The following is a 72,089-nucleotide window of genomic DNA, read 5'->3' as shown; positions in this document are numbered from 1 at the left end:
CTATTTTTACTATGATTACTTTGGACGGTGTCATGTATAAAACGGCGTGTTTTCTGCCGAATAAACAGTTGGAAGTTGGCGCCTGTAATGTCATTTTTTGTCTAACTTCGTCCTCGTCTGCTTAGCACAGTACTTTTTGTCCTGAAGTCATGAACCAAGTAGCTGCTACAGTGTTCTATTAGCACCTAAACTTTGGTAAGAATACTACTACATTTATATACAGGGTGTTTTATTTTAGCTGCATCAAATTAAAAACAATGCCTGTGGCAGATAACACAGTTCTAATCCTTGATCTAAACTACTCGATGAGGTGGCCATTACTTACGTAAGAAATCAAAATGCTTAATTGAATATTTAACCAAATTACAATAAATAACTTTAATTAATTATTTACGGCACATATCTTAATCTACAAACTGTAGCTAATGAGTTTCCAAGGTGTATCCACTTCGAACAAATTTTCTGGGCTGCGCTAGTTTCAAGATATTAACTTTCAAAGTGTCTGACGAAATGCATTTGTGTTCCAGTTACTTTTGTGCTTCAATGCAGAAAACAGCGTTTTCTTTAAAAAGTTAACTGGAATGCCCATTCATTTCGTCGGACACTTTGAAAATTAACTCGAAACTGGTTCAGTCCCAAAAATTCGTTCCAAGTGGATCGACTTGCAAACCTGCGGGCTGTAATTCGTATATAGAAATATGTGCTGTATTGGAAATAATTAAAATGTTAATTAGCATAATTTTTTTAATTTTTTAATTAGGTATTTTGATTTCTCATGGAAGTAATGGCTGTCTAATTGAGTAGTTTAGGTCAAAGATTGGAATTGTGCTATCTGCCAATTTTGGTGCAGCTAAATTAAACACTGTATAGCGCATTGTTTACTGGGGCCTATGCAAAATATTGTTCGTAAAGAAATGAAATTTTAGCTATACATTTTTCTGTAAATAGTGTCTAGAAAGGTGCTGCAATTTTATAATTATTTGCTAGTTAATGTTAGCAATGACCAAAATAAGTGCACAGTAAGTAGAAAAGTGTAAATGTAATTAGAACAGCATTACAATACATTTTTTTAAAAAAGGTGTAATTTACAACACACTTCATGTGTGCACATCCACTCAATTAGCTCGTATTGCACGCTACTATCCATTGCTGTGCCTCTTGGTCCATTATCGCACACCCCTTGCTTTTTCAGGGCTGCGCAAGTGGACCCACACACACAGTGGCTATACACGCACCTGGTCATTCACAAACATATGCCCACACTAGCAGGTCGTTCGGGAATTTTGCCATGCGCCATTCCTCTTCCCGTTAAGGCACTCCGCACGTCTGACCACCAGGGGACACACTCTCGCTACCTTCGTGTGCACAGCCATAAATAATGGCGGCACCATGCATCTGACATTGGTTGAAGTTCAGCATCTGTTCGTTCACGTTCCACCGAATGATATAGAAAGTTAGTATTGTTCTGCTAGTGTGCTACAATGCTATGCTAAATTTTCATCTTGTTTCTTGCAGGTTACATCTTCCAGCAAGTTCAGGACGACAAATGTGCAGCTCAAAAGCAGCCTGTCCTCCATGCTAAGCAGGGAGATTAAGTAGCCTGGAAAGCAGGTGGTCCTGTAAATACAGGGTGTTTTTTTAGCTGCACCAAATATTTAAAATTAGAAAAATATATACCTTGGTCACGTTAGCTTTACCATTCGAGTGTACGGATTGGCGGCCTCTACATACAGAGGAATTTAGTCACTTAAGTGTGTAATTAGTGAAGTTAAGCTAATTAACTTTATAATTATCAACTATAGGTGGCTACAGCAAATGAGTACTTTGGGGCCCGTCGTCGACACTACCTATCCCAACAATGAAATTTCGAATAGCGGAGTTCATGTGGGAGCTACACGAGCAATTAGTTCCCTTTGGCAAGCTTCTTGAAACCGAATTAGGCTGCAAAAAGAGCGTCTGTGTCGTCGATGTCACCGCCCCCCTGCCTTTCGTAACATCTCCGAGGTAAGCGCCAGTCCGGCCCCGCGAGCAGCTTGCATTATTTCCTTGCTATCTGCGGCGTTCGCAATCGACGCTACAGACTGATATGATGCCGTGCCTGCAGTATCTAAAAGCCCAATTTAAGGAGCAGGGTTGGCGCTACAGCGCAACATGATGCCCAACAGAATGACGAAGTAAATTTGGTGGCCCACCGTCATTGAAGCGCTGGGCCACCGCTGCAGACAGACAGGAAATAATGCAAGCTGCTCGTTGAGCTGGACCGGCGGAGACGTGACGAAAAGGGGGGGGGGGGGGGGCGACGACACAGACGCTCTTTTTGCGGCCAGTTTCGGTTTCAAGGAGCCTGCCAAGGGGAACTAATTGTTCGTGTAGCTCCCACATGAACTCCGCTATTCAAAATTTGACTGTTGGGATAGGTAGTACTCATTTGTACTCAGTACTCATTTGCTGTAGCTACCTATTGTTGATAATTAGAAAATTAATTAGTGTAACTTCGGTAATTATGCATGTATGAAATTGCTATGTATCTAGAGGCTGCCAATCCGTACACTTGAATGGTAAAGATAACGTGACCAAGATTCACATCTTTCTAATTTCAAAAATTTGGTCCAACTAAAGAAAACACCCCGTATGTGCTATCTAGTCATGTTTGCGATTTCTATGTCAGCACATTCTTAAATAAATATGAACCAACTCAACTATATATACATCTGCTCATTTATTACCCTGTTTAATTTATAGCTGGCTCAACAGTGCAGCATTTGTATCCAAATGCCTGCATTGCTAGGCATCCAAGATTGATGGGCATGGGTAGACTTGCATATATAGAACGATGGATAGCCACTCATTGCCAGAAATGGTCTGCTGGAGTTTACATTACAACTCTTTGTAGTGACCATACTTTCATGTTGATAATTTGTGCCATGCAAATTGAGGAATGTTAATGTAGTACATAGAAAGCCAAGTGTGCAGGCATTCAGAAGGGTTACTAATGTACTGTGTTAGAATAGCAATGAACCAAAAAAAATCTATTGACCTGTGTACTGCAAACATTCGCTTGCATGACGAGCAATAGAGATATCTGCATTGCGGCCTTTAATGCCAACCTAATGTTAACGTTCAATTGCATGTCATTAGGAAACGCATCAGAAGCGCATGCGTCAGGTGCACATCAGAAACTCGTACGTCAGATGCACATCAGAAACTCATGCGTCAGGTGCACATCAGAAACTCATGCATCAGGTACTCTATAGAAATACGGTGGCCAATTTGTAATAGACTCACATTAGGAATACATCAGAAAGTGCATTAGACAGTCATTAGCCACTCAAATGATTCTGTTGCATAAAGACATCAGCCTCTCTAAAGAAAGACATTAAATGTTTTCATAAGGGGAGACAGCATGGAGAAACCACGCGCGCTGCGAGGTCACGTGCCGAAGGTCGAATATGGCCTCCACCTGAGTAAATCAGGTCGCAGGATTTTACGGCCAAAAGGACGGCAGGTGAATCTCCAACGTGGCGAGGCCCTCTGCGCTGGTCGTCGGTCCCTCGTTGGTGGCATCATCCATGACGGGGTGCTTGCCGTACGATCACGTCCGGGTCATCACGTTATAGCGACCGAGGTTAGGTCCACTACAACAATGTGTGTCAGCGAGCGGAAGATCTGAGAACCGTTCGGACCGATGGCAGGAGCATAAGAAGCTTTTATTTCCCGCCCTTTTTTATAACCTCGCAGCTCGAGGCACGAGACACACGCGCCGGATCGCGCCATATATAAAAGGCGGCCGAGGAAGATGCCGATGGCTGATAGAATCCAAACTTTCACATCCAAAAGTATTTGGTACACAGTTCAGGCAGAATTACATTGATAACCAGCTTGGGAGCGCACCACTTAACATTATTCAGTGCCTCTTGCAATGGAACTGTCGTACATGCTGGTACTTGAAATATTTTTAATGTAGACACACTTGTTGCCCTGGACAAGTACGCCCAGATATTTGCACTAGTGCTACATTTTGTCGAAGTGGACACGTATCCTGCACTACGCTGGTAGTTGAAATGTTTTGAATGCAAATGTAGAAAGGCTTGCCCACATACTATCGCTAGCATATACAGGGTGTCCCAGCTAACTTTAGCCAGAGTTAAAAATATGCCGATGCACACTAAGACGATGCGACGAAATGCATGTTGCGGACTATTGTTTGCAGTAAATCACACTATCTTTTGTATTGGGATCAATTGCATAATTAGCTGATATTAAATAACCAACTTCTCAATCAACCAAGCAAACAAAATTCAAATTATTATGTTGTAGATTGGTATACAAACTGTCCAATTAAACAGTTTCTAACTTTCTATTGAGTATTACTTTTCTCCCTCTTACTACAGATGCCTGCGAAATAAAAAAAAATACTACGTGACATGCTTGCTTGCGCGCCGTGATTGCAGTGCTACCAAACGTTCCGCGTACAAACGAACATAACATTTAGCAGGGTGCGCTGCTGCTTAAAACGCGACACGCCAAGCGTTATCGCAGCGCGAGCGATAACGGTTCTGGCGTAAATCGCGCAGCCAACGCCTGCGTCAATGCCCTGTCGCCTTTTAAGCGGCAACACCCTGCTAAATGCTATGTTCGTTTGTACGCGGAGCGTTTGGGGGCACTGCAATCACGACGCACAAGGGGCATGTCACATGGTATTTTTTGTATGTTGAGGGCATCTGCAGTAAGCGGGAAAATACTAATACTTAATAGAAAGTTATAAACTGTTTATTTGGGCGTTTTACAAACCACTCTTCTTTCCTAAGTTCGTTGCTTCAGAAGTTGGTTCATTAATCTTAACTAATTATGCAATTAAGCAGAATACAAAAAATAGTGAATTACGCCATACAATGGTAAGCAACATGAGTTTGGTCGCGTTAGAATGCATCGACATATTTTAAAATTCTGGCTAAAGTTAGCTGGGACACCCTGTATATGCATTTGCTCTTCATTTGGTAGCACCAGAGGTAGCACTGAGGTGTAGCACTGAAGACTTCCCTCTAGGTGTGCTTGCTAGATAAGTGGGGAGGCCTACACATTCTTTCAATCTTTTGCAGGTTGTAATGAAACATAACAGCACAAGCCCGCTACAATGTTAAAGACATACTAAATTTTATTATGACTTATGAAAGTGATATGTACACAAAATATGCAACTACAAGAGTGCATCCGGATCACAAAAACAAAGTGAAGGAGCTATAAAAATTATTGCAAGAATTGTTTTGAATAGACTGCTCAATGAAATCACATATGTAGATTCTACATTAAATTTACCAAGCATTTCAAGTGAAATTAGCGACAGCTTATGTAATACCATATTAAATTGCGTTCACACGCCCTTCCTATGCTAGCAGTGTGATTGCTTGCATTTCTTAAGCGATTTGGAGAACGCCCTTTAAAGCAGATGAGGGAAGATGTCCCAATGTATGTTCGTGTGTTCTCCCGCACTTTCACCAGTGTCCGCTGTGTTGATGCCAGTGGACTGAATGAGAAAAGTCAGTTGGCACATTGCAAGGGAGCAAGAATAATTAAAGACGCTATGCGCTTAAAGCATTATCACGTTTTATGTCACCTGTCAACTGCTTACTACTATTCAAGACACCACATTCAGTCACAATGCATTCGTCCGATACTTCTGCGGTTATTGGTACACTGTTGCCCTGTAACCGTATTTTGTACTTAGACCTCCCCGCAGGAACCAATTTATGCAACTAATCATGCACGAATCCATTCCGCACTGCCATGGTTAAAATGGCTGTGTAAATAACCCATCACACGGACTGTAAGCAGCAAATGCTATGTACTTTTACCCTTCAACTTACTTAGTGCGCTGACATGCCTAAATAGAGGTTCCTCTGGTCTGTCTGATGTACGATAGGAAAGTTTGTTGCACAAGGACCAAGAACCGCGGCTTGCCCTGTTGCGCGAAGTGCACGAAGAGCGCACAAATCGCAAGAAGCGCGCGAGCACTTCTCAAGCACCGTGCGTACACTGGCACATGCACGAACTCGGCAGGCAGCTGAATAAATGTCACGAAGGCAGCGCAGCGTAGAATCCGACACCAGTCACAAACTGCAAATAATCGTGACTACCTGGAGTAACAGGATATTTTACGACAAGAGGATTCACGATTCACATATGCAGTATCGACTAGGGAGTTATGCAGCGTATATGCGGCATCCATTCGCGAACTAGAAAAACTAAGAAGAAAAAAAGCTCCAATAAGCAGCGCAATATATCGCAACCATGCCGAGGTGCCAAAAAACAATCAAATTTGCCCGTGTCACATTGGAAACGAAGTTCCTCTAAAGACCATGAAATACCAATAACGTAAGATAAAACGGGCCAAAACACAATCGAGAGAACCTGAATCGCAAGCGATAACAGCACGGTGTGGTACGCAATATTCTATGGGTGCGCTGTAGCACAAGGCAAGGGATTAGGAACGGGCAGTTGACCTCATCTCTTGCGCTACCTTACCCGTAATGAATCATTAACAAAGAGCCTGTATGTCAGTTCTCTTGTCTGCAACATTCTTGCGAAACGGGAAACTGAAATACCGCGATCACAGCTGTCTAGAGGATATAGGCAAAGTGCACAGAGACAGCAATTCCCGCCTTTCTTTGCATCCTGCCAAACTTGATAGTTTGACTCCTGACGGCAGGTCCCGATGCCAGGCACACAAAAGCAACATTTCTTCTGACCTTCATCCACATATTGACATTAACGCCTTAAATACAACATCACTGAAAAGGCTCCTCACATACCGACACGAGAAACAGATTGAACAGCCCTCCATTCGGCGCTCTTTAATGCAAAACTAAGCTGCTCAACAAATTAAAAAAATACAAACAAAAACTGCACACGCAGTGTCGAATAAGACAGCACAACACTGCAATACTTGCATGAGCGTAAAGGAAATGGCGAGGACATTCGTCACACTTGTTTGTCGTGCCGCGCGATGAGGAAAAGGACGCAAGAAACGCAGTCGAACTCGTGATGGGAAAATGCAAGCTACCTTTATGAAAACTAAAACCAAACTACATTTACGAAAACTATAAAATCAAACTACAACCACACAGAACCTTACGCCACATGACACGACATACATACAACATACAGCTAGGGTTGATAGCAGTCCGAGAAAGAAACAGTCAAGAGAGCTCACGGTACGGTGTACATGAGACGAGGGCTTGCCGAAGCGAGGGGCGATGACGTGACGACGCCGGGCACGCCTCGATGTTGGAGACGATGCGGAGCGACCGAACCGAACCGAACCGGAGACGACCGAACATGAGATGACCGCTCACTGGCGCTCATTGGTCAGCCTGCATCCGAGCCGAGGTGCACGTTGCAGGAATGGTCAGCCTGCGCGCGAGCCGCAGTGCTCGGTGCATATGCGGCCATTAGCTAGGCCACGAACGGTGCTCCGCCGAACAACTGACCAAGGAGACTCCTTGCCCGCGATCCGCAATGCTCGCGGCAAGTGGTAGCACAGCAGGCCAAGCCACGCTCCGAGCTGCAGTAATCGCGCTGGCGAACGCCTTGGCGAATGGCAACGGTTGGGCGGCAGCTCCATGGATGGCCGCGTTCCTTGATTTTCGGCGTCCGACAGGTCAGCCTGCTGTCTTCCGTCTCCCGCTGACTAGCCGCGTGTCTCGCCACGAAGCATTTCGCCTCGTGTTCGCCATACGTGGCCCAATACCACTGGGCCATGGCTGACTTGGCGAGATCACTCACATGCGTGGTTGAATCGCGAAAGAACCCGCGCGCACTTCGTCGTCATCGTTTTCTTTCACTCATCACAATGACAAAGGACAGCACAACCGAAAACAGGCAGAAACACACGACAGCACAAACCAAGGGCCATTACGGAACTATTTACAGGCCTGTTTCACGCGGGAGCCGGCAGCCGCGGCCACAAGGTTGGACATGTACGCCGTGGTCATGTGACCGATGTGACAACGGTATTGCCACCTTGCTTAAGGTTGGATAAATGACGAATTCTCCCGCCAAAAACGGCGCCGTCGAAAACCCGGTACGCTAGGTAATTGAGCAGAAACGGCTAGTCTTATGAAAAGGTTTTCAAGACATATTCACCGCTCGTTTTTAAGCTGTCCTGCCTGCGACGTTTTTAAAGCGTCAATTTTGGTCAAAAATCTGTTTTAGACGTTGAATCCTTTAATACGACGTTTTGAAGGCTTTGAGTGCTACCTGGGCAGGGCGATGTCGCATGCATTCAGAAAGGGCTCGATAACGTTTTACTGCCACGCAAAAAGGTGTATCCTGCGCAAATAAATGCATGCTCACCGACAGGTGTGTGTAGCGAGGTCCTGAATGATCGGCGGGCAGCTATCTTCTATTCCTTTCGCAACGGGGCGTTCTGTGACTATTCGGAAAAAGTTTCAGTTTTGTTAGGCATATTATTGGATTTTTTTCGCGTACACGTCACTTTGACGTGGTGAGTTTTCGCTGTTTTGTGAGGTCGCGTGATAGACAGGCGAAGTGGGCGTAGCCAGAAAACATTGGACCAATAGAAGAGGGCTAATGGTGAAAATGCGTCGAATCAGGAATCCTTATTTTTCTTTTCTGTGGTATATTCATGCATATTCAGTGTGTACACGTTCAGATGGGGAGCTATCGCGGTTTTCGTGACGTCGCGTGACCGACACATGAAGTTGGGAGTGGCCCGAAAATGTTTTGACCAATCGTGGAGGCTGATTGCACAAATTGGAATCAAGAAGTTTGGAATCATTTTACGTTATAGCGCCCCAGATGGGTGTCATTATTAAGCATCGCATGTAAAATTAAAGAACGTGGTTCGTATACTTGCATCATGTGACCCTTTTTTATTGTGAACTTTTTGTGCCCTAATCTGCATGAATCAGTGAGAGCGTATAGGTTGGGTCGTTTGCTACGGTTCGCTGTGCTTTTCTTAGCTGTCTTCGACAGGGGTGCTATGCAGGATGCGCCGAGTTTGGCGAAACTCAGGATCTTCACGAGCTCTGGCGACGCCCCAAGATTAAAGAACTAATAGTGGCAAGACAAAGTTTGTCTGTCGGCACGCCTCCAGTTTCATTGGTTTATCTAGATTCACTCTGGGTGGCTATCATTTCTTGGGCGTTGCCACATGGGCGTTCGACAAACTGGGGCTCACGTGATCATATGGTCGGTGCATGGTCGTACCTTCTTTCACTTGTTTGTCGTTCCACCGAGTGAATTACAGGCACAAGCAAGTTAATAACTGTATTTAGTACGATGATATTAGCCACATTAATGTGGGTTATCAGCATCTTAAAGTTTACAAGATGGGTACTGAATGTATATTAGACTAATTTGTCGTTTAATACGTTTCGCGTTATACCACGAGGAGACGCTCACCCTCCTCTTTCTTCCACTGGATTAGATTGGCGCGGCTCGCTACGCGCTTGCGCTTGCACTTCCGAACACAGATCGGTGTGCGCTGGTTTTCGCACTAGGCTTGCAACAGATCGCTCGTTGCTTCTTCTCTTTGCTCTGGATAGAATTGGTGCGGCTCGCTACCTGCTTGCGCTCCTATTTCTGAGCACAGATTGGTGTGCGCCTGGTTTTCACATTGGGTTTCAACAGATCTCTCGTTGCTCACGCTAAAGTAACGCTGCGAGACGAATAAGCGTCTGCTAACGCACAAGTGGTTCACCACGCCCTTAGCGTGTAAGCACTCACGAATACCGGAAAGCACTCTTATAAGGGTCAGAAAACTACGATTTATTTTCTTTAACTTTGTAATGCACCTTCATACGGGCTCGCGCCCAGCAATGGCTTCTAACAAACGCAGGAAAGAGTCTTTGTACTGGGTAGCCCGAGCGATCTGTGGCTTCTAACAAACGCAAGAAATGGCCTTTGCAGCGTACGCGGCGGTTAATTGATTACCACCGCATCTATGCCAGGAATGACTCTAGCAGCGGTGCAGTTACCCTGTCACCACTGATGACGAGGTGGCGATTCACTTTCTGACAATAAAATCCTATTTTTCACGTTTTAACGCTCGTGATGGGGCCCAGAAACTTCACGGTGTGGTTGACTGTCTCCCAGTGAAGATTGAGGCTCGCCTCGTTAGCATCCACTAAATTTGGAATACAGTTCTATGCGACCCATGCGTTACTGCGAATAAAGGCCCCCGGTCGAACATGGGCTGCTATAAGGGCTTCGCCTCGTCGTTCGACCTTGAAAAGTCGCAGCACTCTTGTGGTAGCTCAGACCATGCCGAAGACCCATGGTGCACAATCTTTTAACATTGCCGTAATCTTGGCGGCTCGGTGGAACGTCGTCACCCTTCATCAGGCGGCCTCGATTGTACTTTCGCTTGCCGCGAAGAAGGCACTCGTCAAATCACACTATCTTCCCGGGGCCCATGAGTGGAGGTCGCGCCAGCAGCTCTTCCATCATGACCTCACGGGCGTAGTTCTTCCAGTCGGCGATGGAATCCTTCGATAAAAGAAAACAATTCGCTGGTCATCTCCTTCAACAGCCACACATCTACGCTATTGCTCACTCAGTACGGGAGCCAAATCATTTGCCACCTAAAGAGGCGAAGTAACTTCCTTCGCCTCTCTGCCCGTACAGTGCAGTGGTACCGTGTAACTGCAAGAACTGCTTTCAGCATCTGTTGCACTGGAAGGCAGCCTGGCGTCCATTCTGAGTCTTCCTGTACAATGTGACCACTACAATGGGACTAACCAACCACAGGTTGGCTGGTCCGGTTGGAACCCTAGGTGCTTGCATGTGCCCCAGCACTCCGGTGACGCCGCCGGACTTGGCCTGGCGCTGGGACACGGTGGACGCACGGCGCTTGAAGCTGGAGAAGGCCGAAGCGATCGCACGAATTCTTCCTCTACAGCCTAGTCACACCGATCTATGCTCCGAAAGCATAATTTGCCCGCCACGCTGTCTCCGCAGACGAGAGCCTTCGCCTAACTCGTAATACAGCCAGCGCACTGATGTATTGCAAAGGCGAAAATGACGTTGAAACTCTACGTCGGTCATGTAGGTGAACGGGTCCAGACGGTCTATTGACGCTTGCTGTCGCTCGAGTTGATGACACAGGCTGCTGCTGCCACTGCCATGTTCCCGAGTTCAACTCGAGCGGGGTTTCGCGATGTACGAGTTTGGCATGAGTTCGCCTGTCAATTAAAACCATAGGTCACGCCCCACGCGAAGGCATGTAACTCTTGTGCGCGCACCCACCACAGTTGAGCCACGCCCAACTTATTGTTCGGCAACAGTGACGTGGTGCTGAGCCGAGAGGCATCAACAATCTTCACCGCCGAGATAAAACACGCCCAACGCACTGTCATCGGCGATGCACTGAGCGCCGACTTTCGCTGGCTTATACATACGCATATATCTTCCCGGGCTGTGATGGCCCCACAACTTGGTTTCATTGCCTGCGTGGTGATGTCCTAGCACACAGCAAATAATTATCGGCACGTCCCTGTAGCTACTTGCAAGGTGTCGATGCGACGTGCTGGACGACGATGCTGTAGAGAGCTTAGTGTTTTCCAACGACAACGTATCGCAGTTGTCATTGGAGATGGCTGATCTGTCATCGGCTATGTATCGGAGCGGTAGTGTCGCTAACACGGTCAGCGACGGGCATCGCTCGCTTTTCTAGAACCATTACGATGACATTTCTTCATCACAAGCACTGCACACTAAACAGTTGCAACACCTTCCTACGTTTGAAGTCTCATTTGATAACTGCACACTAGAGCCCTCACCTGCCAAAATGCGATTGTTGCGGTGTCGTTACGATATCCATATGCGATTGCTGTTAGCTCCAGCCTTACCAATCGGCAAGCACCTTGAAGTGCACAATAGAGCACTGCACGGGTTCGGGCTTACCCAAAAGCCCGGGCCCGGCCCGGCCCGCGGTCCGGGCGGGGCCGGGTAGAGCAGTTTTTTCACGGGCTCGGGCCGGGCTCGGGCACGGCGTGTGCTTTTTGACCCGGGCCCGGGCCGGGCTCGGGTTTTTTGACGCGGGCCCGGGCCGGGCTCGGGCTTTCTTCTCGGGCTTGTCAACTCTGAAAAACATGTATTTTTTGGTCTCAGGCTGGGTTCGGGCCGGTTTCGAGCCGGGCTCGGGCCGGGCTCGGGCTTAAGTTATAGGGGTGGCGGGCCGGGCTGGGCGGGTAACGTAGATTATTTCCGGGCCCGGGCCGGGCCCGGGTCTTGCCATAAAAGTTTTGATCGGGCTCGGGCGGGCCGCCCAATGTAAAAACGGGCCCGGACCGGGCCCGGGCCGCAAAAGTCGGCCCGTGCAGTGCTCTAGTGCACAACACACTCAAAATACTGCGTATATGCGCACAGAGGCACCTTCACTGGGCAATCAAAAGCAACGAATTGTGACGCTGGGCAGCTCGCTCTTCTTCACAATGCATTACGGAGGCTTCGCGCACAGAAATAAACATGGTACCACACAGCCATTTTGCAGCGACAGCCGTTGCTCCCCTCTCTATGACTAGAGTCTCGTTTTTCGTTGGTAAAACGGCGGCCTTAATAGCCTCAGTGAAGCGCCTGCGGTGAACAGCCATGCCGCGGCGATGCGTTGCCCTTCCCCTAATAGATAGGGAATGGTCAGATCATTGTCATGACTGAAATATTCGAGAAAAGCACTGCAGCGCCCCTGGCGACTTCTCACCGTATGAACTCCCTCGTGCGTGCGACCCTCTCGAATGTATCCGCTTGTAAGCTGTCGCGTCACTGGCGCCACTCACGGCAATAAAGTGCAAAATGTAATAAGTCGCTCAATCTCCGTTTGTCATCAGAAATTTATAGCATTCAAAACGAAAAACCAATACTTTAGGAAATAAATTGTTCGTTATTTTATTTGTTGTATTTTAAAGTATTCGATTGAAGGAAAGTGTAGGTGCACCGCATGTGCCCTATTCGCATTCGACGGATGATAAAAAGATAATGCCCGAAAGAGGAGGCAAGCCCTTGACGCGCCCGAGAAAGGCGTGGCAAGCGGCTCACGGCAAGTGTGCAGATAGACAGCGGGACAGTGACGGTATTGTGAAATTGCGATAGTACGTTGATAAGAATACGCGGCGCTGGCGAGTTTCGTTGCGCAGTCTTCTATGCTTGAAACGCCGCGCAGGGGGCGCTCATGTTGTCATACGCGGTTTTCTCTCGACAGTTCTTTTGGCCCGTTCTTCTTGCACATTCCTTGCTATCTCCGTTCACTGACTGCCATCGAGCAAACTCGGATAAAAATTGTGCGAACGAGAAACTCGGCGCATCCTGCATAGCACTCCAGGAGTCAGTTTGAGAGTGTATTGGATGGGTCTTTATGGTTTGCCATGCTTTTCTTGGCTATGTCTGTACTGAATGCCACTGCAGTGTAGCCAAGCATTAGGAATGCACATGGGGGCTGTCATGGAAATTACGTTGAAAGCAGTGACAGCGTCCCCCGAGCCAGTGGGCAGAGAAATGACAAAGCACGCGTGGAAAGTGTGTTTCGTGGAAATGAGCCGTGACGGCGGCTCCTTAATTTACGGAGGAAGGGAATTCCGTTGGATGCGGCCTTTTCAACCATTGTTACTGCAGAGCGCCATCAACCGGTTGCTGTTTGCTCAAGCGGGCCTGACGGATGGCAATTAACCAGCAGAGAGTGACTGAAAGACACTTGCGGGCTTTGACGAATTGAGTGATGCTCCCGTAGGGGCGGGTGAAAGCAAGACAGTCAAAGAATGTACGCGTTTTTGTTGGGTCGTTTGACCAAGCGCGACCGAGCCTTTAAAAACGGGCGCTCTGCATGAGAGGGGAGAGTTGTCTGGGCGCAGCCCGGCCGGACGTTTGGCTGCGGAATAAACACTGTCCTCCACCAGATGCTGGTTCTTCCTTCGCGTTGGCAACGTGCACTTGGGCCATCGAGGGCCACCATCTCGGACCACCACAACCCACGAACTTCCATCCCTAACTGGCGCAGTTGAATACCGGATCGGAAAAGCCCACAGTGAGGCAGACACCGGAGCCTTGGTGGGGGTGAGCTGTTTCATCATCGTCACCACCAGGCCGCCCTTTAAGACGTTGGTCTGCAATCACGAGAGAGGCGCGAAAAGGGTCCAGTTTCCAAGAACCTTGGGAAGGTGTTGTAACACCGTTGAAGCGCGACAATGACCGGCAGTCTGAAGAAGCCTATGGCGAAAGTGGCGGGCCTACAGCGGAGCGAGAGCGGATGACAAAGGAGCGTCTGCAAGCAGCAAGTGTGTTTTCACTTGATCAGTACTTCGGCGACGACAGTCATCAAAACGACAGCGGCAGAAGATGAAAGGCTTGGCGCAGTGAACGAGCTGATTACATCAGAGCACCGAGGATAGGTGGACTGTGGCTGCGGTGCTGCAACAGTGTTGTTTGTGCGAGTAGACGTTCCTGCATGTCATCGTGACATCCAGATTCGGCGCCATCGCGAGCCAGGATACTCTCGAAACCGAGAGACTCTCCAGGACACCAGCGAGAGGAGCAGCGAGAATCAAGCGGCAAGAGAACCAGCCGACGACGAGCATCACTTCCTATGGTGAGATCCGTTTCGTGCTCTAGTGTGGTTCTCACGTGATCGCATTTGCGTTCCAGCACTCTCTGGGAGCTTGGCAACATGGACGACACAGATTGGAGGTCAAACGCTAGTAGCAACTCCAATGAATCGGGTCGTGTCCATGACTTGAAACTCGAAATTGAAGCCCTTAGGATTCAGCTTGAGATAGAGAAGTTAAAATCCTTGGACGTATTACAAGATGCAGCGCTAGCACGGAGTGAGTCGAGTGGGATAGGCAAGTACACTAAAGAGTTAACAGCCGCGCTCACCCTAATACCCACTAACGATAACATGATCCCAGCGTGGTTTAAGAACGCCGACTCCTTGTTGAGGACCCTCCAAATTCCCGAGGAAATGCAGGGCGCTCTGATATTGCCTTTCCTCGGCGATATGGTGAGGACTTCCGTGATTAGTCAATCATTGAGCGGTACCCTTTCTTATGTAGAGCTTAAAGAGAAGGTACTTAAGGAGCTCAAAATGACTCCGACAGAGTACCGCAAGCGATTCCTGGACATAAAAAGGGAAATTGGCGAGTCATGGAATCAGCTAGTGGCGAGATTAGAAACGATGCTTTGCTGTTATTTACGCAGCAGAGAAGTGGAGTCCTTTGAGCAGTTGCAGGCCCTGCTTATCGCAGATAGACTGAAGCAATTTACGCCGCCCGACATTACGTCGTTCGTTACTCAAGGCGAGATGAAAGGCTGGCTTCAGGCAAAAGATTTAGCCGAGCTGGCTGCAAACTTTGAGGCAAGCATGTCGCATAATGTGCGAACAGGCTACCGCGAGAATATGATGGCAAAAGAGCTGCCGCATATCCAACAAGGCAGACAACATTATGCGAGCAGTCTGCGCACTGACCGTATGCTCTGTTTCGCTTGTGGAGAGCCGGGACATTTTCAGAGGGATTGTAAGTCACTGCGTGACATCGACCCTAGAAACAGAGAGGTTTCTCGCATAGCCACTAAAAATGAAGGCACATGTGAGAGAACATCCCCTGTGAGGCGCTCGGATAGGCTCCCAAGCAGTAGCATGCAGCTGGAGAACACGAGGTGCGTATTTGCGTTAGGGAAAGTCTCTGCGTAGCTCTCATTGACCCTGGTGAAGACATCACCGTAGTAAGGGCAAACAAGGTGCCGAGTGAGATTTTAGAGCAGAGCAGTGGTCACATGAAGCTCACGGGTGCATTTGGTCAAGCTGTGACCGCAGACATTCTGTAGGTACCCCTCGGCCTCCCGTGTCCCTTAGGCAATGCTACTCAGCGCGTACCGTTGTTCTGCGCGGTGACTCCGACATTGGCAACGAGCACTGACGTGCTTTTTGACTCCAGACGACTATGAAAGTCTTTGTCTCGCCGTGGACGAGTCGGGGCATGACCTCGAGAGCGCTGAGTGTGCCTTAGTGGAGGAATCGTCGGAGCAAGAGGGCACGGTTGCGAGGAGATATAATGTAGATTCCGCAGCCCATACCAGCTACGATTACACAGCGCGCCATGTTGTCCGTGAGGAGCCGAACCGAGATGTTGAGGTTGACTCGTGCTGCGAGGCCAACGTAGGGCTGAGAGATGAAAGAGAGGAGGATGGAAGCAGTGAGATCACCAAACAGGAGGAGGTAGAACCGTTTTCCCAGAACTGAGCGAACAGGTCAGCATTGCTAACATGGGAGCCGCCGGAGATCCGTTGCAATGGAGTCGCACAGATGAAAGCGAGCGGCTTAGGCTGTCTACTGAAAGCTCCTTTGCGAAAGTGCAAATGCACGATGTATCGCTGGCAGATGCATGGTAACAGGCAAAGGACAGGACACATGACATGGTTATTGAGAGCCAAATGCTTTATCATCGGGAGTCATTGAGCGGCAAACAGCATCTGCAACTAGTTGTGCCAAAGCATCATTCATCGGAAGTATTAGAATTAACGCATGATAGCCCGTGCGGCGGTCATTTTTCTAAGCAAAAGACAAAAAGCGCATCAAGAGTGCGTTCTATTGGCCGTCGCTGGCTTCGGACGTAAAGCGTCATTGTCGCACATGCCATGGTTGCCAGGTGCACTCGCGTAAACTGACGACAGACCAGGTGCCCATAACGCCCCTCAACCGCCTGCAAAAACCGTTTGAGGTCGTGTATCTCGAGTGCATCGGACCGCTGAAGCCGGGTTGGTCACGCGGTCATAAATAAGCCTTGATCGTAGTAGACCTTTGTACTCGGTGGGTAGAGGTCATCCCATAACGTGCTATAACGGCTAAAACAACGTGTCAGACCCTGGTACAGGTGTTCGCGCGTTACGGGACGCCAAGATTAATATGCAGTGACCAAGGAACAAATTTTACAGCTAAACTGACTGCCGAGTTGATGGAGAGGTTAGGAGTACAGTGAGGTTTGCATCTCCTGATCATCCACAGAGGAACGGCATTGTTGAACGGTGGAATGGCACATTTAAGGGCATGTTACGTCCTGTCATGGATGAACATGGGAAGAACTGGGACCGCTATGTTCCGTGTTTGCTGTGGGCTTACCACGAAATCGAACACGATAACACAGACGTTTTGCCGTGAACTCATGGATGGCCGAGCACCTCATGGCCCCCTTAGTATCCTGCGCAAATCATGGACAGGCGAATGGGCACCTCCCGCAGGATTGAATAAACCAGGTGCAGCGTATCTCAAGGAACTTCGCGAAATGATGAATGCAGCCGCGAGAGCTGTCGATGAACGGTGTAGTCAGATGCAAAGGAGCTATGCTCAAAAATTGAACTTGCGGGCTTGGCAGAAAGAGGCGATCAATTCCTTGTAATTCAGATTGCCGCCGGAAGCAAGGTGCAACCGAAATGGCTTGGTCCTCTAGTTGTGAAGGAAAGAAGGCGTGCTGACAGCTACGTGATAGTGGATTTTCCGGTCACTGAGAAACTTGTTCATGCGAATAAAATGAGACCTTACTACACCCGAACTAATAATTTCAGCGTGATATTCGAGGCTGACTATGAATTTGGCAGTCTACAAACCGCATGAAATGCCATTGAATTTCACGAACAATGTCTGGTGGCCACGAAGAACAGTAATCTGAGCGATCGCCAGGAAGAGGAGCTAAGTAGAGTTCTGGCTGATTTTCAAGAGGTGATGTCGAGCAGACCAGGTCGGTGCGAGCTGGGAGAGCACAAAATTACACTGCTTCCGGGGGATGCGCAGTCGCGAGTGCACACGTACAAGGTACCGATGGCTCTCCGAGTGGAAGTGGAGAGGCAAATGAGTGAGCTGGTAGAATGGGATTTTATCTATCCAGTGCAGACCTCCTTCGCCCATTCGATAGTCTGTGCCGCCAAACAGGATGGCTCAATCAGAGTGTGCGTGGATTACAGGAGTCTTAACGCCATAACGGAGCCAAACAGATTTTCAATGGGTAACGTGACTGAATTGTTATACAAAATAGCAAAAGCACAATACATATCTGTTTTGGATATGATCCGGGGGTACTGGCAGATACCGCTTGATAGAGAGTCGCAAAAACTTACTGCCTTCGCACCACCTATTGGCTTATATGCGTGGAAAGTCATGTCTTTTGGACTACGTAACTCTGCCGCGACATTTCAGAGGGTATTCAATCAGCTACTTGCGAATCACCCTCAGTACGCGTGCGCATAAATTGACGACGTGTCATTATTCTCAGAGACCTGGCAGGATCTTATTCATCACCTGCGTACTGTTCTGCAAGCAATACAGGCAGCGGGATTAACTGTAAACCCGGCAAAATGTAACTTTGCGCAGCCGCGGGTAAGGTATTTGGGGCATGAGGTGGTTTCTGGCATTCATGCTCCAGATTCAGATAGGGTTAGCGCTATCCAGCAGCTCAGACCACCAAAACAAAGAAAGAACTGAGGAGTGTTTTGGGACTTCTCTATTATTATCGAGACTACGTCCCAGATTACTCAAGGCTAGTCCTGCCATCGACAGGGGTAACGAACAAGAGAGTCCCAAACACGTTGCCATGGACCGCAGAGGCGCAGCATGCATTCGATATTGTAAAGGAGGCCCTCGCATCCGTTCCTGGCTTAACAGCACCACTCCCGGGTAGGGAATTCTACTTGGCCACGGACGCCTCAGAGAAAGCGGTTGGCGCTAGTCTTTCTCAGGAGGCCGATGGAGATGAGCGTCCTGTAGCGTTCCTCAGTAAAAAGTTAACCCCTGCGCAACAAAAATGGTCTAGTATCGAACGGGAGGCGTTCGCGATTGCATGGCCATTAGAGAGCCTAGACACGTGACTTTTCGGCACAAAGGTCAGGATTAGGACTGACCACGACCAGCTGACTTTCTTAGCCTCCTCGGCTTACTCCAGTGCACGACTCACACGTTGGGCATTGGCACTCCAAAAGTATGATCTGGAAATCGTACATATAAAGGGTGCACTCAATAAGGCTGCAGATGCCCTTTCGCGCCTCAGTGAGCAAATATACACTCTTAGCACGGTAACGTTTACTAAAGGGGTATATTCTCACAAATTTGTGCACCTATAAAAAAAAAGTTACATAGTAACCTTTATTTAAGTAACCTTTATTGAAGGGTACACTCTCACCAACGTGTAACCTATAAAATAAAAGGCTACGTGTACCTATACTAAAAGTTACTATATAGTAACCTTTAGTATAGGTACGCGTAGCCTTTTTGTATGTAACCGTTCTTATAGGCATAGTCTTGCAAGGCTTCGCACGTGCGTCCTTCTGCGCATGTACATGAATTTAGGACATTGATTCTTCGGCCAACCAACAAACTTCACCGCAATGCACTAGCGTAACTCACTGAGCAGAACTTCATAAAAATTCTCCTTCAAATGATCGGCCGAATTTTTACAACTTTCGGTTACCAACGTCAGGAGGATACTCGCTTCTGAAAATATAGGCATTTAAGGGACTTAGTCATAACTTCTCTGCTGCGTTATATTAGCGCTTCGGCCAAGGTTTAAGCACTGCTATAACTTAGCAGGGAAATTACGACTAAGTGCAATTAGTGTAAAGCTTATGTTATCGGAAAAAGGTATCCTTTCGACGTAGCTAACGGAAAGTTGTTGAACCTCGGCTGATCTTCCGAAATACAATTTTTCTGAAAACGCTGCTCAATGAGTTACGCTAGTGCCCTGCAGTGAAGTTCAATGGGTGGCCGAAAGAGCAATGTGCAAAATTCATGCACATGCGCAGAAGGACGTGCGGGTGAAAACGTGCAAGACTCGATGCCTATACGAAAGATTACAGAAAAAAAGGTTCCTAAATATGGCCGCAGGGGTTATGCCCTAATTTCTTAGACATGACTCATTGTCTAAAACCTAAAATTATTCAGGTTTTAAGACAAAATGACATTTTATTGCTGTGAAAACTTCATAATGGCGACAGACAGCATTTGCGCGATACTCACCATTTGGGAAGAAAATTTTACTAATTAGCTTTTTCATTTCTTTGGGGACATGTAATTGCATATTGAAGGCAGCTAGTACTGAAAGCGTACCAATTTGCCATAATTGTGCCTGGCACCAATTTCGAGAAATTGAAGCTGCAATGAAGTGTGTTGCTGTTTCAGTTATTCTTTCTGCACAACCTGCAGCAAAATTCTGTAAATATCTCAGTTGGAACAGCAATGCATTTTATGGCATGTTTGCTGCAAAATTCTGTAAATATCTCAACTGGAACAGCAATGCATGTTATGGCATGTTCACAGTATGTGTTTTTGAGACTATTCTGTGGCAGAATGCTTCCAGCAACCAGCTATGCCGTTAACCACGATTGTTTATTTACATGCTAATCAGTCAAACATTGGCGCCATTCGTGCTAATGATTATTATTGAAATTCTGTTGCGATTATAAAACTTGTTCAGGAGAAATCAACATTTCGTCTCAAATTATCTTTTTTTTAATATTCATGGACAGGCTGGTTAACAACTATAAACCTTTGCCACCTTGCTATTTTACAGCGCAGGTCATTTACACAAGGCAGCTTGCAGGAATTAGTATAGAATGCACAATGCATCAAGACAGTTGTACGTTTTCAAATAAGCTGGCACATAATTGGTAATTTTGGATTAAATGTGCAAGACACAAAATAATTTATGAAATACACAGTATGTTGCTTTTGTATACTGGTGAATGCATTGTATAAAGGTTCGTCCCCCACATTTTTCTTCGCTGCGGACCATGTTAAAAGTTTTTTGCAAAAAGTATCAGGTCGTCATCACATGATAATGAGATTTCTAATAATTATATTTTGCACGAGTGGAAAGCACATCTGAAAAGGCGGCACAATTCAGAATGAATACGCATTTCTGCATGCAACATTTCTTGTATCGAAAAAAAATATATCGGTATGACACGGCAGCACCCACATTCTGAAAATGTGAGTAGCAGCTGTGAGAAGGAAAGCTGACACAAAACATTTAGTGAAAATGTCATGTTTACTCTATTTGCATATACAAAACAAGGTAACTCAAAGTTCTCCCTTCACAAGCAAAATTACATTTTTCCTTGGTCTGTTTTCTTCTCCACGGCCATGAAGCAGTAATGAAAAAACCTCTGAGTACAGCGCTGCCTGGCATCACAAATTTCTACAGCATCACGAGGAATAGGGCAAAAAAGAAAAGGAGAAATGTTGAAGGTTCGTGTAAAATATGTTCAAATACAAATACATATAAGTTTTAGACTTTCATGAGGAGGACGATCTCATCCCTGTTGCGAGCACAATTATCTCTTTGCTGTTACTATGTCAGTTGCTTATTCTCCGATCTCCTTGCTGTGTAGTGGAGCCTACAACGAGAGAAAAGTAATCTTAGAATCTCATAGTTACTTGTTAGTGTCGCCCTGCAAACAACAGCTATTACCATGTAATGAAAGAGACATAAATAAACCAGTAACAGATGAAAAACTACCACAGAACAAATAATTAAACATGCCTAAGGTGAATATACTCTTGTGTCTATGAAATGTCGGTAACAATAAAAAGATAAAAAAACTGAACAAAAATGAATTCTCAAGTCACTTCGTACTCCCCTCCAGTACAAGTACAAAAGACAACACCGCAATAATGTGACAGTTTAGCAGTCAAAACGCAATATCAGGTGATTACAAACTAAATGTCAGCACAAAACACCAGTTCCGTGCATGAGGTCAATGTTGTGCGCCCGCACAAAGGTGCAACATAAACTTGAGATTTCAAAATAACCAACACGGTGACTGATAGTGATAAAAAATATTAAAACAACAGTGTTTATGAAGCAAGCAAGTAGTTCACTTAAATAAAACTGAACAGTGCGAGCACGAGCAAGAATTGACGGTGAAATATACGACAGACACACACCAGAAAGTAGATAGTTGAACAGGAAGCATTGCTTACCTAGGTCACATTTATTGCTGTCTTCGGCATTCATTACAGCAATCACAACACAAACGATGCTCACCACTCTCAGGTAAGCGAAGAACCTTTACCATTGGCCATCGGCAATGCGTCTCGTCGCAGCGGCCACGCAGCGCGCCAACATGTCCGTGCTCCACGTCCGGCGTCACGGCTTCTTTTCAGCGGCGCGCGAGCCTTTAGGAGTCCTTTCGGTAACTGTACCACTCGTCACGAGTGACTCAGACACACAATACGCTTGGTAAGCGCACGCCACCAAATGGGAGAGCGTAAAAACGTGGGTAAAGCGATGAAACAAAGCGCGACACGACCGTTTTAAAACGACACCACCGGCCATACTCTTCCCGGCATGCATCGCGAGAGCTGCGCAATGCAGAGGAGATATGACGGCGCTCATGTGTGGCTGAAGCTGAAGCGCGTTTGATTATGCCCCGCATCTAGCGCAACTAAATATAATAATCAAACTACAGTTCCGTCAAAGTATCACAGGACCATATATATCAAGATGCTGATATTCTAATGTTTCAGGATGTTGCTTTTCGTTTGTATTTGTATGTTTTCTCCCTGCTCATTTGGCCGGCCGCTATTGTGGCCTCCCACCGTGAGCGCACGTTCATCTCTCTACGAGACCTCACTGGAGCGGCTGTCGCCTGCTGTCATGTGAATGTAGGGGCGTCTTTCTCGCGTGTTAGTGAGCGGGCAAAATTGGTGCGTGTCTGGCGTTCTCTAATGAACCCAACATTTGCTGTAATTTAGGAACCACTCCCTCTTATACATCAAAATACAAAAAAGAAAGAAAAGAAGAAAAAGAAAGCGCGGTGGCAAAACATTCAGTTGCAGTGTACAAGTAAGTCTAATTACGAAGCATCTTTCTCGCCCTGCAGATTAGTTATTCGGCCTGCTCGAAGCTTTGATTCTGTCGGTCGTCGAGCTTTTAGACTACTCTAGCGTGCGCCCACGTGCGGCTTCAGTGTGCGCCCGCTGTTAGTGGGTGTCGCGTTTCAGGAGAATATAAAACAAACGCGAATATAAGGTGCATTGATGCACAAGGGACAAAAAAGAATACTGGGTACAAATATATATTCAATCACCATAATGCATCTGCTTTTAGGTTTTGTGCAGGCACGCAAGTCTGTTTTATACCACAGCTTAAAATGCCTGTATCGGTAGCGGGGGGCTTTCCATCACATTGAAACGTGTAGTGATAATTCATGCCACAACATCGTTTGCCACAATATTCTCCGGTGTATGTTCACTGTTTCTGTGGCTTCCTTTTAGATTATAATGGCACGTATGCAGAAGAGATCAGTGACGAATGAATTAATTGCTGATGTCTCTCTTGAGCATACGCTCGTGCAAGATTTTTTTTTTTTACATTGCGAAACCGAAGAACCCTACTGGTATCAATAAAATATTAATCTAGTCCAACCAGCCTCATTCCCTCGGGCGCACAACATATCGTATAGGTTAGTCCCGGCTAAAAACACCACATCAGGATAGCAATAGGACACAATAATAAGTAAACTTCCAATCCATACAGTAGGTCCCCTAAGCCACGAATGGCAACTCCTTTAGAAGTTACAATCTAAAGGTTACAAGACATTTGGCGTTGCAGTAACCTTTAAAATATACGCTTCGCCACATGTAACCTCTAGCCGCGACGGAAATGCACGAAAACATAAAGATCAAGTTTTTTTAGTCACCGAGTAACCTTTATGTTATACGTTACTTGCAATTATAGGTTACCATAAACGTTACCGTGCTAAGAGTGTACAAGTGAGGACTTCTCCTGAACAGTATGTGTGCGATATTTTGTTTGTTCTGAAATGTAAAGCCTGAGCATATGTTTATCATTGTTACCAAGTAATGGGTGTTATCTTAATTATTTCTCCGTGATTTATACCTCATATTCTTTTATATGTGGTTACATGTAAAGCATTTGTTTTTGTGTGTTGTTATTTCTTTGATTACGCCGAGGACTCTTGTATTTTTGTGTTAGACTATCTCTTTTCTCTTTTGATGTGTACGTTACTATAACTAAGCTGAATATGATAAGTTCGCGGCATGTTTCGACATCTGAGCAGAAATGGTATTTTGCAGTGTGTTCATATAGGTACGGTAGTTTTGCAGTAAGTGTTGGACACTAAAGTACGCTGATAGAAAGTGTTAGCTACGTGCTGTGGACAATCCAAACAGCGCAGATTAGGGCTTTTGAGCCACCATGCGCCACTTGCTCCCATTGAGGGTGCTTGAAGAACCAGAGAGAGCTCGAAACGTATCTCGCATGCTGGGACAATTCCTTGGTGATGTTTGGACATGTTGCACTTGGACAAGTGCAGTGTTTTTTTTGTTTTTTTTTTTCATTATGTGTGTGTGTCGCGCTCCCGGAAATCACCAGCATAAGTCTTGAACGAACGAGGGTGGAAATTGAGAAGGTAATTTTTGCCTGTTGTATTGCTTTTTTTTTCATGAGTGTATGTATTTCTTTTTTGTACAGTTGAAAGAACGCGTTTTTTTTTTTGTCATGTCATGTGGACAACAAGTGTCCAGTAACATTCTTGAGGGGGGAGGAGTCAGTGAGAGCGTATAAGTTGGGTCGTTTGCTACGGTTCGCTATGCTTTTCTTATTTCTTAGCTGTCTTCCTGAGGAGTCAGTTTGAGAGTGTATATACGGTCGTTACGGTTTGCGATGCTTTTCTTGGCTATCTCCGTACTGAATGCCACTGCAGTGTAGCCGAGCATCAGGAATGCACATGGCAGCTGTCATGGAAATTACGTTGAAAGCCGTGACAGCGTCCCCCGAGCCAGTGGGCAGAGAAATGACAAAACACGCGTGGAAAGTGTTTCGTGGAAATGAGCCGTGACGGCCGCTCCTTAATTCACGGAGAAAGGGAATTCCGCTGGATGCTGCTTTTTCAACCATTGTTACTGCAGAGCGCCATCAACCGGTTGTTGTTTGCTTACGCGGGCATGACGGATGGCAATTAACCGGTAGCCAGTCACTGAAAGACGCTTGCGGGCTTTGACGAATTGAGTGTTGCTCCCGTAGGGGCGGGTGAAAGCACGACAGTGAAACAATGTACGCGTTTTTCTTGGGTTGTTTGACCGAGCGCCACCGAGCCTTTAAAAACGGGCGCTCTGCATGAGAGGGGAGAGTTGTCTGGGCGCAGCCCGGCGGACGCTTGGCTGCAGAATAAACGTTGTCCTCCACCAGGTGCTGGTTTCCTTCGCGTTGCCAACGTGCACTCGAGCCATCGCGGGGCACCATCTCGGACCACCACAACCCACAAACTTCCATCCCTATCTGCATAGGTTTAGACAAAGTTAATCAAATTAACGCATTTATTATTATTTATACGTGATCTGGCCTCTGGAGTACGAAAAGACGAATGTTTTTACTTATTTTGATACATTCTGAGAAGGTATGCTATGTGCTTGTGCAGAACGTTCTCATCTCAGGATCGCGGGCGCATAAACTACCCTTATGAAAAAATTTAATGTCTTTCTATCGAGAGGCTGATCTCTTTATGCAACAGAATCATTTGAGTGGCTAATGACTGTCTAATGCGCTTTCTGATGTATTCCTAGTGTAGGTCTATTACAAATTGGCCACCGTATTCCTATAGAGCACCTGATGCATGATTTCTGACGTGCACCTGACGCATGAGTTTCTGATGTGCACCTAACGCATGAGCTTCTGATGCGTTTCCTAATGACATGCAATTGAACGTTAACATTAGGTTGACATTAAAGGCCGCAATGCAGACATTTGTACTGCAAGCCATGCAAGCGAATGTTTGCAGTACACAGGTCAATATACATATTTTTTGGTTCATTGCTATTCTAGCACAGTGTATTAGTAACCCTTCTGAATGCCTGCACACTTGGCTTTCAACGCACTACAATACCATTGCTCAATTTGCATGGCACAAATCATCAACATGAAAGTATGGTCACTACAAAGAGTTGTAATGTAAACTCCAGCAGACCATTTATGGCAATGAGTGGCTATCCATCGTTCTATATACGCGAGTCTACCCATGCCCATCAATCTTGGATGCCTAGCGATGCAGGCATTTGGATACAAATGCTGCATTGTTGAGCTAGCTATAAATTAAACAGGGTAATAAATGAGCAGATGTATATATAGTTGAGTTGGTTCATATTTATTTAAGAATGTGCTGACATAGAAATCACAAACATGACTAGATAGCACATACGAAGTGTTTTTTTATTTGCACCAAATTTTAAATTAGAAAGCTGTGAATCTTGGTCACTTTACCTTTACCATTCGAGTGTACGGATTGGCAGCCTCTAGATAGATAGCAATTTCAGCACTTACGTGCGTAATTGCCGAAGTTACACTAAATAATTTTGTAATTATCAACAATAGGTGGCTACAGCAAATGAGTACTGAGTACAAATGAGTACTACCTATCCCAACAATCAAATTTTGAACAGCGGAGTTCATGTGGGAGCTACGCGAACAATTAGTTCCCCTTGGCAGGCTCCTTGAAACCGAAACTGGCCGCAAAAAGAGCGTCTGTGTTGTCGCCCCCCCCCCCCCCCCCCCGCCTTTCCTCTCGTCTCCGACGTCACCGCCGGGCCAGCCCCACGAGCAGCTTGCGTTATCTCCTTGCTGTCTGCAGCGTTGGCCTAGCGCTTCAATGCCGGTGGGCCATCCAATTTACTTCGTCATTCTGTCGGGCACCATGTTGCGCTGTAGCGCCAACCCTGCTCCTTAAATTGGGCTTTTAGATACTGCAGGCACGGCATCATATCAGTCTGAAGCATCGACTGCGAACGCCACAGATAGCAAGGAAATAATGCAAGCTGCTCGAGGCGCCGGACTGGCACTTAGCTCGGAGATGTTACAAAAGGCAGGGGGGCGGTGACATCGACGACACAGACGCTCTTTTTGCGGCCAGTTTCGGTTTCATGGAGCCTGCCAAGGGGAACTTATTGTTCGTGTAGCTCCCACATGAACTCCACTATTCAAAATTTGATCGTTGGGATAGGCCCCAAAGTACTCATTTGCAGGAGCCACCTATAGTTGATAATTAGAAAGTTAATTAGCTTAGCTTCACTAATTACATACTTAAGTGACTAAATAGCTCTGTATCTAGAGGCTTCTAATCCGTACACTCGAATGGTAAACCTAACGTGACGAAGATATATATATTGCTAATTTTAAAAATTTGGTGCAGCTAAAAAAAAACACCCTGTATTTACACGACCCCCTGCCTCCCTGCTTAGCATGGAGGACAGGCTGCTTTTGAGCTGCACATGTTGTCGTCGTGAACTTGCTGGAGGATGTAACCTGCACGAAACAAGATGAAAATTTAGCATAGCATTGCAGCACACTAGCAGAACCATACTAACTTTCTATATCGTTTGGTGGAACATGTGAACGAACAGATGCTTAACTTCAACCAATGTCAGATGCATGGTGCCGCCTTTATTTATGGCTGTGCATGCGAAGGTAGCGAGAGTGTGTCCCCTGGTGGTCAGACGTGCGGAGTGCCTTAACGAGAAGAGGAATGGCGCATGGCAAAATTCCCGAACGACCTGCTAGAGTGTGCATATGTTTGTGAATGACCATGTGCGTGTATAGCTACTGTGTGTGTGGGTCCACTTGCGCAGCCCTGAAAAAGCAAGGGGTGTGCGCTAATGGACCAGGAGGCACAGCAACGGCTAGTAGCGTGCGATATGAGCTAATGGAGTCGATGTGCGTACATGGAGTGTGTTGTAAATTACACCTTTTTTAAAAAAAATGTATTGTAATGCAGTTCTAATTACATTTACACTTTTCTACTTACTGCGCACTTATTTTGGTCATTGCTAACATTTACTAGCAAATAATTATAAGATTGCTGCACCTTTCTAGACACTATTTACAGAAAAATGTATAAGATGGCAACTCTATATAGGTATCATATCAATGCTAAAATTTCATTTCTTTACGAACAATATTTTGCATAGGCCCCAGTAGACAATACGCTATACAGGGTGTTTTATTTTAGCTGCACCAAAATTTTAAATATTGCCTGTGGCAGATAGCAGAATTCTAATCTTTGACCTAAACTACTCAATTAGGCAACCATTACTTCCATGAGAAATCAAAATGCCTAATTGAAAAAATAAAATAATTATGCTAATAAAAATTTTAATGAATTCCATTACAGCACATATTTCTATATACGAATTATAGCCGGCGGGTTCGCAAGTCGTATCCACTTGGAACGAATTCTTGCGACTGAACCAGTTTCGAGATAATTTTGAAAGTGTCCGACGAAATGAATGGACGTTCCAGTCAGCCTTTTAAAGAAAACGCTGTTTTCTGCATTGAAGCAAATAAGCAACTGGACCACTAATGCATTTCATCGGATACTTTGAAAGTTAATATCTTGAAACTAGCGCAGCCAAGAAAATTTGTTCGAAGTGGATACACCTTAGAAACTCATTAGCTACAGTTTGTAGATTAAGATATGTGCCTTAAATAATTAAAGTTAATTATCGTAATTTGGTTAAATATTCAATTAAGCATTTTGATTTCTTACGTAAGTAATGGCCACCTCATCGAATAGTTTAGATCAAGGATTAGAACTGTGCTATCTGCCACAGGCATTGTTTTTAATTTAATGCAGCGAAAATAAAACGCCCTGTATATAAAATATAGTAGTATTTTTACCAAAGTTTAGATGCTAATAGAGCACTGTAGCAGACCTTTAAGACATCCAGCTTATGGCAATTTAGCAGCTAGTTGGTTCATGACTTCAGGACAAAAAGTACGGCGCTAAGCAGACGAGGACGAAGTTAGACAAGGAATTACATATACAGGCACCAACTTGCAACTGTTTTTTCGGCAGAAAACACGCTGTTTTATACATGACACCGTCCAAAGTAATCATAGTAAAGATAAACGAACAGGAGTGAAGGGATCCAACAAGTGCTCGTGAGGCAGTGATCACCACAGTAGAGAGGAATGCAAAGGTTACAGCAGGTACCTAAACTGAACTATCAGGCAAGCCCGCGTCCATTACAGGCTCAAATCAAGTCGCGCACAAACACGACAGCTGCATGTTTTAATCTCGGCAGTGATTACAGGCTATCATTAAGAACGCCAATTCTTTGTCACTTAATATTATTGACTGCGTGCTAATACACTGACAGCCTGCTGTATTTATTAAGAACGCCTCGATTATTTCCATTTCAGTGCGGTTTCTTGCTTTCATTAGAAAGGCCATTTGGTCCAGTTGTGGCGCACAACCACAGCACCTGCAGTGCCCGCCCGTGACGCTGTTGACCAGCAGCATGTGTATTGGACAAATGGGACGATGCTTCAACGATCGTGCAAAAGAGCACCGGTTGGTGGTGAACAGCAACAGGCAGGCGCTGCAGGTGCTCTGGTTGTGTAATTTGAGCCTGTAATGGGCACGTGTTCCTATGCGCTTGCCTGATAGTTCAGTTTAGGTTCCTGCTGTTACCTTTGCATTCCTCTCTAATGTGATGATCACTACTTCACGAGCACTTGTTGGATACCTTCACTCCTGTTCGTTTATCTTTACTATGATTACATTGCACGGTGTGATGTATAAAACAGCGTGTTTTCTGCCGAATAAACAGCTGGATGTTGGCGCCCGTATATGTCATTCTTTGTCTAACCTCGTCCTCGTCTGCTTCGAGCTGTACTTTTTGTCCTCGAGCTTATGGCAATCACAGACAATGACAAGACTATTCGAATAAGTAATTTAAGAAAGGTACTCTTTGTTTTAAGCAAAAGAAATCTTTAAGTTAAGAAACTGTATTGATGAGCACTGCGTTAAAATGCAGGAGAGTTTCACTCCACCAAAAGTAAGGGCACAACTATGCAGTTATAGTATGCAAAATTGCCGTTTGGCTACACTTGGTCTTGCCAGCAAGCTTTTTTGTACAAACATTCAAAGAGATGTATACAACAAATATCAACACAGATTTTCCCACAAAACTGTTTAAGACATTGCATTCAACTATTCCAGATTTCAAACACCGGGGCTGTTTATTTCGGATAATTAAAATTACTGCTGAGTGTAGAGAGGCATATCATTCCAAATAGAGGTGGGATGGTTCATAAGGAATACATATAAAATCCTCATTCCTGCACATTGTGTGCACTGAGGCAGCTCAGGTAAAAGTGTGCATACACATCACGAATATTAAAGCTAGTTACAGCCGCACCACACTACAGCAAATGCTGCGATGACAAAAACTTCCGCTATAAACCTTTTCTATTCACCATCAGCTGCCCACACATGATAGAAAGAAAAATGTATCATTACAAATAGCTATCAGTGAGCCATTTCTGCTTCGACAGTTCTCACAAACACAACCAGTTAGGGAAGGGGCGCTCGTTCAGGACTTCCCCAAGGATCAATGGACCATGGCAGCTCGACAATTTAGCAAGGCTTGATGATTTTGGGACAGTTGGCGTGGAATGACCCACACAAATGGCGGCTTTCCTTCATGAGAGTGCAAGGGTGGTTTCTGCTTGTGAGCCTCATCTGCAGAAATTATGAAAGTAAGCTGCACTGCCCGAAAGTACAACTTTCCCATGCAGTGTTATTCAGTCTTCACAATGAAAGTAATACATACCAATTACAGCATTCAGATGAACTGGGTCCAATCCCTCCTTCACTGGGTCCTCCTTGTGCCTGTTACTGCCCTTTCCATAAAGGCTCTTGCCCTGAAGCTCAGCCACCCCAATGTGGTCCGTGCATTGCCACCATAGGACTTCAGGCCAGATAAGATCGTTCACCTATTTTCACCCAGAGTGGAAAATTGACACGAGCAATCAGTGAGGCATACCGCATAAATAACATCGCATGTGTGAGCCAGACCCATTATCAATGCGTGAAAAAGGAGTCCTTCGTAGATGACAAGGGATAGAAATTAGTCTATGTCTGCTTACTTTTTTCTATGAAAATACTGTTTTAATGCAAGCACACATCCAGTCTTACTTTATTTAATCCTTCCATCAAAATGCCAGTTGTTAGCCGAGGTCATGTTGTATATTTCCTTTCCCTCCCTCCCCCCCCCCCCTCTGCATACACATATAGAAACTTCATTTGACTGGAAAATATTTTAAGGAGCGGTGTTCAGAGCCCTCAGTCCAGAGCCCCACTGGCCTCTGCAGCCTGCCTGTGTAAAGTTTGTCCTGAAACGTTAAAGGAACTGACCGGCAAGCTCAAAAGGACACTACAAATTTTACCTAGTGAACACTGTTCACTGTTGGTTCTCAGAAAATGCACAAATACAGTAATGGGTATCCGTGGGCATACTGTAGTAATCGTGGGTGCAAGCTAGCTTCGACATTGCTGCAGTACTTCAGCTGTCACACGGCTGCACCTTCAACTTTCAGTTTTAGAGAAATTCAAGCACATCAAATGTGTATTTGCCAGTGGCAATCATTCTGAGAACCAGACAGAAATAATTGTAAATAGCAATGTTAAACAAAGGTATGCATGCTGTATGCTTAGACCTGTGGCATATTTGGCACACTACACTTCGAATTCTAACATGCACAAAAACTGCACATGTGTGTAGCATAAACAGAGAAAAAATACAGAAATAAAAGCTACAGCATCGGAAACAGTTTCGAAACAATAAAACCAAAATAAGAAGTAAAATATACTGTGTGCAAAGTAAAAATAAAGCTTAATTTGGAGCCAAGTGATCAAAGAGAGAAAAAAAAATACTCAACATCAGGACATGTTCGGTTTAGTTTTATATAGAACACGATAATTTGTGCATAATGTTACGAACACAAACAAGCAGCAAGTTTAATAAACTTGCATAAATATTTAGCCTATTTAGTACACTCCGTTAAGTAATATGTGTTAGCTTACACACAAATCATACCGAGATCATACTTTTAGCTACATGTACACTTCCTACATACCTAACATGACATCCAGATTACACGCTGTGCTGCTGTAGCCATAGCTACAGGTTCCCTGCCATCATGTGGACACTGCTGTGGGTCACGGCCTCACCACTACAAAATGAATTCTGTGTTAACTTATTGCACTGGCACAATAAAACTGTCATATTGTGAACACATGCAAGGTTCACGTAAAAACAGTCACAAAAACATATCTGCACTAGTGCAAGGTGGCAACAGAGCACAAGGTCAAGTGATTGATGAATGTCATGATAATAGGGACCCCTTCTTCAAAGTAAAATTTCGAACACGCTTGCAGCAGCAGCTGCACCAGCAGCACATTACAAGAAACGTTTGTTTACATAACAATTCTAGGGATTGCTTTCATGACTTGGTTTAAGCAACTTTTCCCTATCATGTTTAGATACGTCAAAGTTATGGCAACACCCCTTGTCTTGAAAAGACAGCTGTACTAGTATGGCAAGCTGTGACTGCTTACTTTCTTCCCCCTAAAACTGCTCGTAAACCGAAAACCTGGTAAGCAGATATTATTAATTACGTCGAAGAGTTTATCAGCGAAGAAACCTAATTGCAGTAAATATTGGTGAAGAGACAGATGGGTCGTTATATGCAACTTCAGCAGAAAAGCGGGAGCGCACGCACAGGTGCACATGATGAGCACGATTATTTCAGAACGTAATCTGTCTCATCGGAAGAAAACGCTTATCAGGATATTCAATTTTGCATCGAGGCATTACATTTGCAAAACTAAATTCTGACAACCAGCACGCAACATGCATAAGCACAGGCTTCACTGTTGTCGGGGGAGTTCTATTTCCTACGTTCGCAAGGCACCCTATGCACACACGAGGAGTACGCACAACACGTGTAGTTAGCAAGCACGATTGCATACTTTTTCAATGGCACGACGCTCTCCAAGTTGCCGGTCCAAGTTGCGCTCTCCCAGCATACATGCCGCTGCGTAGTGGACGATCTGAGGCACGCTACCAATAGGCATTATTTCTTTGTGATGTCCACCCAAATTTCCACGACAACCAGACACAAAGGCCACGGCACAAAAAATCGTTGGTCCGCGTTTGCCTGGCGCGCCACGCATACGGCGAGTTTGCAGCGGGACACAAGGTATCTTCTGACACTTTTGTGCACGCTAACTACGTCCCAACTCATTAGAGCAAACACAAAAACAAACGATCAAGCATCGTAGCAGCTCACACAGGTGACCGGCACGTTGAAGACGAAGGAAAAACAACAGCGCCACCTGCGTACTTGGGAGGTTGTTGAGGCCTCCGTGATTAACCAGTAAACTCCGTGATTAACCAGTAAACTCATGTTTTGTGTCGTGTTGTGGCCAGCTACGCATATATGTTGCGATATAAAACAAACCACCGAACAGTCCATATTTCACGCTATAGTTTATCGTAGAAAGAAATTTTATGACGCATTTTTAATTTTGAATTCCATCTGCCGTCTGCAGCCAGCAAAAGCATGGCCTTAGAGATCGGGTTATGTTGTCCTTTGAAAGCCATCGCTAGGGCGTGATTTGAATGATTTGTGTACTACCTGCGCCGGTGCTTCCTTCTAGATAACTTCCTGATGTCGTTAACATCAACTTGAGCGCCAGAAATTGTTGGAACGATCTCTGAGGTACACATCTGCAGTGAGCGATGTTTCGGTGCGCGTTGTAACTGTGTAAGTCGGAAAGCATCAAATCTAAGATATTCCTTCGCTCGTGCGGCGCAGGTTACAGCCGTGTCGTCCGAATCTTGGTTTCGTGTTTGTATGCTTAATGAGCGTGGGATGCGCTCCTGTCGTCCGTGCCTTCTATGTTTATGTATCATGCGACCCACGCAGATTGCTCGAAAAAGCCATGTCTCTGCAGCTTGCATGTGTCCTATGTCAACAAGAATAACTCTTTTACTACTAAAAAAAACTTTAAATGAAATGTGGAATACACATTTCTTATATAGTTGGTTGTTCAATGAACTATCCAAAATAATTATCGTACAATGTTCGGGCCATGGAGCATTGACCCTTTCTGCACAATCACCAGGATCGGCCCACTTGCTTTTTGTCAACATCTCGGATATATTTTTCTCTACATCGTAACCATAGACAGCTTCACTGTAAAAGAAAAAATAAATGCACCAGTCGGCGTCATACACATTTTTATGTAATGTGCTTTGACATTAGAAATAACAAAAAGAAGCTGTCTACTTTTTTCATCAGAAACCTTAAGATGCATTGTCATTCGAGTCTCTGATGTAGTTGTAATGATAAACAACATTAGACGATGCATTTCTGATGCCTGTCTGATGACACATTAGGAATGCATCAGGTCCTAATCAGAAACTCATTGTTAATTTTCATAAGTGTACGACATAGAAGTTCCGACGCTCGACGAGGTCCTGTTGGTTTAGAAGCCGCTGAAGCCGCCTGTGTGCAGACACGGACTTGCGATCCTGAACCGTCGATTTGAAGATGTAATAGGGTGTGGTGTCGTGGGGCGAGTCCACAACTTCTTGAAACTTCTCAACCACCTCTGTCTGTATAGAGAGTACCGATCGAGACAGCATGGAGAAACCACGCGCGCTGCGAGGTCACGTGCCGAAGGTCGAATATGGCCTCCACCTGAGTAAATCAGGTCGCAGGATTTTACGGCCAAAAGGACGGCAGGTGAATCTCCAACGTGGCGAGGCCCTCTGCGCTGGTCGTCGGTCTCTCGTTGGTGGCATCATCCATGACGGGGTGCTTGCCGTACGATCACGTCCGGGTCATCACGTTATAGCGACCGAGGTTAGGTCCACTACAACAATGTGTGTCAGCGAGCGGAAGATCTGAGAACCGTTCGGACCGATAGCAGGAGCATAAGAAGCTTTTATTTCCCGCCCTTTTTTATAACCTCGCAGCTCGAGGCACGAGACACACGCGCCGGCTCGCGCCATATATAAAAGGCGGCCGAGGAAGATGCCGATGGCTGATAGAATCCAAACTTTCACATCCAAAAGTATTTGGTACACAGTTCAGGCAGAATTACATTGATAACCAGCTTGGGAGCGCACCACTTAACATTATTCAGTGCCTCTTGCAATGGAACTGTCGTACATGCTGGTACTAGAAATATTTTTAATGTAGACACACTTGTTGCCCTGGACAAGTACGCCCAGATATTTGCACTAGTGCTACATTTTGTCGAAGTGGACACGTATCCTGCACTACGCTGGTAGTTGAAATGTCTTGAATGCAAATGTAGAAAGGCTTGCCCACATACTATCGCTAGCATATACAGGGTGTCCCAGCTAACTTTAGCCAGAGTTAAAAATATGCCGATGCACACTAAGACGATGCGACGAAATGCATGTTGCGGACTATTGTTTGCAGTACATCACACTATCTTTTGTATTGGGATCAATTGCATAATTAGCTGATATTAAATAACCAACTTCTCAATCAACCAAGCAAACAAAATTCAAATTATTATGTTGTAGATTGGTATACAAACTGTCCAATTAAACAGTTTCTAACTTTCTATTGAGTATTACTTTTCTCCCTCTTACTACAGATGCCTGCGAAATAAAAAAAAAATACTACGTGACATGCTTGCTTGCGCGCCGTGATTGCAGTGCTACCAAACGTTCCGCGTACAAACGAACATAACATTTAGCAGGGTGCGCTGCTGCTTAAAACGCGACACGCCAAGCGTTATCGCAGCGCGAGCGATAACGGTTCTGGCGTAAATCGCGCAGCCAACGCCTGCGTCAATGCCCTGTCGCCTTTTAAGCGGCAACACCCTGCTAAATGCTATGTTCGTTTGTACGCGGAGCGTTTGGGGGCACTGCAATCACGACGCACAAGGGGCATGTCACATGGTATTTTTTGTATGTTGAGGGCATCTGCAGTAAGCGGGAAAATACTAATACTTAATAGAAAGTTATAAACTGTTTATTTGGGCGTTTTACAAACCACTCTTCTTTCCTAAGTTCGTTGCTTCAGAAGTTGGTTCATTAATCTTAACTAATTATGCAATTAAGCAGAATACAAAAAATAGTGAATTACGCCATACAATGGTAAGCAACATGAGTTTGGTCGCGTTAGAATGCATCGACATATTTTAAAATTCTGGCTAAAGTTAGCTGGGACACCCTGTATATGCATTTGCTCTTCATTTGGTAGCACCAGAGGTAGCACTGAGGTGTAGCACTGAAGACTTCTCTCTAGGTGTGCTTGCTAGATAAGTGGGGAGGCCTACACATTCTTTCAATCTTTTGCAGGTTGTAATGAAACATAACAGCACAAGCCCGCTACAATGTTAAAGACATACTAAATTTTATTATGACTTATGAAAGTGATATGTACACAAAATATGCAACTACAAGTGTGCATCCGGATCACAAAAACAAAGTGAGGGAGCTATAAAAATTATTCCAAGAATTGTTTTGAATAGACTGCTCAATGAAATCACATATGTAGATTCTACATTAAATTTACCAAGCATTTCAAGTGAAATTAGCGACAGCTTATGTAATACCATATTAAATTGCGTTCACACGCCCTTCCTATGCTAGCAGTGTGATTGCTTGCATTTCTTAAGCGATTTGGAGAACGCCCTTTAAAGCAGATGAGGGAAGATGTCCCAATGTATGTTCGTGTGTTCTCCCGCACTTTCACCAGTGTCCGCTGTGTTGATGCCAGTGGACTGAATGAGAAAAGTCAGTTGGCACATTGCAAGGGAGCAAGAATAATTAAAGACGCTATGCGCTTAAAGCATTATCACGTTTTATGTCACCTGTCAACTGCTTACTACTATTCAAGACACCACATTCAGTCACAATGCATTCGTCCGATACTTCTGCGGTTATTGGTACACTGTTGCCCTGTAACCGTATTTTGTACTTAGACCTCCCCGCAGGAACCAATTTATGCAACTAATCATGCACGAATCCATTCCGCACTGCCATGGTTAAAATGGCTGTGTAAATAACCCATCACACGGACTGTAAGCAGCAAATGCTATGTACTTTTACCCTTCAACTTACTTAGTGCGCTGACATGCCTAAATAGAGGTTCCTCTGGTCTGTCTGATGTACGATAGGAAAGTTTGTTGCACAAGGACCAAGAACCGCGGCTTGCCCTGTTGCGCGAAGTGCACGAAGAGCGCACAAATCGCAAGAAGCGCGCGAGCACTTCTCAAGCACCGTGCGTACACTGGCACATGCACGAACTCGGCAGGCAGCTGAATAAATGTCACGAAGGCAGCGCAGCGTAGAATCCGACACCAGTCACAAACTGCAAATAATCGTGACTACCTGGAGTAACAGGATATTTTACGACAAGAGGATTCACGATTCACATATGCAGTATCGACTAGGGAGTTATGCAGCGTATATGCGGCATCCATTCGCGAACTAGAAAAACTAAGAAGAAAAAAAGCTCCAATAAGCAGCGCAATATATCGCAACCATGCCGAGGTGCCAAAAAACAATCGAATTTGCCCGTGTCACATTGGAAACGAAGTTCCTCTAAAGACCATGAAATACCAATAACGTAAGATAAAACGGGCCAAAACACAATCGAGAGAACCTGAATCGCAAGCGATAACAGCACGGTGTGGTACGCAATATTCTATGGGTGCGCTGTAGCACAAGGCAAGGGATTAGGAACGGGCAGTTGACCTCATCTCTTGCGCTACCTTACCCGTAATGAATCATTAACAAAGAGCCTGTATGTCAGTTCTCTTGTCTGCAACATTCTTGCGAAACGGGAAACTGAAATACCGCGATCACAGCTGTCTAGAGGATATAGGCAAAGTGCACAGAGACAGCAATTCCCGCCTTTCTTTGCATCCTGCCAAACTTGATAGTTTCACTCCTGACGGCAGGTCCCGATGCCAGGCACACAAAAGCAACATTTCTTCTGACCTTCATCCTCATATTGACATTAACGCCTTAAATACAACATCACTGAAAAGGCTCCTCACATACCGACACGAGAAACAGATTGAACAGCACTCCATTCGGCGCTCTTTAATGCAAAACTAAGCTGCTCAACAAATTAAAAAAATACAAACAAATCACTGCACACGCAGTGTCGAATAAGACAGCACAACACTGCAATACTTGCATGAGCGTAAAGGAAATGGCGAGGACATTCGTCACACTTGTTTGTCGTGCCGCGCGATGAGGAAAAGGACGCAAGAAACGCAGTCGAACTCGTGATGGGAAAATGCAAGCTACCTTTATGAAAACTAAAACCAAACTACATTTACGAAAACTATAAAATCAAACTACAACCACACAGAACCTTACGCCACATGACACGACATACATACAACATACAGCTAGGGTTGATAGCAGTCCGAGAAAGAAACAGTCAAGAGAGCTCACGGTACGGTGTACATGAGACGAGGGCTTGCCGAAGCGAGGGGCGATGATGTGACGACGCCGGGCACGCCTCGATGTTGGAGACGATGCGGAGCGACCGAACCGAACCGGAGACGACCGAACATGAGATGACCGCTCACTGGCGCTCATTGGTCAGCCTGCATCCGAGCCGAGGTGCACGTTGCAGGAATGGTCAGCCTGCGCGCGAGCCGCAGTGCTCGGTGCATATGCGGCCATTAGCTAGGCCACGAACGGTGCTCCGCCGAACAACTGACCAAGGAGACTCCTTGCCCGCGATCCGCAATGCTCGCGGCAAGTGGTAGCACAGCAGGCCAAGCCACGCTCCGAGCTGCAGTAATCGCGCTGGCGAACGCCTTGGCGAATGGCAACGGTTGGGCGGCAGCTCCATGGACGGCCGCGTTCCTTGATTTTCGGCGTCCGACAGGTCAGCCTGCTGTCTTCCGTCTCCCGCTGACTAGCCGCGTGTCTCGCCACGAAGCATTTCACCTCGTGTTCGCCATACGTGGCCCAATACCACTGGGCCATGGCTGACTTGGCGAGATCACTCACATGCGTGGTTGAATCGCGAAAGAACCCGCGCGCACTTCGTCGTCATCGTTTTCTTTCACTCATCACAATGACAAAGGACAGCAGAACCGAAAACAGGCAGAAACACACGACAGCACAAACCAAGGGCCATTACGGAACTATTTACAGGCCTGTTTCACGCGGGAGCCGGCAGCCGCGGCCACAAGGTTGGACATGTACGCCGTGGTCATGTGACCGATGTGACAACGGTATTGCCACCTTGCTTAAGGTTGGATAAATGACGAATTCTCCCGCCAAAAACGGCGCCGTCGAAAACCCGGTACGCTAGGTAATTGAGCAGAAACGGCTAGTCTTATGAAAAGGTTTTCAAGACATATTCACCCCTCGTTTTTAAGCTGTCCTGCCTGCGACGTTTTTAAAGCGTCAATTTTGGTCAAAAATCTGTTTTAGACGTTGAATCCTTTAATACGACGTTTTGAAGGCTTTGAGTGCTACCTGGGCAGGGCGATGTCGCATGCATTCAGAAAGGGCTCGATAACGTTTTACTGCCACGCAAAAAGGTGTATCCTGCGCAAATAAATGCATGCTCACCGACAGGTGTGTGTAGCGAGGTCCTGAGTGATCGGCGGGCAGCTATCTTCTATTCCTTTCGCAATGGGGCGTTCTGTGACTATTCGGAAAAAGTTTCAGTTTTGTTAGGCATATTATTGGATTTTTTTCGCGTACACGTCACTTTGACGTGGTGAGTTTTCGCTGTTTTGTGAGGTCGCGTGATAGACAGGCGAAGTGGGCGTAGCCAGAAAACATTGGACCAATAGAAGAGGGCTAATGGTGAAAATGCGTCGAATCAGGAATTATTATTTTTCTTTTCTGTGGTATATTCATGCATATTCAGTGTGTACACGTTCAGATGGGGAGCTATCGCGGTTTTCGTGACGTCGCGTGACAGACACATGAAGTTGGGAGTGGCCCGAAAATGTTTTGACCAATCGTGGAGGCTGATTGCACAAATTGGAATCAAGAAGTTTGGAATCATTTTACGTTATAGCGCCCCAGATGGGTGTCATTATTAAGCATCGCATGTAAAATTAAAGAACGTGGTTCGTATACTTGCATCATGTGACCCTTTTTTATTGTGAACTTTTTGTGCCCTAATCTGCATGAATCAGTGAGAGCGTATAGGTTGGGTCGTTTGCTACGGTTCGCTGTGCTTTTCTTAGCTGTCTTCGACAGGGGTGCTATGCAGGATGCGCCGAGTTTGGCGAAACTCAGGATCTTCACGAGCTCTGGCGACGCCCCAAGATTAAAGAACTAATAGTGGCAAGACAAAGTTTGTCCGTCGGCACGCCTCCAGTTTCATTGGTTTATCTAGATTCACTCTGGGTGGCTATCATTTCTTGGGCGTTGCCACATGGGCGTTCGACAAACTGGGGCTCACGTGATCATATGGTCGGTGCATGGTCGTACCTTCTTTCACTTGTTTGTCGTTCCACCGAGTGAATTACAGGCACAAGCAAGTTAATAACTGTATTTAGTACGATGATATTAGCCACATTAATGTGGGTTATCAGCATCTTAAAGTTTACAAGATGGGTACTGAATGTATATTAGACTAATTTGTCGTTTAATACGTTTCGCGTTATACCACGAGGGGACGCTCACCCTCCTCTTTCTTCCACTGGATTAGATTGGCGCGGCTCGCTACGCGCTTGCGCTTGCACTTCCGAACACAGATCGGTGTGCGCTGGTTTTCGCACTAGGCTTGCAACAGATCGCTCGTTGCTTCTTCTCTTTGCTCTGGATAGAATTGGTGCGGCTCGCTACCTGCTTGCGCTCCTATTTCTGAGCACAGATTGGTGTGCGCCTGGTTTTCACATTGGGTTTCAACAGATCTCTCGTTGCTCACGCTAAAGTAACGCTGCGAGACGAATAAGCGTCTGCTAACGCACAAGTGGTTCACCACGCCCTTAGCGTGTAAGCACTCACGAATACCGGAAAGCACTCATATAAGGGTCAGAAAACTACGATTTATTTTCTTTAACTTTGTAATGCACCTTCATACGGGCTCGCGCCCAGCAATGGCTTCTAACAAACGCAGGAAAGAGTCTTTGTACTGGGTAGCCCGAGCGATCTGGGCTTCTAACAAACGCAAGAAATGGCCTTTGCAGCGTACGCGGCGGTTAATTGATTACCACCGCATCTATGCCAGGAATGACTCTAGCAGCGGTGCAGTTACCCTGTCACCACTGATGACGAGGTGGCGATTCACTTTCTGACAATAAAATCCTATTTTTCACGTTTTAACGCTCGTTATGGGGCCCAGAAACTTCACGGTGTGGTTGACTGTCTCCCAGTGAAGATTGAGGCTCGCCTCGTTAGCATCCACTAAATTTGGAATACAGTTCTATGCGACCCATGCGTTACTGCGAATAAAGGCCCCCGGTCGAACATGGGCTGCTATAAGGGCTTCGCCTCGTCGTTCGACCTTGAAAAGTCGCAGCACTCTTGTGGTAGCTCAGACCATGCCGAAGACCCATGGTGCACAATCCTTTAACATTGCCGTAATCTTGGCGGCTCGGTGGAACGTTGTCACCCTTCATCAGGCGGCCTCGATTGTACTTTCGCTTGCCGCGAAGAAGGCACTCGTCAAATCACACTATCTTCCCGGGGCCCATGAGTGGAGGTCGCGCCAGCAGCTCTTCCATCATGACCTCACGGGCGTAGTTCTTCCAGTCGGCGATGGAATCCTTCGATAAAAGAAAACAATTCGCTGGTCATCTCCTTCAACAGCCACACATCTACGCTATTGCTCACTCAGTACGGGAGCCAAATCATTTGCCACCTAAAGAGGCGAAGTAACTTCCTTCGCCTCTCTGCCCGTACAGTGCAGTGGTACCGTGTAACTGCAAGAACTGCTTTCAGCATCTGTTGCACTGGAAGGCAGCCTGGCGTCCATTCTGAGTCTTCCTGTACAATGTGACCACTACAATGGGACTAACCAACCACAGGTTGGCTGGTCCGGTTGGAACCCTAGGTGCTTGCATGTGCCCCAGCACTCCGGTGACGCCGCCGGACTTGGCCTGGCGCTGGGACACGGTGGACGCACGGCGCTTGAAGCTGGAGAAGGCCGAAGCGATCGCACGAATTCTTCCTCTACAGCCTAGTCACACCGATCTATGCTCCGAAAGCATAATTTGCCCGCCACGCTGTCTCCGCAGACGAGAGCCTTCGCCTAACTCGTAATACAGCCAGCGCACTGATGTATTGCAAAGGCGAAAATGACGTTGAAACTCTACGTCGGTCATGTAGGTGAACGGGTCCAGACGGTCTATTGACGCTTGCTGTCGCTCGAGTTGATGACACAGGCTGCTGCTGCCACTGCCATGTTCCCGAGTTCAACTCGAGCGGGGTTTCGCGATGTACGAGTTTGGCATGAGTTCGCCTGTCAATTAAAACCATAGGTCACGCCCCACGCGAAGGCATGTAACTCTTGTGCGCGCACCCACCACAGTTGAGCCACGCCCAACTTATTGTTCGGCAACAGTGACGCGGTGCTGAGCCGAGAGGCATCAACAATCTTCACCGCCGAGATAAAACACGCCCAACGCACTGTCATCGGCGATGCACTGAGCGCCGACTTTCGCTGGCTTATACATACGCATATATCTTCCCGGGCTGTGATGGCCCCACAACTTGGTTTCATTGCCTGCGTGGTGATGTCCTAGCACACAGCAAATAATTATCGGCACGTCCCTGTAGCTACTTGCAAGGTGTCGATGCGACGTGCTGGACGACGATGCTGTAGAGAGCTTAGTGTTTTCCAACGACAACGTATCGCAGTTGTCATTGGAGATGGCTGATCTGTCATCGGCTATGTATCGGAGCGGTAGTGTCGCTAACACGGTCAGCGACGGGCATCGCTCGCTTTTCTAGAACCATTACGATGACATTTCTTCATCACAAGCACTGCACACTAAACAGTTGCAACACCTTCCTACGTTTGAAGTCTCATTTGATAACTGCACTCTAGAGCCCTCACCTGCCAAAATGCGATTGTTGCGGTGTCGTTACGATATCCATATGCGATTGCTGTTAGCTCCAGCCTTACCAATCGGCAAGCACCTTGAAGTGCACAATAGAGCACTGCACGGGTTCGGGCTTACCCAAAAGCCCGGGCCCGGCCCGGCCCGCGGGCCGGGCCGGGCCGGGTAGAGCAGTTTTTTCACGGGCTCGGGCCGGGCTCGGGCACGGCGTGTGCTTTTTGACCCGGGCCCGGGCCGGGCTCGGGTTTTTTGACGCGGGCCCGGGCCGGGCTCGGGCTTTCTTCTCGGGCTTGTCAACTCTGAAAAACATGTATTTTTTGGTCTCAGGCTGGGTTCGGGCCGGTTTCGAGCCGGGCTCGGGCCGGGCTCGGGCTTAAGTTATAGGGGTGGCGGGCCGGGCCGGGCGGGTAACGTAGATTATTTCCGGGCCCGGGCCGGGCCCGGGTCTTGCCATAAAAGTTTTGATCGGGCTCGGGCGGGCCGCCCAATGTAAAAACGGGCCCGGACCGGGCCCGGGCCGCAAAAGTCGGCCCGTGCAGTGCTCTAGTGCACAACACACTCAAAATACTGCGTATATGCGCACAGAGGCACCTTCACTGGGCAATCAAAAGCAACGAATTGTGACGCTGGGCAGCTCGCTCTTCTTCACAATGCATTACGGAGGCTTCGCGCACAGAAATAAACATGGTACCACACAGCCATTTTGCAGCGACAGCCGTTGCTCCCCTCTCTATGACTAGAGTCTCGTTTTTCGTTGGTAAAACGGCGGCCTTAATAGCCTCAGTGAAGCGCCTGCGGTGAACAGCCATGCCGCGGCGATGCGTTGCCCTTCCCCTAATAGATAGGGAATGGTCAGATCATTGTCATGACTGAATTATTCGAGAAAAGCACTGCAGCGCCCCTGGCGACTTCTCACCGTATGAACTCCCTCGTGCGTGCGACCCTCTCGAATGTATCCGCTTGTAAGCTGTCGCGTCACTGGCGCCACTCACGGCAATAAAGTGCAAAATGTAATAAGTCGCTCAATCTCCGTTTGTCAGCAGAAATTCATAGCATTCAAAACGAAAAACCAATACTTTAGGAAATAAATTGTTCGTTATTTTATTTGTTGTATTTTAAAGTATTCGATTGAAGGAAAGTGTAGGTGCACCGCATGTGCCCTATTCGCATTCGACGGATGATAAAAAGATAATGCCCGAAAGAGGAGGCAAGCCCTTGACGCGCCCGAGAAAGGCGTGGCAAGCGGCTCACGGCAAGTGTGCAGATAGACAGCGGGACAGTGACGGTATTGTGAAATTGCGATAGTACGTTGATAAGAATACGCGGCGCTGGCGAGTTTCGTTGCGCAGTCTTCTATGCTTGAAACGCCGCGCAGGGGGCGCTCATGTTGTCATACGCGGTTTTCTCTCGACAGTTCTTTTGGCCCGTTCTTCTTGCACATTCCTTGATATCTCCGTTCACTGACTGCCATCGAGCAAACTCGGATAAAAATTGTGCGAACGAGAAACTCGGCGCATCCTGCATAGCACTCCAGGAGTCAGTTTGAGAGTGTATTGGATGGGTCTTTATGGTTTGCCATGCTTTTCTTGGCTATGTCTGTACTGAATGCCACTGCAGTGTAGCCAAGCATTAGGAATGCACATGGGGGCTGTCATGGAAATTACGTTGAAAGCAGTGACAGCGTCCCCCGAGCCAGTGGGCAGAGAAATGACAAAGCACGCGTGGAAAGTGTGTTTCGTGGAAATGAGCCGTGACGGCGGCTCCTTAATTTACGGAGGAAGGGAATTCCGTTGGATGCGGCCTTTTCAACCATTGTTACTGCAGAGCGCCATCAACCGGTTGCTGTTTGCTCAAGCGGGCATGACGGATGGCAATTAACCAGCAGAGAGTGACTGAAAGACACTTGCGGGCTTTGACGAATTGAGTGTTGCTCCCGTAGGGGCGGGTGAAAGCAAGACAGTCAAAGAATGTACGCGTTTTTGTTGGGTCGTTTGACCAAGCGCGACCGAGCCTTTAAAAACGGGTGCTCTGCATGAGAGGGGAGAGTTGTCTGGGCGCAGCCCGGCCGGACGTTTGGCTGCGGAATAAACACTGTCCTGCACCAGATGCTGGTTCTTCCTTCGCGTTGGCAACGTGCACTTGGGCCATCGAGGGCCACCATCTCGGACCACCACAACCCACGAACTTCCATCCCTAACTGGCGCAGTTGAATACCGGATCGGAAAAGCCCACAGTGAGGCAGACACCGGAGCCTTGGTGGGGGTGAGCTGTTTCATCATCGTCACCACCAGGCCGCCCTTTAAGACGTTGGTCTGCAATCACGAGAGAGGCGCGAAAAGGGTCCAGTTTCCAAGAACCTTGGGAAGGTGTTGTAACACCGTTGAAGCGCGACAATGACCGGCAGTCTGAAGAAGCCTATGGCGAAAGTGGCGGGCCTACAGCGGAGCGAGAGCGGATGACAAAGGAGCGTCTGCAAGCAGCAAGTGTGTTTTCACTTGATCAGTACTTCGGCGACGACAGTCATCAAAACGACAGCGGCAGAAGATGAAAGGCTTGGCGCAGTGAACGAGCTGATTACATCAGAGCACCGAGGATAGGTGGACTGTGGCTGCGGTGCTGCAACAGTGTTGTTTGTGCGAGTAGACGTTCCTGCATGTCATCGTGACATCCAGATTCGGCGCCATCGCGAGCCAGGATACTCTCGAAACCGAGAGACTCTCCAGGACACCAGCGAGAGGAGCAGCGAGAATCAAGCGGCAAGAGAACCAGCCGACGACGAGCATCACTTCCTATGGTGAGATCCGTTTCGTGCTCTAGTGTGGTTCTCACGTGATCGCATTTGCGTTCCAGCACTCTCTGGGAGCTTGGCAACATGGACGACACAGATTGGAGGTCAAACGCTAGTAGCAACTCCAATGAATCGGGTCGTGTCCATGACTTGAAACTCGAAATTGAAGCCCTTAGGATTCAGCTTGAGATAGAGAAGTTAAAATCCTTGGACGTATTACAAGATGCAGCGCTAGCACGGAGTGAGTCGAGTGGGATAGGCAAGTACACTAAAGAGTTAACAGCCGCGCTCACCCTAATACCCACTAACGATAACATGATCCCAGCGTGGTTTAAGAACGCCGACTCCTTGTTGAGGACCCTCCAAATTCCCGAGGAAATGCAGGGCGCTCTGATATTGCCTTTCCTCGGCGATATGGTGAGGACTTCCGTGATTAGTCAATCATTGAGCGGTACCCTTTCTTATGTAGAGCTTAAAGAGAAGGTACTTAAGGAGCTCAAAATGACTCCGACAGAGTACCGCAAGCGATTCCTGGACATAAAAAGGGAAATTGGCGAGTCAAGGAATCAGCTAGTGGCGAGATTAGAAACGATGCTTTGCTGTTATTTACGCAGCAGAGAAGTGGAGTCCTTTGAGCAGTTGCAGGCCCTGCTTATCGCAGATAGACTGAAGCAATTTACGCCGCCCGACATTACGTCGTTCGTTACTCAAGGCGAGATGAAAGGCTGGCTTCAGGCAAAAGATTTAGCCGAGCTGGCTGCAAACTTTGAGGCAAGCATGTCGCATAATGTGCGAACAGGCTACCGCGAGAATATGATGGCAAAAGAGCTGCCGCATATCCAACAAGGCAGACAACATTATGCGAGCAGTCTGCGCACTGACCGTATGCTCTGTTTCGCTTGTGGAGAGCCGGGACATTTTCAGAGGGATTGTAAGTCACTGCGTGACATCGACCCTAGAAACAGAGAGGTTTCTCGCATAGCCACTAAAAATGAAGGCACATGTGAGAGAACATCCCCTGTGAGGCGCTCGGATAGGCTCCCAAGCAGTAGCATGCAGCTGGAGAACACGAGGTGCGTATTTGCGTTAGGGAAAGTCTCTGCGCAGCTCTCATTGACCCTGGTGAAGACATCACCGTAGTAAGGGCAAACAAGGTGCCGAGTGAGATTTTAGAGCAGAGCAGTGGTCACATGAAGCTCACGGGTGCATTTGGTCAAGCTGTGACCGCAGACATTCTGTACGTACCCCTCGGCCTCCCGTGTCCCTTAGGCAATGCTACTCAGCGCGTACCGTTGTTCTGCGCGGTGACTCCGACATTGGCAACGAGCACTGACGTGCTTTTTGACTCCAGACGACTATGAAAGTCTTTGTCTCGCCGTGGACGAGTCGGGGCATGACCTCGAGAGCGCTGAGTGTGCCTTAGTGGAGGAATCGTCGGAGCAAGAGGGCACGGTTGCGAGGAGATATAATGTAGATTCCGCAGCCCATACCAGCTACGATTACACAGCGCGCCATGTTGTCCGTGAGGAGCCGAACCGAGATGTTGAGGTTGACTCGTGCTGCGAGGCCAACGTAGGGCTGAGAGATGAAAGAGAGGAGGATGGAAGCAGTGAGATCACCAAACAGGAGGAGGTAGAACCGTTTTCCCAGAACTGAGCGAACAGGTCAGCATTGCTAACGTGGGAGCCGCCGGAGATCCGTTGCAATGGAGTCGCACAGATGAAAGCGAGCGGCTTAGGCTGTCTACTGAAAGCTCCTTTGCGAAAGTGCAAATGCACGATGTATCGCTGGCAGATGCATGGCAACAGGCCAAGGACAGGACACATGACATGGTTATTGAGAGCCAAATGCTTTATCATCGGGAGTCATTGAGCGGCAAACAGCATCTGCAACTAGTTGTGCCAAAGCATCATTCATCGGAAGTATTAGAATTAACGCATGATAGCCCGTGCGGCGGTCATTTTTCTAAGCAAAAGACAAAAAGCGCATCAAGAGTGCGTTCTATTGGCCGTCGCTGGCTTCGGACGTAAAGCGTCATTGTCGCACATGCCATGGTTGCCAGGTGCACTCGCGTAAACTGACGACAGACCAGGTGCCCATAACGCCCCTCAACCGCCTGCAAAAACCGTTTGAGGTCGTGTATCTCGAGTGCATCGGACCGCTGAAGCCGGGTTGGTCACGCGGTCATAAATAAGCCTTGATCGTAGTAGACCTTTGTACTCGGTGGGTAGAGGTCATCCCATAACGTGCTATAACGGCTAAAACAACGTGTCAGACCCTGGTACAGGTGTTCGCGCGTTACGGGACGCCAAGATTAATATGCAGTGACCAAGGAACAAATTTTACAGCTAAACTGACTGCCGAGTTGATGGAGAGGTTAGGAGTACAGTGAGGTTTGCATCTCCTGATCATCCACAGAGGAACGGCATTGTTGAACGGTGGAATGGCACATTTAAGGGCATGTTACGTCCTGTCATGGATGAACATGGGAAGAACTGGGACCGCTATGTTCCGTGTTTGCTGTGGGCTTACCACGAAATCGAACACGATAACACAGACGTTTTGCCGTGAACTCATGGATGGCCGAGCACCTCATGGCCCCCTTAGTATCCTGCGCAAATCATGGACAGGCGAATGGGCACCTCCCGCAGGATTGAATAAACCAGGTGCAGCGTATCTCAAGGAACTTCGCGAAATGATGAATGCAGCCGCGAGAGCTGTCGATGAACGGTGTAGTCAGATGCAAAGGAGCTATGCTCAAAAATTGAACTTGCGGGCTTGGCAGAAAGAGGCGATCAATCCCTTGTAATTCAGATTGCCGCCGGAAGCAAGGTGCAACCGAAATGGCTTGGTCCTCTAGTTGTGAAGGAAAGAAGGCGTGCTGACAGCTACGTGATAGTGGATTTTCCGGTCACTGAGAAACTTGTTCATGCGAATAAAATGAGACCTTACTACACCCGAACTAATAATTTCAGCGTGATATTCGAGGCTGACTATGAATTTGGCAGTCTACAAACCGCATGAAATGCCATTGAATTTCACGAACAATGTCTGGTGGCCACGAAGAACAGTAATCTGAGCGATCGCCAGGAAGAGGAGCTAAGTAGAGTTCTGGCTGATTTTCAAGAGGTGATGTCGAGCAGACCAGGTCGGTGCGAGCTGGGAGAGCACAAAATTACACTGCTTCCGGGGGATGCGCAGTCGCGAGTGCACACGTACAAGGTACCGATGGCTCTCCGAGTGGAAGTGGAGAGGCAAATGAGTGAGCTGGTAGAATGGGATTTTATCTATCCAGTGCAGACCTCCTTCGCCCATTCGATAGTCTGTGCCGCCAAACAGGATGGCTCAATCAGAGTGTGCGTGGATTACAGGAGTCTTAACGCCATAACGGAGCCAAACAGATTTTCAATGGGTAACGTGACTGAATTGTTATACAAAATAGCAAAAGCACAATACATATCTGTTTTGGATATGATCCGGGGGTACTGGCAGATACCGCTTGATAGAGAGTCGCAAAAACTTACTGCCTTCGCACCACCTATTGGCTTATATGCGTGGAAAGTCATGTCTTTTGGACTACGTAACTCTGCCGCGACATTTCAGAGGGTATTCAATCAGCTACTTGCGAATCACCCTCAGTACGCGTGCGCATAAATTGACGACGTGTCATTATTCTCAGAGACCTGGCAGGATCTTATTCATCACCTGCGTACTGTTCTGCAAGCAATACAGGCAGCGGGATTAACTGTAAACCCGGCAAAATGTAACTTTGCGCAGCCGCGGGTAAAGTATTTGGGGCATGAGGTGGTTTCTGGCATTCATGCTCCAGATTCAGATAGGGTTAGCGCTATCCAGCAGCTCAGACCACCAAAACAAAGAAAGAACTGAGGAGTGTTTTGGGACTTCTCTATTATTATCGAGACTACGTCCCAGATTACTCAAGGCTAGTCCTGCCATCGACAGGGGTAACGAACAAGAGAGTCCCAAACACGTTGCCATGGACCGCAGAGGCGCAGCATGCATTCGATATTGTAAAGGAGGCCCTCGCATCCGTTCCTGGCTTAACAGCACCACTCCCGGGTAGGGAATTCTACTTGGCCACGGACGCCTCAGAGAAAGCGGTTGGCGCTAGTCTTTCTCAGGAGGCCGATGGAGATGAGCGTCCTGTAGCGTTCCTCAGTAAAAAGTTAACCCCTGCGCAACAAAAATGGTCTAGTATCGAACGGGAGGCGTTCGCGATTGCATGGCCATTAGAGAGCCTAGACACGTGACTTTTCGTCACAAAGGTCAGGATTAGGACTGACCACGACCAGCTGACTTTCTTAGTCTCCTCGGCTTACTCCAGTGCACGACTCACACGTTGGGCATTGGCACTCCAAAAGTATGATCTGGAAATCGTACATATAAAGGGTGCACTCAATAAGGCTGCAGATGCCCTTTCGCGCCTCAGTGAGCAAATATATACAAGTGAGGACTTCTCCTGAACAGTATGTGTGCGATATTTTGTTTGTTCTGAAATGTAAAGCCTGAGCATATGTTTATCATTGTTACCAAGTAATGGGTGTTATCTTAATTATTTCTCCGTGATTTATACCTCATATTCTTTTATATGTGGTTACATGTAAAGCATTTGTTTTTGTGTGTTGTTATTTCTTTGATTACGCCGAGGACTCTTGTATTTTTGTGTTAGACTATCTCTTTTCTCTTTTGATGTGTACGTTACTATAACTAAGCTGAATATGATAAGTTCGCGGCATGTTTCGACATCTGAGCAGAAATGGTATTTTGCAGTGTGTTCATATAGGTACGGTAGTTTTGCAGTAAGTGTTGGACACTAAAGTACGCTGATAGAAAGTGTTAGCTACGTGCTGTGGACAATCCAAACAGCGCAGATTAGGGCTTTTGAGCCACCATGCGCCACTTGCTCCCATTGAGGGTGCTTGAAGAACCAGAGAGAGCTCGAAACGTATCTCGCATGCTGGGACAATTCCTTGGTGATGTTTGGACATGTTGCACTTGGACAAGTGCAGTGTTTTTTTGTTTTTTTTTTCATTATGTGTGTGTGTCGCGCTCCCGGAAATCACCAGCATAAGTCTTGAACGAACGAGGGTGGAAATTGAGAAGGTAATTTTTGCCTGTTGTATTGCTTTTTTTTCATGAGTGTATGTATTTCTTTTTTGTACAGTTGAAAGAACGCGTTTTTTTTTTTTGTCATGTCATGTCGACAACAAGTGTCCAGTAACATTCTTGAGGGGGGAGGAGTCAGTGAGAGCGTATAAGTTGGGTCGTTTGCTACGGTTCGTTTGCTTGGTCCTCTCGTCTCCGACGTCACCGCCGGGCCAGCCCCACGAGCAGCTTGCGTTATCTCCTTGCTGTCTGCAGCGTTGGCCTAGCGCTTCAATGCCGGTGGGCCATCCAATTTACTTCGTCATTCTGTCGGGCACCATGTTGCGCTGTAGCGCCAACCCTGCTCCTTAAATTGGGCTTTTAGATACTGCAGGCACGGCATCATATCAGTCTGAAGCATCGACTGCGAACGCCACAGATAGCAAGGAAATAATGCAAGCTGCTCGAGGCGCCGGACTGGCACTTAGCTCGGAGATGTTACAAAAGGCAGGGGGGCGGTGACATCGACGACACAGACGCTCTTTTTGCGGCCAGTTTCGGTTTCATGGAGCCTGCCAAGGGGAACTTATTGTTCGTGTAGCTCCCACATGAACTCCACTATTCAAAATTTGATCGTTGGGATAGGCCCCAAAGTACTCATTTGCAGGAGCCACCTATAGTTGATAATTAGAAAGTTAATTAGCTTAGCTTCACTAATTACATACTTAAGTGACTAAATAGCTCTGTATCTAGAGGCTTCTAATCCGTACACTCGAATGGTAAACCTAACGTGACGAAGATATATATATTGCTAATTTTAAAAATTTGGTGCAGCTAAAAAAAAAACACCCTGTATTTACACGACCCCCTGCCTCCCTGCTTAGCATGGAGGACAGGCTGCTTTTGAGCTGCACATGTTGTCGTCGTGAACTTGCTGGAGGATGTAACCTGCACGAAACAAGATGAAAATTTAGCATAGCATTGCAGCACACTAGCAGAACCATACTAACTTTCTATATCGTTTGGTGGAACATGTGAACGAACAGATGCTTAACTTCAACCAATGTCAGATGCATGGTGCCGCTTTATTTATGGCTGTGCATGCGAAGGTAGCGAGAGTGTGTCCCCTGGTGGTCAGACGTGCGGAGTGCCTTAACGAGAAGAGGAATGGCGCATGGCAAAATTCCCGAACGACCTGCTAGAGTGTGCATATGTTTGTGAATGACCATGTGCGTCTATAGCTACTGTGTGTGTGGGTCCACTTGCGCAGCCCTGAAAAAGCAAGGGGTGTGCGCTAATGGACCAGGAGGCACAGCAACGGCTAGTAGCGTGCGATATGAGCTAATGGAGTCGATGTGCGTACATGGAGTGTGTTGTAAATTACACCTTTTTTAAAAAAATGTATTGTAATGCAGTTCTAATTACATTTACACTTTTCTACTTACTGCGCACTTATTTTGGTCATTGCTAACATTTACTAGCAAATAATTATAAGATTGCAGCACCTTTCTAGACACTATTTACAGAAAAATGTATAAGATGGCAACTCTATATAGGTATCATATCAATGCTAAAATTTCATTTCTTTACGAACAATATTTTGCATAGGCCCCAGTAGACAATACGCTATACAGGGTGTTTTATTTTAGCTGCACCAAAATTTTAAATATTGCCTGTGGCAGATAGCAGAATTCTAATCTTTGACCTAAACTACTCAATTAGGCAACCATTACTTCCATGAGAAATCAAAATGCCTAATTGAAAAAATAAAATAATTATGCTAATAAAAATTTTAATGAATTCCATTGCAGCACATATTTCTATATACGAATTATAGCCGGCGGGTTCGCAAGTCGTATCCACTTGGAACGAATTCTTGCGACTGAACCAGTTTCGAGATAATTTTGAAAGTGTCCGACGAAATGAATGGACGTTCCAGTCAGCCTTTTAAAGAAAACGCTGTTTTCTGCATTGAAGCAAATAAGCAACTGGACCACTAATGCATTTCATCGGATACTTTGAAAGTTAATATCTTGAAACTAGCGCAGCCAAGAAAATTTGTTCGAAGTGGATACACCTTAGAAACTCATTAGCTACAGTTTGTAGATTAAGATATGTGCCCTAAATAATTAAAGTTAATTATCGTAATTTGGTTAAATATTCAATTAAGCATTTTGATTTCTTACGTAAGTAATGGCCACCTCATCGAATAGTTTAGATCAAGGATTAGAACTGTGCTATCTGCCACAGGCATTGTTTTTAATTTAATGCAGCGAAAATAAAACGCCCTGTATATAAAATATAGTAGTATTTTTACCAAAGTTTAGGTGCTAATAGAGCACTGTAGCAGACCTTTAAGACATCCAGCTTATGGCAATTTAGCAGCTAGTTGGTTCATGACTTCAGGACAAAAAGTACGGCGCTAAGCAGACGAGGACGAAGTTAGACAAGGAATTACATATACAGGCACCAACTTGCAACTGTTTTTTCGGCAGAAAACACGCTGTTTTATACATGACACCGTCCAAAGTAATCATAGTAAAGATAAACGAACAGGAGTGAAGGGATCCAACAAGTGCTCGTGAGGCAGTGATCACCACAGTAGAGAGGAATGCAAAGGTTACAGCAGGTACCTAAACTGAACTATCAGGCAAGCCCGCGTCCATTACAGGCTCAAATCAAGTCGCGCACAAACACGACAGCTGCATGTTTTAATCTCGGCAGTGATTACAGGCTATCATTAAGAACGCCAATTCTTTGTCACTTAATATTATTGACTGCGTGCTAATACACTGACAGCCTGCTGTATTTATTAAGAACGCCTCGATTATTTCCATTTCAGTGCGGTTTCTTGCTTTCATTAGAAAGGCCATTTGGTCCAGTTGTGGCGCACAACCACAGCACCTGCAGTGCCCGCCCGTGACGCTGTTGACCAGCAGCATGTGTATTGGACAAATGGGACGATGCTTCAACGATCGTGCAAAAGAGCACCGGTTGGTGGTGAACAGCAACAGGCAGGCGCTGCAGGTGCTCTGGTTGTGTAATTTGAGCCTGTAATGGGCACGTGTTCCTATGCGCTTGCCTGATAGTTCAGTTTAGGTTCCTGCTGTTACCTTTGCATTCCTCTCTAATGTGATGATCACTACTTCACGAGCACTTGTTGGATACCTTCACTCCTGTTCGTTTATCTTTACTATGATTACATTGCACGGTGTGATGTATAAAACAGCGTGTTTTCTGCCGAATAAACAGCTGGATGTTGGCGCCCGTATATGTCATTCTTTGTCTAACCTCGTCCTCGTCTGCTTCGAGCTGTACTTTTTGTCCTCGAGCTTATGGCAATCACAGACAATGACAAGACTATGCGAATAAGTAATTTAAGAAAGGTACTCTTTGTTTTAAGCAAAAGCAATCTTTAAGTTAAGAAACTAGATTGATGTGCACTGTGCTAAAATGCAGAAGAGTTTCACTCTACCAAAATTAAGGGCACAACTATGCAGTTATAGAATGCAATATTGCGGTTTGGCTACACTTGGTCTTGCCAGCAAGCTTTTTTGTATGAACACTCAAAGAGATGTATACAACAAACATCAACACAAATTTTCCCACAAAACAGTTTAAGACATTGCATTCAACTATTCCAGATTTCTGTAAGAAACACCGGCGCTGTTTATTTCGAATAATTAAAATTGCTGCTGAGTGTAGAGAGGCATATCATTCCAAATAGCGGTGGGATGGTTCATAACGAACACATTAAAATCCTCATTCCTGCACATTGTGTGCATTGAGGCAGCTCAGGTAAAATTGTGCATACACATCGCAAATATTAAAACTAGTTACAGCCGCACCACACTACAACAAATGCTGCGATGACAAAATTTCCGCCATAAACATTTTTTATTCACCATCAGCTGCCCACACATGATAGAAAGAAAAATGTACCATTACAAATAGCTATCAGTGAGCCATTTCTGCTTCGACAGTTCTCACACACACAACCAGTTAGGGAAGGGGTGCTCGTTCAGGACTTCCCCAAGGATCAATGGACCATGACAGCTCGACAATTTAGCAAGGGCTTCTGATTTTGGGACGGTTGGCGTGGAATTACCCACACAAATGGCGGCTTTCCTTCATGTGAGTGCAAAGGTGGTTTCTGCTTGCGAGCCTCATCTACAGAAATTATGAAAGTACGCTACGCTGCCCGAAAGTACAACTTTCCCATGCAGTATTATTCAGTGTTCACAATGAAAATATTACATACAAATAACAGCATTCAGATGAACTGGGTGCAATCCCTCCTTCACTGGGTCCTCCTTGTGCATGTTACTGCCCTTTCCATAAAGGCTCTTGCCCTGAAGCTCAGCCTCCCCAATGTGGTCCATCATTGCCGCCATAGGACTTCAGGCCAGATAAGATCGTTCACCTATTTTCACCCACAGTGGAAAATTGACACGAGAAATCAGTGAGGCATACCGCATAAATAACATCGCATGTGTGAGCCAGACCCATTATTAATGCATGAAAAAGGGCACCCTTCGTAGATGACAAGGGATAGAAATTAGTCTATGTCTGCTAAATTTTTTCTATGCAAATACTGTTTTAATGCAAGCACACATCCAGTCTTACTTTATTTAATCCTTCCGTCAAAATGCCAGTTGTTAGCCGAGGTCAAGTGTAATATCTCCCGTCCCTCCCTGTGTATACATATATAGAAACTTCATTTGACTGGAAAATATTTTAAGGAGCGGTGTTCAGAGCACTCAGTCCAGGGCCCCACTGGCCTCTGCAGCCTGCCTGTGTAAGTTTTGTCCTGAAAAGTTAAATGAATGGACTGGCACGCTCAAAAGGTTACTACAGATTTGACCTAGGGGACACGGCTGGTTCACAGAAAATGCACAAATACAGTGATGGTTATCCGTCGGCATACTGTAGTAATAGTGTGTGCACACTAACTTCGACATTGCTGCAGTACTTCATCTGTCACCCCGGCTCCACCTTCATATTTCAGTTTCAGATAAATTCAAGCTCATCAAATGTGTATTTGCCAGTGTCAATTATTCTGAGAACAAGACAGAAATAATTGTAAATAGCAATGGTAAACAAAGGTATTCATGCTGTATGCTTAGACCTGTGGCATATTTGGCACACTACACTTCGAATTCTAACATGCACAAAAACTGCAGATGCGTGTAGCATAAACACAGAAAAAAATACAGAAATAAAAGCTACAGCATCGGAAACAGTTTCAAAACAATAAAACCAAACTAAGAAGTGAAATATACTGTGTGCAAAGCAAAAATAAAACTTAATTTGCTGCCAAGTGATCAAAGAGAGAAAATAAATACTCAACATCAGGACATGTTAGGTTTAGTTTTATATAGAACACGATAATTTGTGCATAATGTTACGAACACAAACAAGCAGCAAAATTATTAAACTTGCGTAAACATTTAGCCGATTTAGTGCTTCGTTAAGTCATATGTCTGTTAGCTAACACACAAATCATACCGAGATCATACTTTCAGGTACACGTACACTTCATACATACCTGACATTACATCCAGATTACACGCTGTGCTGGTGTAGCCATGGCCACAGGTTCCCTGCCATCATGTGGACACGGCTGTGGGTCACGGCCTCACCACTAAAAAATGAATTTTGTGTTAACTTAAAGCACTGGCACAATTAAACTGTCATACTGTGAACACATGCAAGGTTCACGTAAAAACAGTCACGAAAACATGTCTGCACTAGTACAGGGTGGCAACAGAGCACAAGGTCGAGTCATTGATGAATGTCATGATAATAGGGACTACTTCATGAAAGTAAAATTTTGAACACACGCGCAGCAGCAGCACATTATAAGAAATGTTTGTTTACATAACAATTCTAGAGTTTGCTTTCATGACTTGGTTTAAGCAACTTTCCCCTATCATGTTTAGATACGTCAAAGTTATGGCAACATCCCTTGTCTTCAAAAGACAGCTGTACTAGTATGGCAAGCTGTGACTGCTTACTTTCTTCCCCCTAAAACTACTCGTAAACCGAAAACCTGGTAAGCAGATATTATTTACTACATCGAAGAGTTTATAAGCAAAGAAACGTAATTGCAGTTAGTATTGGTGAAGAGACAGATGGGTCGTTATATGCAACTTCAGCAGAAAAGCGGGAGCGCACGCACAGGTGCACATGATGAACACGATTATTTCAGAAGGTAATCTGTCTCATCGGAAGAAAACGCTTATCAGGATATTCAATTACGCATCGAGGCATTACATTTGCAAAACTAAATTCTGACAACCAGCACGCAACATGCATAAGCACAGGCTTCACTGTTGTCGGGGGAGTTCTATTTCCTACGTTCGCAAGGCACCCTATGCACACACGAGGAGTATGCACAACACGTGTAGTTAGCAAGCACGACTGCTTACCTTTTCAAATGCACGACGCTCTCTATGTTGCCGGTGCTGCGTCAACGATGTTACTCCGAGTATACATGCCGCTGCGTAGTGGACGATCTGAGGCACGCTATAAATAGCAATTATTTCTTTGTGATGTCCACCCAACTTTCCACGACAACCAGACACCAAGGCCACGGCAGAAAAATCGTTGGTCCATGTTTGCCTGCCGTGCCACGCATACGGCTAGTTTGCAGCGACACACAAGGTATCTTCTGGCACTTTTGTGCAAGCTAACTACGTCCCATTTCATTACAGCAAACACAAAAACACACGATCAAGCAGCTCACACAGACGACCGGCACGTTGAAGACGCAGGAAAAACAACAGCGTCACCTGCGTACTTTTGAGGTTGTTGTGGCCTCCGTGATGCCAAATATATTAACCAGTAAACTCGTGTTTTTTGTCGTGTTGCGCCCAGCTACGTATATATGTTGCGAGATAAAACAAACCACCGAACACTCCGTATTTTACGCTATAGTTTACCGTAGAAAGAACTTTTATGACGTATTTTGAATTTTGAATTGCTTCTGCCGTCCGCAGCCAGCAAAAGCATGGCCTTAGAGATTGGGTTATGTTGTCCTTTGAAAGTCATCGCTAGGGCGTGATTTGAATGATTTGTGTACTACCTGCGCCGGTACTTCCTTCTAGATAACTTCCTGATGTCGTTAACATCAACTTGAGCGCCAGAAATTGTTGGAACGATCTCTGAGGTACACATGTGCAGTGAGCGATGTTTCGGTGCGCGTTGTAACTGTGTAAGTCGGAAAGCATCAAATCTACGATGTTCCTTCGCTCGTGCGGCGCAGGTTACAGCCGTGTCGTCCGAATCTTGGTTTCGTGTTTGTATGCTTAATGAGCGTGGGATGCGCTCCTGTCGTCCGTGCCTTCTATGTTTATGTATTGTGCGACCCACGCAGATTGCTCGAAAAAGCCATGTCTCTGCAGCTTGCATGTGTCCTATGTCAACAAGAATAGCTCTTTTACTACTAAAAAAAACTTTAAATGAAATGTGGAATACTCATTTCTTATATAGTTGGTTGTTCAATGAACTATCAAAAATAATTTTCGTACAATGTTCGTGCCATGGAGCTTGGACCCTTTCTGCACTATCACCAGGATCGGCCCACTTGTTTTTTGTCAACATCTCGAATATATTTTTTTTCTAGATCGTAAGCGCAGACAGCTTCGCTGTAAAAGAAAAAAAAATGCACGAGTTGGGGTCATACACATTTTTATGTAATGTGCTTTGAGATTAGAAATAACAAAAAAAAAGCTGTCTACTTTTTTCATCAGAAACCTTAAGGTGTATTGTCATTCGAGTCTCTGATGTACTTGTAATGCTAAACAAAATTAGACGATGCATTTCTGATGCCTGTCTGATGACACATTAGGAATGCATCAGGTCCTAATCAGAAACTCATTGTTATTTTTCATAAGGGAAAAGACTAGCGTGACTGAGCGGATTACTGGATAGCTGTCCTCCAGTGACCGTATGCTCCAGTGACCTCATGTGCGCTTGAGAGATCAGCGCTTGGTACACTTTTAACGCAACAGTGTTAAGGGCCCCGTGTCGCAGAAAATTCGGCGTCGGCATGGGCGCGCCGGCGTCGTTGGCGGAAATAATCATCCTGGACCACCCCGACCACGCAGGCCCTCCGCGTGGTGCAATGAGTTAGTGAACACAATAGAATTTCTCAAAGTAAAATCCGCCAGAAAAATCGTGAAGTACGACCTAACCGCAAGCTACAGACGTGATAGCGTCGGATTATAATTTGAATATGCGAGAAAACACAATTCTCCTACGCCTAAACTCAAACGCAAACCCCCTTTTCAGTATTTCTACAATTCATACAGAGGCGCGCCGTGGTTTCTTCCTTGCAAAAACGCCATCCAAATAGCGGTCGCCTCCTCGGCAGCCTCGCGCGGAGCCGAAGTTGGACAAAAAAGCTGCACTAGCCGGGAAGCCTGGTAAGAAGCCAGGGATCTTTGAATGCTATCTTGGAGCGAAGCTTAAGCGTCCTTCTAATTTTTGTTTAAAATGTGTAAATGTGGATATTACAACGACCACTGCGTCCTCTCCGAGAATGTTCGCCCAAAATTGTGAAACTTGCAGGGTCAGAAGTAACTAGTGTGACGACGGACCAAGATATTTCGATTTGCACATTATAGTATCCAGGCTTATCTAATCAAGAAAGTAATTGGAAATACTTAAATGTCGGCACGTCAACTGTAGAAGGAATCATCTATATACCGTATGTACAGTTCAATATAAACAATTTGGCCTTAGAGAATGTGGATAAAGTAAAGGCATGGTTTAAAATAGATGAAACGTGTGCAGTGCATCCAAAACAAGGCCGTAGCGGCTTTTTCTTATTGCGCACTAACATGAGCAAATTACCTTAAGAAGTTGAAAGAACAATTACGTTTTACTCGTGTTCGTAGGTGACTCAATTATGCATACGTCTCGTAGTAACCATGTACGGTTAAAACCACAGATAATCTGAAGAAATTACCGAAGGTGATCAGATTTGTTCGTGACAAATGTAGCTTGTACTTCAGATAGGCAAGAAACCAAGTTCTCGCTGTCAAGAAAAACGCTTGAAGAACGATTAAAGACCCTGAGCTTGAAGGTTCAATGTTGACGTTTTTCCTTCAGCTTATCGACTCGACGTAACCGAAGTCTCCGTGAATATATAGGGCTTAACTTGGACAATCAACAATCTTCACTCAACTGATATAGATAACAGGTGCTTTCGTAAGGAGAGCTAAAAATTTGGATTTTTGTGAACAATGAATTCGAACTACAAAGGTTAGTTCTTCGCAATAGAACTTTAAAAGCGAGCGTGGGTGACCTGAATCGTGAGGCGTACAAATATTGAAGGAACAAATATTGTACAAATATTGAAAAATTTTAAAGCACTAAGTAAAATCTGGTTACCGGACTAGGTGGTCATGCACAGGTATATTTTTTCTTAATAGGACATAGTTTGGTGTTAGTAATAAAGCGGGTAACTTCTTTCGCAGGGCGCTGAAACGTAACAAAACGTCTCCGAGTTTTGAACAGAATGCAAAAATTACGGCTAAGGGCTTCCATAAAACGACTTGGAAAGGAAATGCTAAACACAATAAGGTAATTGGGTGATCGTGTAGGAGTGTTCTGCCTGACTTTCAGCATACACTTTTCTTCCTTTTTACGCATGGGAGCAGAATCCAAGGAATTTGTGCCATTAGCGTGTATTTTGGTGATTCTGAGGGCCGCAGTATTTTTCTATTCGTTGTTGATGAATTTTTAAGAACTGAAAATTACTTACCCAAACACGTCCGTAAGATACCTCAAGATACTTACCCAAACACGCCGTTCGCGACGCGCCCATAACGGCAGGCGTTACTGGATTAAAGGAAGCCTCGAGCTCGCTCATTGCCGCCGTTGCCCCGGCTGCTGGGGCCGCCGGGTACCTTCTTCGTCGGCGTCGCCGCCGCTGGGAGGCGGCCCTGAAAAGTTCGGAGCTGGAAGACCAGCTCTGGGACGTCCGGTGAGTCGAAGATGCCGCCCGAGTCGAGCCGACACCTGAGGCCACTAAAAGCAAAGTGCCGGCACTTTAAATAAAGTTTATTTCTTCTTTCTACCCAAATACGCAAATATCAGTAATCAGAAGCAGCGTTTTCTTGAAAACATATGAAGATATATGTTGCTGTGTTTTATCAAAGCTGGAAAATTGCACTTCCCCTTTTTATTTAGCAGGAAATGTGCACTGTCTACCTCTTGCGACAATAATCTGTTAGTACCTTAATTCCTATTGATCTGGCTTTGTATAAATTATTACAAATAAACGAAGAGAAGGCAGAAAATAACTTTGTGACCATCAGAAAAATGGTTAGTATGCGAAAGCTTAAAAGAGAGTAGGTATCACCCCTTTTTGTAAAGAAGAGTGAAGAGATCTTCTAAAAATGTCTGCTTTTTTATAAAATGTAAGATTTTTCATGGTTTAAACAGGTTTTGTTACCGCACAACTCGGCCTCCCGGTGTGCTTTTTTAAGGACAACCTAAATTTACCTATCATTTTGTGTTTAAGCCACAGAAATGCTTTTATGAGACAACTGATAGAATGATCTGAATGAAATTTATTGCATTTAGTAGAAGAAATTACGTTCTAGTGACACTATGTACCGAAAGTTCTTGCAGAAATTGTCGCAAATTATTAGTAAGTAGTGAAATAGATGCAGTAAGTATACAGAGCTGTAACCCACTTTTGTAAACAAGAACCGCTAGGATAGAGAAACTAAAGCGGCGCAATCTTAAAAAGAAATTTAGAGTTTATCGTAATTTGTTACTATGTTTACAAGGGCGTTGAAATATCCGGCCGATATTTTATTGGTATGTTTCAGAGCTGTGTATACTACATTAATTTGATGCGCTTTAAATGTATCATTGTATGCAGTTTACTTAACTGATAATATTTTTCGTTTGTGAGTTACAGAACTGCAAACTTGACAGTCTAGTGGTTGAAACTTTGCAATTCTCAACCGTTCTTTTTATTTATTTACATGATAAGCTGCCGGCCATATCTGTAGAGGCCAATGCAACCGGTATCCTATAAAGAGAAAGAAAAAGAGTGAGATACACAAGAAATGACCTTCACAAAAAACAATAAGCAATCATTTGTAAAGCTATAAAACCTCCATAAACAACTATATACAAGGAATTTGTTATAATATCAAAATTATTATAATGTAAATAAGTACCCGAATTATTTAGATCGAGAACAGGATAAGTAAAAACAAACAAAGGTACATGTAAATGTCAATAATGTAATCCATATATGCAGCACACCAAAGCAGGCAAAAGAGCAAGATAGAATCGACGTTCAATAGCGTGGAAATCTGCACAAGTGCGAAGAGCAAACAACTTTTGTTTCACCCAACTTCAGATTAGGAGGGACTCGACTCTTCCTGAGGACGTTTCTGCACTAGTTGCTGATACATCAGCTGAGAGCTTGTTCCAGTGTGCGATAGTGCGAGGTAAAACATACAAGGAAAAGACGCAACACACCAAGGAAAAAAATTCAGGCGAAAGGAAAGAGCGTCACTCGCAACTCACTTTATTCCGAGAAAGCATCGCAATATATAGCTAAGTTAACACATGCGCGGCAAGGCACCACGTATCACACCACCCAGATGAGTCAATAAAAAACACGTGCTAGTTTAAAAAGCATCTAAAAAATTCAAACTCGGCACCGCAGAACACCACTGACGTATCGCTAATGCAGATATCTTTTTTTCTTTTTATGTAATAAGCCTCGAGCATTTCTCGTGCCAGCACCTCTTTGCTTCTACCCAGAAGACTGATCTCCTTAAATCTTGCGTTACATTTACATGCTTTGCAGTGCACAGGTAAATGTGTCGAAAGGTTATTCTTAATGGAAAGTGCGTGCTCTCTCGCTCTGTCGTTAACACATCGTCCCGTTTGGCGGATGTAAACCCTGCCACAGCTGAGCGGAATTTCGTAAACCACACCCACCGCACAGGTGACGTGGGGATTTACATGCGTCTTGCCACATATAGGCGGCTTTGGCGCTTTGGAAATCCGCGGGCACATATGTCCGCGGGCATATATCTGCGGGCATCCGCGGGCATATATGTGGCAAGAGGCATGAAAATCCCGACGTCACCTGTGCGGTGGGTGTGGTTTACGAAATTCCGCTCAGCTGTGGCAGGGTTTACCATCGGTCAAACGGGACGATGTGTCAACGACAGAGTGAGAGAGCACGCACTTTCAATTAAGAATCTTTCGACACATATACCTGTGCACTGCAAAGCATGTAAATGTAACGCAAGATTTAAGGAGATCCGTATTCTGGGTAGAAGCAAAGAGGTGCTGGCACGAGAAATGCTCGAGGCTTATTACATAAAAAGAAAAAAAAAAGATATCTGCATTAGCGATACGTCAGTGGTGTTGCGCGGCGCCGAGTTTGAATTGACCTGCTGCGCCTTGGGGAGCTGCCCGCACTGATACTGCTCGAGCTGGTGGCCGAGGTACCCAGCTCCTGGAACTCTTCACTGCTGGAGCTCCAGCGGTTGTCTCTTTCTTGGAGCCTGTTGAGGCGCTGTTGCCGTATATTGTAGGGTGGTGTGTTTGGCTTCAGTCTCTACTTGCACTCTGTACTTCCAGTTTCGTGCCCTTCTCCGCAGAGCTTGCAGATTGGTTTGCAATAGTAGTTTTCTAGTTGTCCAGTCTTGCCGCATTTGTAGCAGAAATCCGGGATCGGTCGCGGAAAGACGTCTTCACGGTGTCCCGTGGTGCCACAGGTGACTTTGGATATGGTCTGCAGCGGAAGTCAACGCTCTGGAAGATGATGTAGCAGGGAACGTGCGGTCCTTCGAAGAATACGACTGCCACGGTCGACTGACCCATCCTTCGGGCGATAAGAATGGTGTACCTTGCCGGTGCTCGGATTCCTGCCACGAGTTCTGCGGTACTTGTTCCGAGTATTAGGCCATTGATGACGCCTGTAGAGACGTCGTCAGGGGTTCGTATGTTGCCTTTGACGTTGTGATAAGTGTCTCCAAGCTGCATTTTGTTGATGCTGACCAGCATCTTAGCGTCTTCCTTGTCGGCCATGCTTGAGATTATAAAATTTTTGATTTTCTGTACTTGCACGCGTAATTTGTCATTGAAGGCTTACTGCGATAGTCCACTCGCTTGGCCAATGGCGTGCATAACTGCAACGGTGTTCCATTTGGCGAGGTTGAGACCTGCTTGCGCGTGGTAGACGATCTTAAAGTCGTCTAGTGGCAGGGGCGGCATCCTGGGTCTGCGTTGTTGCAGTGACGGTGCTGGAGTGGACGTCTACTCATTAGTTGGCTTTGTTGCTGGCGTCTTTATATTCGTGGTGTCTTTCTTGCCCTTTATGCTCCTCGTGAGCCAAGCTCTTCCCGCTTCGATTGTTCTGCCGCTTGCTGCGTCATAGTTCCAAATATCTTCCCGGGTGTTTTCTTCCCTTCGGTCCGTTTCCATTGCATTTGATTCCTCTTCTCTCTGCATCTTTGACATTTCGCTTGCTGCAGCTGCCTCTCGGCTCATCGTAGGGGCTTTTTGCCGCGGCGTGGGCATGAGTTCGTGCACTCACGCTCACGTGGCGGGCGCTGCAACGGCGTTTCTTTCGATGGGATTGCGGGAGCTGCTTTAGCGTTAGGCTTAACCGGGCGGGTGTGCGGTCAACTTGATATCTTGAGATAAGGTGCACTTACTAAAATAGGCTATTGTCGGGTGATTTTTCTCGTCTTGCCGGTTGCACCGGTGCAAAACTTGGATTCGTCACTGGCCTTGTTCCGGGGTGAGAAGCACGAAAAGCGGGAGCTCATGTGAGACACGTCTGTTCTCTGCGGACCCCTGGCGGCGAGTCCAAGGAAGGAAAGAAAGAAAGAAAGCATGAGTGGCTGATATATATATATATATATATATTGCGAGACAGCTGTTCAATCTCGACGGTTTATTATGCAGGCCACGCGCTGAAGCGAATGACGCTGGCCATGATGATGAGTATATACAGATGAAGAAGATGAAGGGCTAATATAATGCTCACACAATTACCCCCGCGCATGGAAGCGGCCAACCTGGCCGCTGGCTATAGCGGCGAACGCCGTATGAAAGGCTTCAAACGTGAAACATGCACAATCTCTGTGGTACGGCAGCGGCCGTCCAAAGGCGTAACAACGGGCGCGACACGATAGTTAACTGGCGAAGTCTGTTCCTGAACTGTGTAAGGCCCGAGAAAACGGGACTCAAATTTCTCGCATAAACCAGGCACGCGAACTGGAGTCCACAGCAACACTTCGTCTCCAGGCTGGAAGGAAACGACACGGTGGGATGCATCATAGCGAGTTTTGCGGTCTTGTTGACTGGCGTCGGTGTTGAGGCGGGCGTGTTGGCGACACTGGGTAATTCGCGAAACAAATTGCTCACACGTTGATGTGGACGATGGCACGGGGACGTCAAAGAAAGAGACGTCGAGGACAGTGATTGGTTGACGACCATACACAAGGAAAAAGGGCGAGTACCCCGTTGTGCGTTGGACGGCCGTGTTGTAAGCGAAGGTGACGAATAGGAGAATAACATCCCAATTGGTGTGATCAGGGTTGATGTACATTGAAATCATGTCGGACAGCGTACGATGAAAGCGCTCTGTGAGGCCATTAGTTTGAGGGTGGTAGCTGGAAGTCGTTTTATGGATGGTATTGGACGCACGGAGAACATCGTCGAGAAGTTTAGACAGAAAGGTCCTGCCGCGGTCACTCAAAAGAATACGTGGGGCTCCGTGTCGTAAAAAGACGGTTTCCAAGAAAAAGGATGCAACCTCCGCTGTGGAACCGGAAGGTAGTGCGGCTGTTTCAGCGTACCGTGTCAAGTGGTCTACAGCTGTGACAATCCATCGTTTACCGCCAGCCGATAAGGGTAGTGGACCATACAAGTCAATACCAACTACTGCGAAAGGAGCTTCAGGACACGGGACAGGTTGTAGCAGTCCAGCCGGAGGTGAGGTCAGTCGTTTGCGGTGTTGGCAGATCGAACAGGAAGCCACGTATTTTGCTACGCTTGTTGCAAGTCCAGGCCAAGAGAAGCGGCTGCGAATTCGCTCATAGGTTTTATGAAAACCAAAGTGACCGGCAGTGGGATCGTCATGAAAGGTCTCCAGTATCTGGGTCCGAAGTGATCGGGGAACTACACGGACCCAACGGTGTCCTTCGGGATGAAACACATACCGGTATAGCACCGAATTTTGAATCTTGTGGTTCTTCAACTGCCGACGGAGTCGAGCGTTAGGTGAGCGAGAGGATCCCCGAATACGTTCCATAACGGAGTGGCAGTAGGGGTCACTACGTTGGCAAGTTGCAAACGTATGAGAATGGCTAGGTGGGAGCCGGTCGAGAGCTGCGAGTGAAGGAAATGCAGGAGAGACGTCCGGCGGGTTGCTCACGGAAGGTGGTAAGCAGACAGTGTTTGAAGACGGTGGTAGGGGACAACGAGAGAGAGCATCGGCATCCTGGTGTTTCTTTCCAGACTTGTAGGTGACGTCGAAGTCGTATTCTTGTAAACGAAGTATCCAACGGCCGAGACGGCCCGTTAAATTTTTTACCGTCGCCAACCAGCACAAGGCGTGGTGATCAGTAACGACCGTAAAGTGGCAGCCGTGCAGATAAGGCCGGAATTTTTGGACGGACCAAACAACGGCAAGACACTCTTGCTCGGTAATCGCATAATTTTTCTCTGCAGGTGTTAGCGTGCGACTTGCGTATGCGACCACACGTTCTTCGGAAGTTTGCTGACGTTGCAGAAGAACAGCGCCGATACCATGGCCGCTGGCGTCAGTATGTAGAAGAGTGGGTGCGGTGTTGTCGAAATGACAAAGCACAGGTTCGGACGTGAGGGCACGCTTGAGGGCGTCAAAAGCAGTTTGGCATTCGTCCGACCATACATAGGGAGCTCCAGAAGGAAGTAGTTGATGGAGCGGCGCTGCAATGGTGGCAAAGTTACGTATGAAGCGCCGGAAATACGAGGCTAGGCCAAGGAAGCTACGCAACTCTTTGGCACGTTGAGGCCTGGGGAAGCGCAGGACAGCGGTAATCTTATCGGGGTCAGGTCGAATGCCCTCCTTGCTGACAAGGTGTCCGAGTACTTTAATGGTTTTGCTGGCGAAGTGGCACTTTTTTGTATTCAGCTGAAGGCCAGCAGCAGAGAGGCATGTCAAGACTTTGTCGAGGCGCTGCAAGTGCTGATGGAAGGTCGACGAAAATATGACGATGTCGTCAAGGTAGCAAAAGCAAGTCTTCCACTTTAGGCCCCGCAGTACGGTGTCAATCATCCGCTCAAATGTGGCGGGAGCATTACACAGGCCGAAAGGCATTACGTTAAATTCGTAAAGTCCATCGGGAGTGGCAAAGGCAGTTTTTTCCTTGTCTTCTTCGTGCATGGGGATCTGCCAGTATCCGGAGCGTAGATCAAGGCTGGTGAAATACTCCGCGCCTTGTATTGAATCTAAGGCATCATCGATTCGGGGAAGTGGATATACATCATTGCGGGTTATTTTGTTCAAGGCACGGTAGTCTACGCAAAATCGCACTGAGCCATCTTTCTTACGCACCAAAACGACAGGTGACGACCAAGGGCTTGAGGAAGGGCGGATGATGCTTCGTTTCAGCATGTCGGCAACGTGGGTATCGATGATCCGGCGTTCGGCGAAAGAAAGACGATATGGCCGCCGGCGCACGATGGAAGTTCCATCTGTGTGTATGCGATGAGCCGTTGCAGAAGTCTGTCCCAGAAGAGGAGAGTGCACGTCGAAGGAGTCTTTATGCTTGGATAACAACGCCAGTAACTCTTCCGTCTGCTGTGGCGTTAGAGCAGTGCTGATTGCACTAGCGAGAACAGAAGCAGGGGCTGGCTCTATAGCTGTAGGTGTCCGTGAAACAGCAGTAGTCGAGGTAAGCACACAGACAGGTTGAGTGTCCAAGACGCAAATGACAACCGCGCCTTTAGGAAGAAGTACTGGCTCAGTGGTTGTGTTGAGTACAGCCAAAGTGGCCGTACCGTTGGTGAAGCGAACAAGGCTAGGTGCCAGAGCAATCCCTTTGGATAGGCAACGAGCTGATGGTACAACTAAAACGTCACCATCGGCGATGTCAGAGTTAACCACAAGAAGTTGTTCGCGGCCAGGAGGCACCACACAATCGTCAGCAGTTCGTAAGCGAAGGCGCGGGTCGGGCACGTCGTCGGAATTGTCGGTCTCGGTCAACTTAACGAGGCGTTGACGGCACGAAATAAAAGCGGACGCGGAAGAGAGAAAGTCCCACCCTAATATAAGCATGTGAGCACAGGAAGTCAACACTGCGAACTGAATATGGTGGCGAATCCCGTCAATCGAAACTCGAACTGTGCATTGCGCCGATGGCCGAATCACAACATTATTTGTGCCATGGAGAATAGCTCCATTGTAAGGTGTAGTAACCTTGCGTAGACGAGAGCACAAGTCAGCGTGAATAACAGAAACAGCTGCGCCCGTATCAATCAATGCAGGAACGTGTACACCTTCTACACAAACTAATAAAGTATTGGCCGGGCACACTGGAGGAATTGTAGTCTGTGCGGGCCATGCAGCTTTCCCTCCAAAAACTGCACCATCTAGTTTTCCGATCGGTAGTCAGGAGTGCGGGAAGCCGGTAGCAGAGGTGATGTCGAGCGTCGGAGAGGGGAAGGCGAGCGGCGGCGCCCTGGACGGTAGTTGCGAGGCTCTTCGGGATTTGGAGGCGGAGTAAGTGAGCGTTGGGAAAGCCGGCGCTGGTAGGGACTTGGAAGAGGCAATGGGTCTCGCTCGTAAACATCGTAACCACGGCGTTCGTCCTGTTGTCGTCTGCGACAAAAGCGCGATATGTGCCCGCGAATACTGCAGTAATAACAAATGGGGCGGGGCGAAGGCCGGGTAGGGTAATATGCTGTGGCAGGTGCACGAGGTGCCAGAGTCGCCAGATGGTTGGGAGTAGCAGGAGCAGGAGGCGTTGTCTGAACGAACGCTGGTTGCATAGCCGCAACCTGAGCATACGAGGGCGCCGGCGAAGGAGGGACACAGCCCACAGTGCAGGTCATGGAGGACAGCTCCTCTTTGATGATGTCGCGCAGGCCAGGAACCGAAGGTTGCGGCTGAAGAACGGGAGGACTGCGCAGGCCGTACACTTGGAGCTCCTCGCGTATGAGAGTCCTAATCAGGACACGCAGGTCCGTATCGGAGGAAGGAGGCGTGTCACAGGCGACAGGTTGTAAACGGATGGCCTGCAGGGCGTCCAGATGCTGGCAAGTCGCGATAACATCGTTAACGGTATTTGGATTCTTTATGGCCAGTGCGTTGAACGCGACGTGGGCAATGCCCTTGAGGATATGACGAACACGATCTGATTCAGTCATGGCTGCGTCAACCCGGCGACAAAGGGCGAGGACGTCCTCGATATAAGAGGTGTATGTTTCCCCGGGAAGTTGCATGCGTGCATCAAGCTTTTTCTTGGCTACCTCAGAGCGGACGTTGAGGGCGCCGAAAATTTGCCGAAGCTGGTGTCTGAAAGCCGCCCAGTCAGGGAAGGAGCGCTCATGGTTAAGAAACCAAGTCCTGGCAACGTCAGTGAGGTAGAATGCGACGCTCCGAAGCTTGTGAGAATCATCCCACCGGTTAGACTCACTCACTCGGTCATAATTGTCCAGCCAGTCGTCAACGTCCTCACGAACATGGTTAGATCGCGCTGCCGCGTGCTGACGGTCCATGAAGGAACGGCCGGTGGGGCAGAGACGGTGACGCTGGGGGCTCCTGGTGGATCTTCTTGGGGCATGGTGGCGGAAAGGCGGGGCAAGCGCGACCGGAACGAAGCTCCAGGGAAACTCGAAGTCGTAGAGGACCAAGGGATCGAGAGCACTCTCCACCACTTGCGAGACAGCTGTTCAATCTCGACGGTTTATTATGCAGGCCATGCGCTGAAGCGAATGACGCTGGCCATGATGATGAGTATATACAGATGAAGAAGATGAAGGGCTAATATAATGCTCACAATATATATATATATATATATCAGCCACCCATATATATATATGTATATATATGTGTGTGTGTGTTGGGGCCTTTCCACCATTTAACACATACACCAAATTATATATATATATATATATATATATATATACATATATATACAAACAATACCAACAACTTCGCTGCTCTTCCTCCTTCACATAGCAGATGGCCTTAAATTTTTTTGAATTTTTTACCTCTTTACCAACTACATCTTATTGGTTGTTGTTAAACATTAGTTTCCAAGTAAAACGCTAATTGAGTACCTATATAAACCTCTGCATAAGTTTGTTGTTTTCTAAATGCACTACACTATGAAGAGCAGCCGAGTATTCTGACATTAGAAGTATTGTAGGGGTGGAGCTCAAGTGAAACAGCGCGTAAAGTTTGCCTGAATAAGCTTTTGAAAATAACAGACAGCGTGTCATGCCATTTTGCGCGTTATGTTTAGTATATACCTTGCTTTGCACTACAGCAGCCCCACCCATGCACGGTGGAAACAAAATGACGTAAAATTTGGAGTCTGTGTGTGTGTTTACACGGAATGTTTATCTTATCGTTAACAGAATTTTTAAAAGATCACCCGTGACACGTGTCACAATTATACTATTTCAGTTATATTAACATTTACCCTAATTGCTTTACGCCTACTGTTGCAGTACACAAATGGTAGCTGGTGGCTTTTGAAGTAATATCCACTTAGAACAAATTCGAAGGACGACACTAATTTCGAAATATGCGTTCCCAAAATTGGCAATTAAATGCATTGGTGTTCCAGTAACTACACAGCTACTGTACAGCTGCAGTGAATTAAAAGGCTCTTTGTTAAAAGAGGTGAGTGGAACAACAGGCGATTATCTATAAACTGGAGCAGAAGTGATGGCGTGGAGGAGAGGTAGAACACCCGGCTTCTAATCTGAACGTCTTAAGATCGAATCCTCCTCCAGTCCACTGCATTTTCAGGCATGGAGCGGTGATTGACACCGGCCAAAAATATCGCTCAGAGATAGGGGCATTATACTAGTCCAGGTGCAAACAAATTAGGAAGGCACACCAAGCTTCAACAAAGTCACTGCCTCACCAGAAAAGAAATTGGCCTCCCTGGTGCAGTATTCGGCCACTACCTCCCTCACGACTCCTACAATTAAGCCATGGCCCTTAGTCCCCAGCGGCTGCGGAGCACCTGACCAAGATGGCGGTTATACCTGCGACGCGGCAGAGGGTGCTAAGAATCTCTGGTTCCGGACAGGCCGCCACTGGTAACTGAACCTGGCAACGTTCAACACAGGCACCCTATCGAGTGAGGTTAGCTTTGCAGGGCTATTTGAGGAATATTCAGGCATTGCTAGGAATATTATTGGTCTTAATGAGGTTAGAAGAACTGGTGAGGCTTATACAGTGCTGAATAACGTCCACTGTACTCTGCTACAGAGGTCTTCCAGATAAGAAAGAATTCGGAGTAGGATTTCTAGTCCACAAAAACATAGCGGGCAACATTGATGAATTCTACAGCATTAATGAGAGGTGAAAACTCAGCATACTGTAGTGATGGTCGACTTCAATGCAAAAGTGGGGAAAAGCAGGCCGGTGAGCAAGCAATTGGCAACTACGGCATCGACTTTAGGAACACTAGATGAGAGATGTTGGTAGAATTCGTGGAAAGGAATAGGCTCTAAATATTGAATACCTTCTTCAGGAAGCTCAACAGGAAGTGCACCTGGAAAAGCCCTAATGGAGAAACAAGAAATAAAATAGATTTCATATCTCTGCCGATCCTAGAATAGTACAGAGTGTAGAGGTGTTAGGTAGGGTAAAGTGAAGTTAATGAGGTCTAGGGTTTCTCTCACTTTGAAGAGAAATAATAGAATGAGCGAAGAAGAAACAGGCCAACCTAGATGCAGTAAGGCTAAAAGCAGACCAATTCAGGCTGGTCCTCGCAAACAGATATGCAGCTTCTGAACAGGAAGATGATGGCACTCTTTGGCCAAAATGGGCGCTTCCGAAAGAAAAACCTACAAATCATCATCATCATCATCAGAACAGGAAGATGAAAACAACATAGAGGTAATGAATGAAACCGTAACTAGGCTGATCTCAGAAGCAGCAATTGAAGTGGGAGGTAAGGCTCCAAGGCAACTAGAAGGTAAGCTCTCCCAGGTAACAAAGGACCTAATAAAGAAACGGCAAAACATGAAAGTGTCAAATTCGAGAGATCAGATATAATTCGCTGAA

General features: G+C 46.3%; 1 long non-coding RNA gene across 2 annotated transcripts; it reads right to left on the bottom strand.

Annotated features, from left to right (window-relative positions):
* Positions 1 to 27,232: 27,232 nt before the first annotated feature.
* Positions 27,233 to 56,440, bottom strand: LOC125946051 (uncharacterized). 2 transcript variants are annotated; one of them, XR_007467357.1, is made up of 4 exons: positions 32,824 to 32,854; positions 31,929 to 32,024; positions 30,623 to 30,785; positions 27,233 to 27,311 (listed from the first exon to the last, which is right to left on the bottom strand). It is a non-coding gene; the product is annotated as an uncharacterized LOC125946051 (long non-coding RNA). The 2 variants fall into 2 exon arrangements; XR_007467358.1 differs by lacking the exons at positions 31,929 to 32,024; positions 32,824 to 32,854 and adding an exon at positions 56,343 to 56,440.
* Between the last annotated feature and the right edge of the window lie 15,649 nt (positions 56,441 to 72,089).

The sequence above is a fragment of the Dermacentor silvarum genome, chromosome 5, assembly GCF_013339745.2.
Source record: "Dermacentor silvarum isolate Dsil-2018 chromosome 5, BIME_Dsil_1.4, whole genome shotgun sequence".
Taxonomy (NCBI): domain Eukaryota; kingdom Metazoa; phylum Arthropoda; class Arachnida; order Ixodida; family Ixodidae; genus Dermacentor; species Dermacentor silvarum.
Note: the sequence above shows the minus strand (reverse complement) of the source record. Positions and strands in the feature narration are given on the sequence as shown.